This window comes from Zea mays, chromosome 1 (assembly GCF_902167145.1).
Source record: "Zea mays cultivar B73 chromosome 1, Zm-B73-REFERENCE-NAM-5.0, whole genome shotgun sequence".
Classification (NCBI taxonomy): domain Eukaryota; kingdom Viridiplantae; phylum Streptophyta; class Magnoliopsida; order Poales; family Poaceae; genus Zea; species Zea mays.
Genome location: NC_050096.1, coordinates 293128821 through 293200909, shown reverse-complemented (window position 1 = coordinate 293200909; position 72089 = coordinate 293128821). Strand labels below are relative to the sequence as shown.

Sequence of the window (72089 nt, the reverse complement as noted above, 5' to 3'; positions counted from 1 at the left end):
GCTTGGTGTACTAATCCATGCGCCTAGGGGTCCCTTTTATAGCCCCAAGGCAGCTAGGAGCCGTTGAGAGCAAACAGGGAAGGCAAATCTTGCCTTCTGTCGCGTGGCGCACCGGACAGTCCGGTGCCTGATTTCCTTCCTTAAATGGCGAAGCCGACCGTTGGCTGACTTGGAGCCGTTGGCGCACCGGACATGTCCGGTGCACACCAGACAGTCCGGTGCCCCCTTCTAGCCGTTGGCTTGGCCACGTGTCCCGCGCAGATCGCGCGACCGACCGTTGGCCCGGCCGACCGTTGGCTCACCAGACAGTCCGGTGCACACCGGACAGTCCGGTGAATTATAGCCGTACGTCGCCGGTGAATTCCTGAGAGCGGCCACTTCGCTCGAGTCAGCCTGGCACACCGGACACTGTCCGGTGCACCACCAGACAGTCCGGTGCACCACCGGACAGTCCGGTGCTCCCAGACTCAGCAGAGTTTTGGCTGCTCGAGCCAAGACATTTCCAATTGGATTTTTCCTGTTTCCAGCACTTAGACACAATACATTAGTCTCTAAAACAATGTACTAAGTCTGAGAAACATACCTTTATCCTTGATTTGTACTTTGTCCACCTTTTTACACTTAGGCCCTTGTGTTAGGCACTAAATCACCAAAATACTAAGAAATGGCCCAAGGGCACATTTCCCTTTCAATCTCCCCCTTTTTGGTGATTTATGCCAACATAACATAAAGCAAGTAGAACAAGTGCAAAATCACTTCAAATAAAAACTCAAATTGTTTTGATTCAATTTTGACATATATGGATCACTCTTTGCCACCACTTGATTTGTTTTTGCAAATCAAACTCAACTTTTATCTCTAAGTCAAACACACATGTTAAGACATAAAGAGAGGTATTCCAAAGAAGTTTGATCAAGAATTTCAAAAACTCCCCCTTTTTCCCATAATCAACATTTCTCCCACAAGAAGCCATCTTTTGACAAGAGAGACAATAAAAGAGTTTTGACAAACCACAAGCTCTATTCTACTATGTTCAAAATCTCTCAAGTGGTAGCTGATCCATTTATTGCTTTGGCCTTTATTTTCTCCCCCTTTGGCATCAAGCACCAAAACAGGATCAATCTTGGCCCGTGAACCTCATTGCCTCACCAAAATCTTCAATAAGAATACAACGCCAATAAGAGTACATGAGATGAACTTGGAATAAGTTACCCTCTCATCGGAGTGCAGTGGAAGTCTTTCATGGTCCAAGTCCACCTTTTCCCTTTCAAACCTCCTTTGAGACTAAAGCAAACTCAAGCACATGGTTAGTCTCAAATGGTCAAGTTGTAACACATCTCCCCCTAAACATGTGCATCACTTTGCAACGGACTTGTGAGGTCCAGGGAGTGTTTTTACAACTTGATCACCATAAATAAGCAACAAAATGCATAAGGAACATGATCAAAGGCATAAACACATGTATGCTATAAATCAATCCAGGTTCCGCGAATCTAAGACATTTAGCTCACTACGCAACCTGCAAAAGGTATTCTCATCTAGAGGCTTGGTAAAGATATCGGCTAGCTGGTTCTCGGTGCTAACATGAAACACTTCGATATCTCCCTTTTGCTGGTGGTCTCTCAAAAAGTGATGCCGGATGTCTATGTGCTTTGTGCAGCTGTGCTCAACAGGATTTTCCGCCATGCGGATAGCACTCTCATTATCACATAGGAGTGGGACTTTGCTCAGATTGTAGCCAAAGTCCCTGAGGGTTTGCCTCATCCAAAGTAGTTGCGCGCAACACTGTCCTGCGGCAACATACTTGGCCTCAGCGGTGGATAGGGCAACGGAAGTTTGTTTCTTAGAGTTCCATGACACCAGGGACCTTCCTAAGAATTGGCACGTCCCCGATGTGCTCTTCCTATCGACCTTACATCCAGCATAGTCGGAATCTGAATATCCAATTAAGTCAAAGGTAGACCCCTTTGGATACCAGATCCCGAAGCAAGGCGTAGCAACTAAATATCTAAGGATTCGCTTCACTGCCACTAAGTGACACTCCTTAGGATCGGATTGAAATCTAGCACACATGCATACGCTAAGCATAATATCCGGTCTACTAGCACATAAGTAAAGTAACGACCCTATCATTGACCGGTATGCCTTTTGATCAACGGACTTACCTCCTTTGTTGAGGTCGGTGTGTCCGTCGGTCCCCATCGGAGTCTTTGCGGGCTTGGCGTCCTTCATCCCAAACCGCTTCAGCAAGTCTTGCGTGTACTTCGTTTGAGAGATGAAGGTGCCGTCCTTGAGTTGCTTCACTTGGAACCCAAGGAAGTAGTTCAACTCGCCCATCATTGACATCTCGAATTTCTGCGTCATCACCCTGCTAAACTCTTCACAAGACTTTTTATTAGTAGAACCAAATATTATGTCATCGACATAAATTTGGCACACAAAAAGATCACCGTCACAAGTCTTAGTGAAAAGAGTTGGATCGGCTTTCCCAACCTTGAAAGCATTAGCAATTAGGAAATCTCTAAGGCATTCATACCATGCTCTTGGGGCTTGCTTGAGTCCATAGAGCGCCTTAGAGAGCTTACACACGTGGTCGGGGTACCGTTCATCCTCGAAGCCAGGGGGTTGCTCCACGTACACCTCCTCCTTGATTGGCCCGTTGAGGAAAGCGCTCTTCACATCCATTTGGAACAACCTGAAAGAATGGTGAGCGGCATATGCTAGCAAAATACGAATGGACTCTAGCCTAGCCACAGGAGCAAAAGTCTCCTCAAAGTCCAAACCTGCGACTTGGGCATAACCTTTTGCCACAAGTCGAGCCTTGTTCCTTGTCACCACTCCGTGCTCGTCTTGTTTGTTGCGGAACACCCACTTGGTTCCCACAACATTTTGCTTAGGACGAGGCACCAGCGTCCAAACTTCATTCCTCTTGAAGTTGTTGAGTTCCTCTTGCATGGCCAACACCCAGTCCGGATCTAGCAAGGCCTCTTCTACCCTGAAAGGCTCAATAGAAGAGACAAAGGAATAATGTTCACAAAAATTAACTAATCGAGACCGAGTAGTTACTCCCTTGCTAATATCACCCAGAATTTGGTCGACGGGATGGTCCCTTTGAATCATCGCTCGAACTTGGGTTGGAGGTGCTGGTTGCGCTTCTTCCTCCATCACATGATCATCTTGTGCTCCCCCTTGATCACACGCCTCCTGTTGATGAACCTGTTCACCGTCTTGAGTTGGGGGATGCACCATAGTTGAGGAAGAAGGTTGATCTTGCTCATCTTGTTCCTGTGGTCGCACATCACCAATCGCCATGGTTCGTATAGCAGCCGTCGGAACATCTTCTTCATCTACATCATCAAGATCAACAACTTGCTCTCTTGGAGAGCCATTAGTCTCATCAAATACAACGTCGCTAGAGACTTCAACCAAACCCGATGATTTGTTGAAGACTCTATACGCCTTTGTATTTGAGTCATAACCTAACAAAAACCCTTCTACAGCTTTGGGAGCAAACTTAGAATTTCTACCCTTCTTCACTAGAATGTAGCACTTGCTCCCAAATACACGAAAGTAAGATACATTGGGTTTGTTACCGGTTAGTAGCTCATATGAAGTCTTCTTGAGGAGGCGATGAAGGTAGACCCTGTTGATGGCATGGCAAGCCGTGTTCACGGCTTCCGACCAAAAGCACTCGGGGGTCTTGAATTCTCCTAGTATCGTCCTCGCCATATCAATGAGCGTCCTGTTCTTCCTCTCTACCACACCATTTTGTTGTGGTGTGTAGGGAGCGGAGAACTCGTGCTTGATCCCTTCCTCCTCAAGGAACTCCTCCACCTGAAGGTTCTTGAACTCGGACCCGTTGTCGCTTCTTATCTTCTTCACTTTGAGCTCAAACTCATTTTGTGCTCTCCTTAGGAAGCGCTTGAGGGTCCCTTGGGTTTCAGACTTATCCTGCAAAAAGAACACCCAAGTGAAGCAGGAAAAGTCATCAACAATAACTAGACCATACTTACTTCCTCCTATGCTTAGATAGGTGACGGGTCCGAAGAGGTCCATATGTAGCAGCTCCAAGGGTCTTGATGTGGTCATTACATTCTTGCTGTGATGTGCTCCTCCCACTTGTTTACCTGCCTGACAAGCTGCACAAGGTCTATCTTTTTTGAATTGCACATTAGTTAATCCTATCACGTGTTCTCCCTTTAGAAGCTTGTGAAGGTTCTTCATCCCCACATGTGCTAAGCGGCGATGCCACAGCCAGCCCATGCTAGTCTTAGCAATTAAGCATGCATCTAGACCAGCCTCTTCTTTTGCAAAATCAACTAAGTAAAGCTTGCCGTCTAATACACCCTTAAAAGCTAGTGAACCATCACTTCTTCTAAAGACAGACACATCTATGTTTGTGAATAAACAGTTATATCCCATATTGCATAATTGACTAACAGATAGTAAATTATATCCCAGAGACTCAACTAAAAACACATTAGAAATAGAGTGCTCATTTGAGATTGCAATTTTACCTAAACCTTTCACCTTGCCTTGGTTCCCATCACCGAATATGATTGAATCTTGGGAATCCTTATTCTTGACGTAGGAGGTGAACATCTTCTTCTCCCCCGTCATATGGTTTGTACATCCGCTGTCGATAATCCAGCTTGAGCCCCCGGATGCATAAACCTGCAAGGCAAATTTAGGCTTGGGTCTTAGGTACCCAACTCTTGTTGGGTCCTACAAGGTTAGTTACAATTTCCTTAGGAACCCAAATGCAAGTTTTATCACCCTTGCATTTTGCCCCTAATTTCCTAGCAACTATCTTCCTATCCTTTCTACAAATAGCAAAGGAAGCATTTAAAGCATGATAAATTGTAGAGGGATCATTCATAACTTTTCTAGGAACATGAACAATATTCTTCCTAGGCACATGATGAATATTTCTTCTAGGCATATCTCTACCATGCATATAGGAAGAACTGGAAGCATACATAGCATAAGAGTCATAGGCATGTGAATCAAAAGTATTACAACTCCTATGAGTTTGTCTTCTATCATTGTACATAAAAGCATGGTTCTTTTTAGTACTACTTGCCATAGGGGCCTTCCCTTTCTCCTTGGCGGAGATGGGAGCCTTATGGCTTGTTAAGTTCTTGGCTTCCCTCTTGAAGCCAAGACCATCCTTTATTGAGGGATGTCTACCAATCGTGTAGGCATCCCTAGCAAATTTTAGTTTATCAAATTCACTCTTGCTAGCCTTAAGTTGAGCACTAAGACTAGTCAATTCATCATTAAGCTTGGCAATTGTAACTAAGTGTTCATTGCAAGCATCAATGTCAAAATCTTTACATCTATTGCAAATGACAACATTTTCTGCACAAGTTGTTGATTTACTAGCTATTTTTAACTTAGCATTCAAATCATCATTTAGGCTCTTTAAGTTAGAAATAGAATCATGACATGTAGACAACTCACAAGAAAGCATTTCATTTCTCTTAATTTCTAAAGCAAGAGATTTTTTTGCTTCTACAAACTTATCATGTTCTTCATATAAGAGGTCCTCTTGCTTTTCTAGTAGCCTATTCTTATCATTTAGGGCATCAATCAATTCATTTATCTTATCTATCTTAGATCTATCTAAACCCTTGAATAAGCATGAATAGTCTATGTCATCATCATCACTAGACTCATCATCACTAGAGGAAGCATAAGTGGAGTCTCGAGTACTCACCTTCTTCTCCCTTGCCATAAGGCATGTGTGACGCTCGTTGGGAAAAAGGGATGACTTGTTGAAGGCGGTGGCGGCGAGTCCTTCATTGTCGGAGTCGGAAGAGGAGCAGTCCGAGTCCCACTCCTTGCCTAGATGCGCCTCACCCTTTGCCTTCTTATAGTTCTTCTCCTTCTCCTTCTTGTTCCCTTGATCCTGATCACTATCATTGTCGGGACAGTTAGCAATAAAATGACCAAGCTTACCACATTTGAAGCATGAGCGCTTCCCCTTTGTCTTGGTCTTGCTTGGCTGCCCCTTGCGGCCTTTTAGCGCCGTCTTGAATCTCTTGATGATGAGAGCCATCTCTTCATCATTAAGTCCGGCCGCCTCAATTTGTGCCACCTTGCTAGGTAGCATCTCCTTGCTTCTTGTTGCCTTGAGAGCAAGAGGTTGAGGCTCATTGATTGGACCGTTTAGAGCGTCATCGACGTATCTCGCCTCCTTGATCATCATCCGCCCGCTTACGAATTTTCCGAGTATCTCCTCGGGCGTCATCGTCGTGTACCTGGGATTCTCACGAATATTGTTTACGAGATGAGGATCAAGAACGGTAAAGGACCTTAGCATTAGGTGGACGACGTCGTGGTCCGTCCATCGCGTGCTTCCGTAGCTCCTTATTTTGTTGATAAGGGCCTTGAGCCGGTTGTAAGTTTGGGTTGGCTCCTCTCCCCTTATCATTGCGAATCGTCCAAGCTCGCCCTCCACCAACTCCATTTTAGTGAGCATGGTGATGTCGTTCCCCTCGTGAGAGATCTTGAGGGTGTCCCATATCTGCTTGGCATTGTCCAAGCCGCTCACCTTATTGTACTCTTCCCTGCACAAAGATGCTAATAGAACAGTAGTAGCTTGTGCATTTCTATGGATTTGTTCATTTATAAGCATTGGGCTATCCGAGCTATCAAATTTTATTCCATTCTCTACAATCTCCCATATGCTTGGATGGAGAGAGAATAAGTGACTACGCATTTTGTGACTCCAAAATCCGTAGTCCTCCCCATCGAAGTGTGGAGGTTTGCCAAGAGGAATGGAAAGCAAATGCGAATTCGAACTATGTGGAATACGAGAATAATCAAATGAAAAGTTCGAATTGACCGTCTTCCTGTAGTCGTTGTCGTCGTCCTTTTGGGAAGAAGTAGACTCATCGCTATCGTCGTAGTAGACGATCTCCTTGATGCGCCTTGTCTTCTTCTTCTTCCCATCTTTGCGCTTTTGGCCCGAGCCCGAGTCAGTAGGCTTGTCATCCTTCGGCTCGTTGACGAAGGACTCCTTCTCCTTGTCGTTGATCACGATTCCCTTTCCCTTAGGATCCATCTCTTCGGGCGATTAGTCCCTTCTTGAAGAGAACGGCTCTGATACCAATTGAGAGCACCTAGAGGGGGGGGGGGGGTGAATAGGTGATCCTGTGAAACTTGAAAACTTAAGCCACAAAAACTTGGTTAATCGTTAGCACAATAATTGCCAAGTGGCTAGAGAGGAGTCAAAACACAATAACCACAAGAAATCAATCACAGAGATGGCACGGTGGTTATCCCGTGGTTCGGCCAAGTACAAAACTTGCCTACTCCACGTTGTGGCGTCCCAACGGACGAGAGTTGCACTCAACTCCTCTCAAGTGATCCAATGATCAACTTGAATACCACGGTGTTCTTCTTTACTTTAATCTTTTCCCGTGTGCGAGGAATCTCCACAACTTGGAGTCTCTCGCCCTTACAATTGAAGTTCACAAGGAAGTACGGAGTAAGGGAGGGAAGCAACACACACAAATCCACAGCAAAATACGCACACACACGGCCAAGAATCGAGCTCAAATGACTATCTCAAAGTTCTCACTAGAACGGAGCTCGAATCACTGAGAATGACAAATGAATGCGCAAAGACTGAGTGTGGATGATCAAGAATGCTCTTAGGTTGCTTGGTGTACTCATCCATGCGCCTAGGGGTCCCTTTTATAGCCCCAAGGCAGCTAGGAGCCGTTGAGAGCAAACAGGGAAGGCAAATCTTGCCTTCTGTCGCGTGGCGCACCGGACAGTCCGGTGCACACCGGACACTGTCCGGTGCCTGATTTCCTTCCTTAAATGGCAAAGCCGACCGTTGGCTGACTTGGAGCCGCTGGCGCACCGGACATGTCCGGTGCACACCGGACAGTCCGGTGCCCCCTTCTAGCCGTTGGCTTGGCCACGTGTCCCGCGCAGATCGCGCGGCCGACCATTGGCCCGGCCGACTGTTGGCTCACCGGACAGTCCGGTGCACACCAGATAGTCCGGTGAATTATAGCCGTACGTCGCCGGTGAATTCCCGAGAGCGGCCACTTCGCTCGAGTCAGCCTGGCACACCGGACACTGTCCGATGTACCACCGGACACTGTCCGGTGCACCACCGGACAGTCCGGTGCTCCCAGACTCAGCAGAGTCTTGGCTGCTCGAGCCAAGACATTTCCAATTGGATTTTTCCTGTTTCCAGCACTTAGACACAATACATTAGTCTCTAAAACAATGTACTAAGTCAGAGAAACATACCTTTATCCTTGATTTGTACTTTGTCCACCTTTTTACACTTAGGCCCTTGTGTTAGGCACTAAATCACCAAAATACTTAGAAATGGCCCAAGGGCACATTTCCCTTTCAGTATCCCTGCCTTCGGGAGGCAGAGCTCTTGGCCCGTCGGACCACAGCGCCTTCTAGGAGATTCTTGAGCTCTCCCTGGATCCGCCGACCCTCGGTGTGGTTGATGGCTCCGGCATCGCACGGAGAAGCATCGCTGCTGCAGCCAGGTTCTGACCGACCCCACTGGATGCGGGTGGCGGCCTGACCCTGACGTCGTCAGCGACGCGGTGCTGGAGACCCTGGGGCAGGTGACGTATTTCTCCGGCCGGGGTTGCCCCGCCCATGCCTGCCCGACGTCCCGGCGGATCGGCTGAAGCGCTCCTGCTCCCTCGTCGAGCCTGGCCTGCGCCCCTCGGACTTGCTCGAGCTGTGGGTCGTGACCCCCCGCCGGAACGGGGACCACAGCTAGCTCCCGTGGGATGTCAGCGCGAGGCACCGGCCTAGGGAGATCACCGTCCTCCGGCATGCCGAGATGATTGCCTTCGAAGGGATCCCCTAGATCGACGTGGAAACATTCGCGGCTTGGGCCGCAGTCCTCGTCGTCGAGGCTGCGGCTACCGTTGGAACAATCGGAGAGGCAGTAGTCACATGCGGTCATGAAGTCCCGCATGGCACTGGGGTTGCCAAATCCAGAGAAATCCCAACAGACGTTGGGGTCGTCATCTTCCTCGGACCCAGAGGGCCCGTAGGTCGAGACGTCCGTCAACCGGTCCCAAGGCGACCGCATGTGAAACCCCAGAGGGTTTAATCTTGCCTCTACGAGAGCGCCCGCCAAAGCAAGGTCGCTAGGCGGGTTGAGGCTGAGTCCAAATGACGTAGGATGGGAATCGGTCGGTACCTTTCGGTCGACGAGCAGCGACATAGTCACGTCGGGGACTGATTGCACCGTCGTCTCAGGTATGAGGGCGACGTCCTGTAGGCTCTCCGCGAGCGCACTGGCGTCGTCCACTTGCTCGGGATTGGCGTGTCGCGGGGAGACGACGCTCGCCTTCGTCTCAAACGCGAGGTCGACGCCCGACGCGCCCCCCGTTGGGGCGCTGGGGACGTCAACTCGCTCGACAGCCGACGAGGCGCGGCCTCCCGCTTGGCCTTGGTTGCCCCGCCTCCTCCTCCGTTGGCGGGGGAGAGGACGGGGCGAGCTCGAATGTTGTTCTTCTACCACGCGGGGAAGACGTCGTCGATTCCGCCGCCGGCGGGCGGGCTGTCGGCCGCCATTGTCGTTGTCGCGCGGCGGTGGAAGGAGTATCATGTCGTAGCTGCCGTCGAAGGACATGAACTCAAGACTCCCGAAACGGAGCACCGTCCCGGGTCGGAGAGGTTGCTGGAGACTGCCCATCTGGAGCTTGACGGGAAGCTGTTCGTCAACACGCAGCAGGCCCCTACCTGGCGCGCCAACTGTCGGCGTTTCGAGACCGGGGGGTCCCTCGGGCCGACGAGTGAGTGTCGCCGCGTGCCCCAGCCCAGATGGGTCGAGCGCGTGGGCGAGCGCGAAGGGGGGAAGGAGCGAGGCGGCCGGAGACCGGCGTGAGAGAGGTGGGAATCCCGCGACCTTCGTGTTCGTCCAGCGCCCAGGTCGGGTGCGCTTGCAGTAGGGGGTTACAAGCGTCCACGCGGGAGAGGGAAGCGAGCGGCCCCAAGAGAGCGCCTGTCCCGTCCTCGTCCCCGCGCGGCCAACCTTTTCTAAGAGGGCCCTGGTCCTTCCTTTTATAGGCGTAAGGAGAGGATCCAGGTGTACAATTGGGGTGTAGCGGAGTGCTACGTGTCTAGCGGGGAAGAGCTAGCGCCCTAAGTACATGCCGATGTGGCAGCCGGAGAGATTTTGGCGCCCAGCTGGTGTGATGTCGTGGCCGTCGGAGGAGCGACGGAGCCTGGCGGAGGGACAGCTGTCGGAGCGGTTGGATCCTTGCTGACGTCCTTCTCCTTCCGTAAGAGAGCTGAGAGCCGCCGTCGTCACAGAGCATGCGGGGCGCCATCATTGCCTATCTGGCGGAGCTAGCCAGATGGGACACCGGTCTTGTTCTCTGCGGCCCTAGTCAGCTCGGGGTAGGGTGATGATGGCGCTTCCTGTTGACGTGGCTGGCCTGCGCCCTAGGTTGGGCGACGTGGAGGCTCCTCCGAAGCCGAGGTCGAGTCTGTTTTCCATGGCCGAGGCCGAGTCTGAGCCCCTGGGTCGGGCGAGGCGGAGGTCGTTCGGCAGAGGCCAGGGCGGAGTCCGAGCCCTGGGGTCGGGCGAAGCGGAGTTCGTCGTCTTCTGGGGCTGAGCCCGAGTCCGAGCCCTGGGGTCGGGCGGAGCGGAGTTCGTCGTCTTCCGGGACTTAGCCCGAGTCCGAGCCCTGGGTCGGGCGGAGTGGAGTTCGCCGTCTTCCGGGACCTAGCCCGAGTCCGAGCCCTGGGTCGGGCGGAGCGGAGTTCGCCGTCTTCCGGGACCTAGCCCGAGTCCGAGCCCTGGGTCGGGCGGAGCAGAGTTCGCCGTCTTCCGGGACCTAGCCCGAGTCCGAGCCCTGGGTCGGGCGGAACTCAGGGCTCGGGCTAAGTCCCGGAAGATGGCGAACTCCGCTCCGCCCGACCCAGGGCTCGGACTCGGGCTAAGTCCCAGAAGACGGCGAACTCCGCTCCGCCCGACCCAGGGCTCGGACTCGGGCTAAGTCCCGGAAGACGGCGAACTCCGCTCCGCTCGACCCAGGGCTCGGACTCGGGCTAAGTCCCGGAAGACGGCGAACTCCGCTCCGCCCGACCCAGGGCTCGGACTCGGGCTCAGCCCCAGAAGACGACGAACTCCGCTTCGCCCGACCCCAGGGCTCGGACTCCGCCCTGGCCTCTGCCGAACGTTCTCCGCCTCGCCCGACCCAGGGGCTCGGACTCGGCCTCGGCCATGGAAGACAGACTCGACCTCGGCTTCGGAGGAACCTCCACGTCGCCCAACCTTGGGCTCAGGCCAGCCACGTCAACAGGAAGCGCCATCATCACCCTACCCCGAGCTAACTCGGGCCGCAGAGAACAAGACCGGTGTCCCATCTGGCTAGCTCCGCCAGATAGGCAATGATGGCGCCCCACATGCTCTGTGACGACGGCGGCTCTCAGCTCTCTTACGAAAGCAGAAGGACGTCAGCAAGGACCCAACCGCTCCGACAGCTGTCCCTCCGCCAGGCTCCGTCGCTCCTCCGACGGCCACGACATCACACTAGCTGGGCGCCAAAATCTCTCCGGCTGCCACATCGGCATGTACTTAGGGCGCTAGCTCTCCCCCGCTAGACACGTAGCACTCCGCTACACCCCCATTGTACACCTGGATCCTCTCCTTACGCCTATAAAAGGAAGGACCAGGGCCCTCTTAGAAAAGGTTGGCCGCGCGGGGACGAGGACGGGACAGGCGCTCTCTTGGGGCCGCTCGCTTCCCTCTCCCGCGTGGACGCTTGTAACCCCCTACCGCAAGCGCACCCGACCTGGGCGCTGGACGAACACGAAGGCCGCGGGATTCCCACCTCTCTCACGCCGGTCTCCGGCCGCCTCGCTCCTTCCCCCCTTCGCGCTCGCCCACGCGCTCGACCCATCTGGGCTGGGGCACGCGGCGACACTCACTCGTCGGCCCGAGGGACCCCCCGGTCTCGAAACGCCGACAGAACTATAATCTCAACTAGGAGATATTCTCTCTACATAGGAGAGTGATCATTCATCAGGAATGTATTATTCAATATGATATTTATATGTTGCATATTTATAATTCAAAGATATAAGTCCTCCTAGGATCTCATGATGGATCTTCAGAATCCTATTAATTGCATATTTTAATTCATGCCATCTGCCAGATATATTACATAGCGGAACAGTGGCTATTCAACACATATGTGGGATGGGTCTCTCACAAGACCACTTGAACCATCGCATTCACCACACATTATTTCAATAGTGCCCATAAATGTCCGGACTTCAAGCTCGTGACTTTCATTTTGCGATTATTGGTTCAACCCTGATTGCATTTATCAATGACCCGATAAGAGAGCTTAAAGCACTCATGCCTAGGACTTTGTTTTGGATCCCTTTGCAATCTAGAGAGGCAAGATAGGTGTCGACACATTTGTCTCCCACATTTAATAATGATCTCCGTCATTTCCCAAAACGAAAGATTCATTGTTCCGTATTCCCAGCACAATGATATTGCGCGCATTGCTAGGAATTTCATCATCAAGATAAACCTCTTCGTGAGGCAAATCACCATCAGGGTGAATTAATCAGAGGAGAGTTATCACAGACCACGTGAATCTGCAATCAGAACATATGCTTTGACTAAGGCCAATGGACCATATCCGCAGGCGTCCCCGCAGAATAGATCAAATGCCAATAAGTCAAATGTGGATATGATATTAATCCCGGGTATATCCACATCTACATCAGGTAGAAGCATTCAAACCAATATGGTTAATCCTCAACGATTTCTGGCAAACTCCATATACACAGGAGTACACACCGAACGACAGGTTCAGTTTAGCTTATGTGCGTTTAATAGAATATTGAGGCATTACACTATATGGGCATTACTCCCCCCTAATGCCGAGATGTTCTAAAAGTATACAGATAAAATCCCCAACCACAAGCATCCAGTTGTGGCCAATGTATGCTATTGTGGTGATTTATTTGGGAAATCTTACGCACATTACAGATGGGGGTTTTATGCAGTGAGCTTTGGACTTAGATTAATGTAGTGGCATGAATACTACATATTTGTCCTTCAACATGAAGGGTTAGTCTCAACATCCAGCGAGACACGCAACAACAAGTTGCTTCATGGTTACAATTCTGCAAACTTATTGTTATTATTACCAAATGCACAGTCAATCATTAAGATTTAGACTAACATGCACAACACTTATTTTATCCATAAGGCATCTTCAGGGGCTCATGAATACCATTCGTCGTTTTGAGCCATTAGTTGACTTCAGATCAACAAGTAAAATGACCATCAGGGTCTAACGCTCACAAAGACATTCACTGGTTGTATTGTGCTTTGAGGCACATAGGAAAAATGTGTGTGCTTATATTGGTAGTAAAGTGCACGGCATCAGGCCAATGCTGCCAAGCAAAGATTTTTATATGCAGAGATGTATAGTCCAGCTCATTTTATTATTGCCCATGGTTTACCCAATTACTCATACCGTTCTGAAATTGGGTATCGATTTATGCAACATTTTTAGGTATTATAATTTTGAGAGAGAATTTATAACAATAGTTAATAAATTGTGATACTACCAGCAGGGCAAACATTTCTCCTCATATTATATACCAATGTGTTCTATATAGCATTATTTCGATCTCTTCATTGTTCAGCAAAAAGAGAAGCTTTGGAATAGAACAGACAGGGCCAAGAATTCATTTTATCTTGGAAAATCACCATATAACTAGCTTTTGATGAAGCAAATGATGATAACTGCTTGGCAAGAATGAAAATAGGACTAGTGTCCGCCAGGATCCATCTTCAACAACAGATATTACTGCTCTCATACGAAGAAATCATCAGGAGTAGAGAGGATACAACAGGTCTCTACAAGATCTTCATATTTCTATCACAAATTATTATCACTAGCAGTCTAGTGGTCAAGACATATGACTCTTCTGGCTCCGAGGACCAAGGACATGTTAATTTATAATTTAGCTTCAAGCTCTATGGTGATGTGGGATTTCGTAGTTATTTGTCTACTGTTCTCACTTCTGGTAGATCGGAGATAGATAATAGTAAGCATGCCAAAGGGTGGAATTCAGTGTAGTTCGGCTACATAAACCCTAGATATGTGTCCATTCAGGACCGACCTTTACCATTTAGCTTACAATGTATACCAAACTTGTTAAAGGGCTATCCCGAGTCAATTCAGTGACTATAAGTATTTACAATTATGAGAAATATATGCAACACAAGCATAGAGGTCCTAGATAGGACGAGTAAAGTGGTTCGGCGGGAACACACAATGTTTTTTTTGCACACCAACATAGTGAAATTTTTCTCAGAGTAACCTTTCGATGTACTCGCAACTTCGTGTTGCTAGGGTACTAGCCATTTATCTCAAAGTTCGCTTCATGTCGTTCAACGACAAAGGGAGCAACGTGTCAACATCTGGTTGAGCAATGTATAACTGAGATTTATAGCCTTAAATCATTTGGTAAGGTCTTATTGCTTACTAATAAAATCCCAATTTGTGATGTCTTCTGTGCCAAAAAGGCTTTCATGCATTATATTATATATCTTCGGGTTACTTCGGGTAAAACTTTATGCATGAGATGAGAGCAGAGATTTAACTTATCTGTGTTTCATTGTATTTCGATTTAATTTCCTAGATTTAATATAGTTGTTATGGCCACTTGGCGATATATATAAATATATGATGTCACACAACACAATCAAATAAAATATATAATCAAACAAAATTGTTTACGGAGGTTGCACATAATGTGACTTCAGGACCTTGAACAACCCACCATAATCCATGCGAGTACAAGCTCTAGCGTATCTGGCGTCAACGCGTGAGCGGCCATCAGGGCTACGACAGTATAGCAAGCCTTCGTAATAAGCGCAATAAGCACAATTATGGCTCGGTAATTGGGGTACACGATAAATCCACGCAACGTGCGCAACATAGCAATCACATGAAGCAGCCAAGTTCGAACGACACAAATATTTCGTCGTGTTGCCAGGGCGCAGTCAATATTCAACTAATGTCATAACTCAGCCGATTACCAACGCAGCCTAATCGGCGTGTCTGAGTACCCATTATACAATTTAATCGCTCGACGTGAGTCTGAAAACTCAACGTAACACAATTCAGAGCGATTTAAATATTCTCAGTATATCCTTCACATATGTTTTAATAATTTTCTGCTAATTATTTAACACATGAAATAATATTAATGCAGAAAAAATAAGACACCAGAATTAATATCTGAACATAACACATGAGGTGTAAAAAAGATATTTTCTCGTATTTAAGCATGTATTTTTCTACTAATTATTTGCGTCAAGAAATAATTTAGTATCAACAATAGTCTCAAGAAGCTAATGCGATGTGCACAGGAATTCACGGCTTAAAAATGCATAAACATCTATAACGCCAGATGTTAACGATAGATGTTAACGATGCTTCTTAGCTGCATTTTTTGTTCTAATAAATGAATGAGTGACTAAATAAATAACAGAAACATGAATGGAGCCATACACATGCACATTTTTTTATCTCAACCATGCAACTGATTGCACGTCATCGCCCTTTTCCTCCCTACCAGCCAACAGCCGCAGTAGCACGATGTGCATGCAAGTACTACCTTTCCTCTTTTTTCTCTCAAGAAAACATCAACCGCTGCACGTCCCTGGCCGCCATGCAAAGAAACGTCAACAGCCCACAATCCATGTAATCCGCCATGCAAGCCATGTCAACATCCCACACGAGCCATGCAAGCCTATTTTTCCCTTTACGTTTCTAACCGCTCAACCACTAGAACTGCCGCTATTCTACCAGCAGCCGCCGCATGGAGGATATGCGCGCTGGGGCTTGAGGGTGGCCGAGCCACCGCCGAATCTAACGGGCAGCAAGCACACGGGCTCGCAGGCGATATACGCGATGAACAGTAAATCGCAGATCCACTCAAAATTTCATACCGTGATTCCTTGTTCGACAAACGAAACGAAGCCTGTCGCGTAGGACAGTTCGGCTAGGCCGAGGGACCTGCCGGCTTGATGGAGAGTTGATGCCGATCGAATCCGCAGCAACGTCGAGGTAGAGTGTGCTGATAACGTGTTGAGAACTACGTTACCACGGATCACCAGATCCGCTCCCTTCCCTCCCGTCAGCAGTAGAGGCGCAAGATGTAGAGAACCCGTCTCCCTTCCCATAAACACGACAGAGTAAACACACGAAATACTGGATATAGGGTTGGGCCTCTGGTCTCTTTCTGTTCTCTGTATTATGAGAGGGTGTACATGTTTCTTATATAGAGATGTGAGACCCCTCAGGGGCAAAGCATGTATTTGCCCACGTAACCCTAACTAGGGTTACTTAACAGTTTTCTCCGTGGGGCTACACAGAAAGGCAGGCCGAGCAAAGCAGGCTCGGGGCCGTCCTCCGCTTCGTGGGCTTGTGGCCGTGGCCCGTGGATGCCGACTTCCATGTGGCCGTGGTCTCCGGGTGCCGGTATATGCTGCCGCGTTTGGTTGGCCTGCTGCTCTAAGCGACTACGCCCTGACTGTCCGTACGGCTTCATACTATTACCATATTATCAAGAGTTAACAATGAAATCAATATTTATAGTAACCTTACTCGACTCTAAGTTGATTAAATTAAAGTTGAAACTATTTAATGATTGGAGTGAGGAATCATTTGGATTGCTGGAAAAAGAAAGAGTTAGTCTTAACTCCACAGCAGGCTACAGAGAGGCTTGTAGAATGGACTGGGACTGGGCTCTTCATGAAACACCTGTTTTTTCTCCCTCCTGTGTTTCCAGCCTGGTACCTAGAATTTTAGTGACATAGAACTATTTGAAATCCGTCTAGTCGGTCTTATTATACTTGCTCTTAGGTGTTGCTTCTGTTTTTATGCCGTACAGTCCAGATGAAGGGGTTACCGTCGTTGCACTCGAGAGATGCATCTGGATTCGTGTACTATGGTTAGGGCGGTAAAATATGTACCCCTTGAACTTTTGAGGATAGTCGATCGAGTAATCGATAGGGCTATTCTCAATGGTGGTTTCATGGTGATTTTATACACATTTAATAGTGTGTCACATCATATTTTTGATAATATGGCATAGCTAATAAACTAATCGTTAGCTTTGAGTTAGCTAACAATTAGTTGAGGTATTAGCTAGGGCTGTATGAAACCTCTACAACTAATTTTAGCAGCTAATTATTACTTTTAGTGGATCCAAACAGGGCCTTAGAGTAGTTTTTTTTCATGTTCATAGTTTATAAGAGGTCTGAGGTACTGTCTTACTAGAAACTCTATTAAGCAAGTACACAATGGCCTTAAAGCATGCATCCACAAAGACTTAACATGTTTCTAATCATTTCTTTGAGAGTACCGTTATGTCTGGTAGCCACCCCTGTTTTGATGAGCTATGCTGGGCACTGCATGTGCACAGATGCCATAACTTTCAAGAAACTTTGCATATGGACTTGGATATTGACCACTTTATCATACTTCCCAAAGTATTTACCCCCTCCATTAGATTTCACCACCTTTACTTTTCTATCAAGTTGCCTTTCCACCTCATTCACAAACACTTCTAAGATGCTTAGTGCTTGATACTTTTCATGCAACTAGTAGAGATAACAATAATATGAGTAACCATCAATAAAAAGAATGAAATATTTTTCACCACCCTAAGAAGGAGCATCAAATAGACCGCTTATATAAGTGTGTCTCAACTATAATAGCCTAGTACTCTTTTTAGCAGGATGATTTGATATGTGTGAGGTTTGCTTGCCCTTAATGCAATACACACATACTTTTTTGTCAAAGAAATCCAACCGAGAAAGTATATATATTTCACTAGCCTCATAACCCTTTCTTTCGATGTGACACAGTCTCTTATGCCATAAGAAAGCAGATCACTCATTATGCGTACTACATTTATTTCCAACAACATGCTCAACATTAAATAGGGATTTAGAAAACCCCTTCAAGATTGAAATGATATAAACCATCAAATTAAAATAATAGAACCATACTAGTATTTGTTCTTATATAACTGAAACATACCATGACCAACCATGAACTTTAAGCTTATTACATACAACTAGCTTGTAGATATAAGATTTCTAGAACATTCAAGAACACAAAGACACGCTTTCAAGTCTACATTCAGACCGGTCTCGAGGATTATTCGATGTCTCGATCTGTTCAATTCATGCCTTCATTTTATTTCCCATGTACAAGAACTGGTTACACCCGCTTATGGGTTGGGTCAGAAGAAATCCCTATGTAATATGTGAAACATTAGTAGCACCACAAAATAACCGTAAGGTATTACCATAAACTTCAACAAAATTTGATTCTAAGCACACAAAAACATAATGATGTATATGTTTCTTTTTGAACCATTTCTTCCTGTTCAAGCAATCCTTCTTGAAATGGCCAATTTTCTTGCAAAAATGGCATCTTAATTTCTTATGAATTTGTCCCTCACTAACATAAAGTGGATTCTTCATCTTCTTTCCTTTGTTCCTTGGTTTTTATTTACTACTGTATTACCATTATCCACCATGAGATGAGTACAACTTGATCTAGATAAGATCTCTTAAGATCTCTGTCATGTTTAACCTTCTGGAACCCCCTGCTGATAGGCCTTCCTTCTGGTCGTTGCTTCTGACTCCATGGGTTTTCTACCGATCCCATGAGCCCATTCCATATGTATCTTCTTGAACTTGATCGGGATACCCAAAATATATATTATTGTCACATCATTTGCTTGATTAAAATTAATATTACATTAAATATATCACATCAAGCAAGATACACCTTTCTAACATAAAACATAAGGTTCATGGAAACAAACATTAGACATTCTTTCATATGCAATAGAATATACTTAATATTGCATATATATCCTTTCATGTCATATACAAGAAAACAGAAAATAACATAGTTATTATTGCAAATTGGTAGTGCTAAAAATTGGATCGGGTACCAAAGGTAAGCTAAAAAATTCATGGAAACTTAAAAAATCGTATTAGCACAAATTGATTTAACCAAAATAAATATGTATCATATTTGTTGCACAAATAAACCATTCATGTGTTAAACAACACAAACCCACTTTGTGTCATGTTCGCTTCTTGCATCTTCAAATGTTTTTCTCTCCCCTCTTCTTTCTTACTTTCTTGTTCTCCTATCATAAAGGAACTATTCTACTCTCATTTCTTTAGTAAAAACTATTGTCGCTCTTGTGCATGTCCTGGATGATCTAGTGCCCATATATACATAGCATATGTGCTGTTAGACTACAATCCACTTCATGGGAAATGCTGGGAACATGGTCGAACCAGACCTCGGTCATCCGTCTCCAACCTCAACAAACCTTGTCTGCGAACGCATAAAATCGTCTCAACATGAAGATTCGAATGGCGATGACTTTGTTGTGCACGAGAAGTCGCCCTAGCATGACACGAAGGGTTCGAAGATGCCATTTGGGATCTATCGGCAACGGGTCTGAATCAAAGCGGGGTTTTTTGGTCCAAGAGGTTGAAGACCTCAAGGGCTTTGCTCCCGGTGGTTACCCTGGCGAAGACCTGGGTGCTGCGAAGGAGATCGTTCCTCTACGCCAGACTAGAGGATGGACCGACAGGCGAAGACGAAGACCTCAACACGAAGGACTTCGGGACTTAGGACCAGGTAGATTAACCACGAAAAACGGAGGGTCAGTGGGTCCCAGCAAGCAACGCATGCCTACATGTCGACCTCATCTATTGCTACAGTGTTTGATGTAACTAGCTAGTTCTAGGGTGGCACTGTTCCGTAGTTACCCCGTTATATAATATATTATGAGAATGTAGTAGGTAACAAGGGTACGAATATACATTAGATCGTAGCGTCTTGTTTACCTATAAATACCCTCGTCCGGCTCTTGGACAGAACACACTTCACAAAACATTTGAGCACCCAACTTCCCATTTTGTTGAGCACAATTACCCTACCCGCACCTGAGTGTTTGGGCCCAGGTGTTAAAACCCAACGAACAACATTTAACGTCTATGTCCATCCACATGTATGATTGTTGTTACTACTGTTTTTCTTTACTCTAAATTACATGCGCTACAATTTACATAAATTGAAGAGAGACGAGAGGGTCTTTAAACTCATTATTTTTAAATTTTGTAGTCCTGGAACCATTACACAAAGACCCTTTATAATAAGAATTAATTTCTCCAACTGCATAGCCCACTTTAATTTTAGATAATGTAACATGTTATAAGCTGAGAGTCCAAATTTAGCTGATTTTATTTGTCACAGTTTTCTCTATAAACTTAGGGCTAGTTTATAAACACTATTTTACATTTTTTAAAGAATTTCTATTTTTCTATAAAAAATAAACTATTTCTTAATCTCCTAGAAAAATACGGTTCCTAGACTAACCCTCACATGATTTTCTTTTGCTAAACGGAACCTTCTTCATCGTCCTTTCTTCTACAAGAAAAACTACTGTTAGACTGGTGGCAACGCGGGCGGTAGCGCGGGCGAGAGAGAGCCGCTACCGCCCGCGCGTGGGCGAGAGGCGGGCGAGAGAGGGTCGCCGGGCGACGGCGCTCGCGCCCGCGCTGGAGCGCCCGCCCGGGCGAGAGGCGGGCGAGAGGGAGGCGAGAGCGAGGCGAGGCACTGGCGGGGCGAGAGCGACGTGGCGCGATCTGACTGGTCCACGTGTCGCGATCTGATTGGTCCACGTGTGCTAGCCGTTACAACTAGCCGTTTTTGACCGTTTGGAGTCCAAAAAATTCGAAAAAATTGCAAAAAATCACAAATTTCATCCCCAATCCCTCTATATATATCCCTACCCGGGTGGAGCTCATTCCACACACCATTTCATCTCATTTCTCTCTTCCAAACTCGCCTTTTCTACTCATCTTCACGTCATGTCTTCCTCGAGCACAAACTCAAGTGAAGGAGCTGAAGGGGTAATGTGCAATACATTGCAAGCAGCCATGGAGGAGGCTATGCTCAACCTCAATGAAGAGTCGTCGAGCCGGCCCAAGCGTTGTAATTTTATTTTAATTATTACGCAATTTGTAATTTTTAATTCAATAAAAAATATTATGTTGTGTGTTTTCTGAGCGTTGAAATAAATCCGCGTGAATTACTTAATTCTGAAATAGAAAAGCTGATGTGGCTATAGCCTGAAGCTGTAGCCTGCTGCAGCCTGTGCACTGGAGCAGCAGAGGCGAGAGTGGAGGCGAGAGCTGACGTGGCAGGGGCGAGAGGGAGGCTGTGCACTGGACTCAGCCTTAGTTATAGATGTCCAAACAGTGCGGGCCGCCCGTTTGGCCCGTGGCACGACACGAATTTAGCCCGGTCCAAACACGACCCGGCACGGTCGGTTACGGGCCCGGGCCGGCACGGCCCGTTTAGCGGGCCGAGTATGGGCAGATACGGCGGCCCGCGTGCTTTGGCCCGGCCCGGCCCGATAAATGGGTCGGCCCGACGGCGGCCCACATATTTATGTAAATACTAAATATGTAAATACATTTAATTCTCTCATAATATGTAAATACTAAATACGCGGCCAAACATATATAAAATGCATACATAAATATAAAATGGATACGTAAATATTTTGCATATTATATATGATTAATTCTGTTAAATATATGTATTTATATACCGCTTTACTGTTGGTTCGGGCGAGTGCCCGGCCCGGTCCGTTGAGGCCCACCGGGCCAACGGGCCGACCCGGCACGATTTTTCCCTGTGCGTGTCGGGTTTGGGCATGTCCCTAGGCACGTGGGCCAGCCCGACCCGGCCCGAAGCATCAACAGGCCACGCCTGGCCCGGCCCTATTCGTACCGGGCCGAAACGGGTTCGGGCCGGGTCCGTGCCGGGTGGCCCGTTTGGACATCTATAGCCTTAGTGCGCTGGATGGATAGACAAGTCCTTTCTTCTCAGCGTCATTATTTCGCTCTTGCTGTCGCAGGCACAAATACTACAATACCGGGCGGCGGCGGCGGCGTCAGCGCGTGCATCACCAGCGGTGCATCCAGGAAACTCCCACTCCCGTGCTACATATACAAGTAAGGCATACAGTGCCACGTCCCACGATAGCAGTCAGCAGAGGCAGAGCACAGCAGCTCCGTCGTGCACTACTGCACTAGGACTGGCGGGTGGGGGGTGGCCGCGCGCGGAGATGGGGAAGGCGCCGGCCGCGGTGGTGGTGGCCGTGAACGGGCAGCGTTACGAGGCCACCGGTGTGGATCCGTCGACGACGCTGCTGGAGTTCCTGCGCACCCAGACGCCCGTTAGGGGCCCCAAGCTCGGCTGCGGCGAAGGTACGAGCGGGCAAATGACGACCAGGTTGATATACATTTATGCCTTTGTTCGAGGAGTCGAGCAGAATGGAGCGGTTTTATTCTAGTTTTTTTATGTTTAGTTTCTAACAAAATAGGAGCGGAGCGGTGCCTGTAGTTTTCATATAGAAATTTACTAAAAATAGTTGAAGTGCTTCCGCTCCACCAAAATGGTCGGATACGAGCGCTCTTCTTACTCTTCTCTCCTCTACACTCATATGACTCTCCAACCAAACAAAGAACAGAGCGGCTCCGCTCTATTCTACTCTTCAACCAAACAAAAAATAGAGTGACTATGTTTTACTTGTCAAACAAAGAATAGAACGACTCCATTCTAAAAAAACTAGAACGGAACCGCTCCATTCTAATGGACTCTCCAACCAAACGCACCTTAAGTTAATGTTTGGTTTACAAAATGTAATGTAAATGACAATGGTAGTAATGATCACATTCGAGTGCTAACAATAATAAGTTTGAATAGACTGATATTCGTTTTTAGTGTGTTATCTGATTACGTTGAACTTAAAAAACATGATTTAACGTTATCTGTTATCCATCACGTTACAATTATGTGAATCAAACAACACCTAAGTATGACGCAAAGCTGCACCTTTTTCCTTGGCAGCATTAGGACTCAAGAGAGAAGGCCTCGCCATAATGCAATGACCTGGACCAAAAAAACTCGAGAGAGGGCCCACATTCAAAAGGGTTTTAGAGAAACTATTGGTAGCTATTGGAGTATTACCTATTTTTGATTTAATATTTTAAAGATATCCTATTTTTTATGTTTTGAAAATTATATTTTTTTGGACTTATTGGAGTTGTTTTAACCCTATAACTTGAGGGTGCAACATATTACCCTGATCCCTAAACACCTTCAGTAAACAAGGTTAACTTCTAGAGACAATGCCCGATCCTCGATTTCCCGCGGAGAATTCCTCTATTAGGGGAATGAGGAAGTTTCTCCTCTATGAGGATGTAAACGGAAAAATTCTTCTCCGACGAGTAAATGGAGATAGGTAAGCATTCTCTATCTCCGTTTCCCACGAGGACCCGTTAAACTTACACGTGACATGTTTTCGTGTGATACTTAATGATAAAAATAAATAATTATCTTGTAAAAGATCACTTATTGTACAAATGTGTTTATTTTGATGTGCATATAATGATTTTTTATATCTAGCAATATTTATAAATGACAATGTTTTACATTATTATTTATTAACAAAGAACATACATCTTAGTTATAATATAAGCGAGGTTGGGATCTCTGTCAGGGATTTACCTCTGTGGAAAACGGGGATGAGAAAGAAACGTCCCAGCAAACGTTTGTAAGAATCTCCTTGAGCAAATGTTTTCGTCGCGAGGACAGAGATGAAAGCTATTGTCCAACGGAGAATTTCCGGTTGCCATACTTACTAGTTCCGTCTACCGGCCATGTAGATCGGTGTAACCTAAATCATCATCAGCATGCTCCGTTTTGTCCCCTTCTTGAAGCAACCGAACAAAGGCAGGCGCTGCCTCGTTCGTTTCAATCAAGTCTCCATCGGTTTCAAGTACAGCTCCTTTGTCCAGTTTCCTTGCTCCTTCTCGTCATTTTGGCGCGCCACCATCTCACGGAAATGTCAACAACCCAACGAAAGCAGTAAACCGTACATAGGAAATGAAAGCCAGAGGAGATATTTCAATGGAAAAATGGCAAAAGTGCAACTTTTTTCCCCCCATCAAGCGTATTAGATGCCTTTTTCCCTTGCACAAAACGCTTCTCCGGTTTATTCGACAGACAAAGGACTTGTTTAGTCTGATGTGTGCAAGCCAGCCACCGCTTGGCGGCTCGCATTCATCTCATAGAGCTCATTCTGAGATGAAGTACTCCTCCCTGCTCTTCTCGATGGGCATGTAAATTAACAGGCGCATGTATATGTTGTATTGCGTATCTCATACACAAGAAGCTAATACCAAAGGTAGATTGATTAGCCTTGGAAACTCCTCTCCTTTTCTTTTCAATTGAAAGAAGCAACGATGTGCAATTTGCACGGCACAATTACGCTAACCTACTGCAAATTTTGAAATGGAAAATAACAACATCCTTTGCATTTTTATCTCAATGAAATGATAAGATAGTCCTTCTGTAGTCTTATATACGTGTTCAGCATCCATCAAGAAATAACTCCACGCCTCGTTTTTTAAGAGGCGAGCTTAACATTTATGATGCACAATAAGTATAATTACATTAAGCACGATAAACTTCCTCATAATAAAATATATTCTCTATAATAAACATACTAGAGATATAAATGTTGATAACAGATGCGCAGTTATTTTTTGAGACTGGAGGAATAACCTGTTGTGTGCTCGCAATTTCCTAATGCGGCAGGTGGCTGCGGTGCGTGCGTGGTCCTTATCTCCAAGTACAACCCGGCCACCGACGAGGCGACCGAGTTCTCAGCGAGCTCCTGCCTGACACTGCTCCGTAGCATTGACCGCTGCTCAGTGACCACGAGCGAGGGCATTGGCAACACCAAGGATGGCTACCACGCGGTGCAGCAGCGGCTCGCAGGCTTCCACGCTTCCCAGTGCGGCTTCTGCACGCCGGGCATCTGCATGTCAATCTTCTCAGCGCTGGCCAAGGCCGACAAGGTGGCCAGCCGCCCTACCCCGCCCACAGGCTTCTCCAAGCTCACCACCTCGGAGGCTGAAAAGGCCGTGTCCGGCAACCTGTGCCGGTGCACCGGATACAGGCCCATCGTCGACGCCTGCAAGAGCTTCGCGGCGGACGTGGACCTTGAGGATCTGGGTCTCAACTGCTTCTGGAGGAAGGGCGATGAACCTGCTACCGTCAGCAAACTACCTGGCTACAGTAGTGCTGCAGTCTGCACCTTCCCTGAGTTCCTCAAGTCTGAGATCAAGTCCTCTAGGGAGAATGCAGATGGTGCTGCAGTAGCAGTCTCCAGTGATGGCTGGTACCATCCTCAAAGCATTGAAGAGCTCCACAGGTTGTTTGATTCCTACTGGTTTGATGAAAGTTCTGTGAAGATTGTGGCTGCAAACACCGGGTCTGGAGTGTACAAGGATCAGGACCTCTATGACAAGTACATTGACATCAAAGGAATACCAGAGCTATCAGTCATCAACAGCAGCGTTAAGGGAATTGAGCTTGGATCGGTTGTGTCCATCTCTACAGCCATTGAGGTGTTGTCAGATGGAAATCTGATCTTCAGAAAAATTGCCGATCACCTAAGCAAAGTGGCTTCGCCATTTGTTCGGAACACAGCAACCATAGGTGGCAACATAATCATGGCGCAGAGGTTGCCATTCGAGTCAGACATAGCAACTGTGCTACTGGCTGCAGGTACAACAGTCACAATTCAGACAGCTTCCAAAAGGTTGTGCCTTACTTTGGAGGAGTTCTTGCAGCAGTCTCCATGTGATTCTAGGACCCTGCTGATGAGCATATTCATCCCAAAGTGGGATTCAGATGGCATCACCTTTGAGACATTCCGGGCAGCGCCTCGGCCATTTGGCAATGCTGCTTCATATGTCAATGCTGCTCTCTTGGCAAGGACTTCAACTGATGCAGCTTCAGGGAAGAACATCATGGAGGATATATGCTTGGTGTTCGGTGCTTATGGAGCTGACCATGCCATCAGAGCTAGCAAGGTAGAGGATTTTCTAAAGGGAAAATCACTGAGCTCTTCTGTTATACTTAAAGCAGTTCAGTTGCTTAAAGAGACGGTTTCACCACCAGAAGGCACAACACATCCTGAGTATAGGGTCAGCTTGGCTGTCAGCTTCTTGTTCACCTTCTTATCCTCCTTAACCAACAGCATGAATGAAACAGCAAAGGTTAATGTTATCAATGGATCACTTACTAATAGAACTACAAATATTAGCGGTGGGTACTCACTGAAGGAAAATCTTGAGGTTGACAGAAATTATTTACCAATACACTCAAGACAAGAAATGGTTTTCGGTGATGAATACAAGCCAGTTGGCAAGCCGATCAAGAAAGTCGGGGCAGAGCTCCAAGCTTCTGGTATTTCCCCTCCAATGTACTGCCTTGCCAAAACAATTATTTTGACAGCATCAGCTTATAACCTTTCTTCAGCATATTCTGCAAAATACTGTATAGTGATGCTACTGTTCATTTTTAGTACTTCCTCTGTTCCAAATTATAGACGTTTTAGTATTTCTAGATACGTAGTCTTTACTACGTATCTAGAAATAATAGCTTATATATATCTATGAATCTAAAACGCCTTATAATTTGGAACGGATGGAGTACAATAGTTTTGTCAGTGCTGAACCATCTGAAAATTCAAATATGCATATTTTTCCTCATATTATTGGTTACTGTATGCACTGAGCTATATTTATGTTTCTTACACAGGGGAGGCTGTGTACGTTGATGATATCCCTGTTCCCAAGGGTTGCTTGTATGGAGCATTTATCTACAGCACACGCCCTCATGCTCATGTGAAGGGCATCAACTTCAAATCATCTTTGGCTTCACAGAAGGTCATCACAGTCATTACTGCAAAGGATATTCCCAGAGGCGGACAAAATATAGGATCCAGCTTCCCGATGTTAGGAGAAGAAGTGCTTTTTGCAGATCAAGTTGTTGAATTTGCTGGTCAAAATATTGGCATCGTGGTAAGGTTGCTTAAACTGACCTTTATAAGATTAAATGAGCCAGTAATAAGTCAGTGTATACCCAGAATCTTGAAAATTCTATCAAGCTTACCACGCCATGTTGGTTTTCGATCACACAGATTTCTGAAACACAAAGGTATGCTTATATGGCTGCAAAGCAAGCTGTTGTTGAGTATAGCACAGAAAATTTGCAGCCACCAATTCTGACTATACAAGATGCCATCCAACAGAGCAGCTACTTCCAGATTCCCACATTTTTATCTCCTAAGCCAGTTGGTGATTACAACCAAGGGGTTTCTAAGGCTGATCACACTTTGTCAGCAGAGGTACATACTACATGGTGCTTCCTTTTGTTCCAAAGGCCAAAAGGGGGAGCATACTCCGAGACCTAAAAAGTGTCCAGCAAGGGCGAAACTTACACCAAGTACTTTTTGTTTCCGCAGGTAAAGCTTGAATCCCAATACTATTTTTACATGGAGACACAGGTGGCACTGGCTATTCCTGATGAAGACAACTGCATAACCATCTATTCCTCGACGCAATTTGTTGAGATCACACAAGATGTAGTTGCAAGGTGCCTTGGCATTCCGTTGCACAACGTCCGTGTGATCACAAGAAGAGTCGGCGGAGGCTTTGGTGGAAAGGCAATGAAAGCAATACACGTAAGTCATAACTAACTAGAGCTTTTCTTTGCTAAACATCGTCTATTTGTATTGCCATCCAAAGTGGATGATGTGAGATGCCAAGAATCTCCTCCTTGTCAGATTGCATGTGCATGCGCCGTTGCCGCATTCAAGCTACAGCGTCCTGTTAAGATGTACCTTGATCGCAAGACGGACATGATAATAGCGGGTGGGCGACACCCTATGAAGACAAAGTATTCTGTTGGGTTCAAATCAGATGGCAAGATCACAGCCGTGCACTTGGACCTTGGTCTCAATGCTGGAATAACACCGGATCTGAGTGCAATATTGCCAAATACTATCATTGGTAGTTTCAAAAAGTACAATTGGGGGGCTCTTGCATTTGACATCAAGCTCTGCAAGACGAATGTCTCACCAAAGTCAACAATGCGGGCTCCTGGAGAGGTGCAGGGATCATTTATTGCAGAAGCCATCGTTGAGCATGTTGCATCGGTGCTCTCAGTCGATACCAACACCATTAGGAGGAAGAACCTTCATGACTTCAAGAGTCTTGCAGCGTTCTACGGAGAGAGTGCGGGTGAAGCACCCACATACACGCTGGCCACCATGTTTGATAAGCTGGCCTTGTCTCCAGACTACCAGCACAGAGCTACAATGGTTGAGCACTTCAATAGCAGCAACAAGTGGAAGAAACGTGGCATTTCTTGTGTACCCATCACATATGAGGTGAGTCTTCGGGCTGCTCCAGGCAAGGTGTCTATCATGAATGACGGTTCAATTGCTGTTGAGATTGGAGGGGTTGAGATAGGCCAGGGCTTGTGGACGAAAGTGAAGCAGATGACAGCATTTGGGCTGGGACAACTGTGTGCTGATGGCGGGGAATGCCTCCTTGACAAGGTGCGGATTATCCAGGTCGACTCGTTGAGCATGATCCAGGGAGGGTTCACCGGTGGGAGCACCACTTCTGAAAATAGTTGCGAAGCGGTTCGGCATTCGTGCCTTCGACTTGTTGAAAGGCTCAAGCCTGTAAAGGAGAGTTTGGAGGCTAAGGGTGCCACAATGGAATGGGGTGCCTTGATTGCTCAGGTGAAAATACCCTTATGTTATGACTTTATCTGTTGTCACATATACCAGTTAACCTGATTGAAACAGATACCAAGAATCACATGCAAATCTTTTGCCTCCCTCATTTCCATCATCAATGTACTGCGATCAGTATGGGTAGCAAATAAGTGTGAGATACCCATCATTTTACTATTCCAATTGTCCGTGCCATTTGTTCGTCATTTGCAGGCAAGTATGGCGAGTGTGAACTTATCAGCGCATGCATACTGGAACCCAACTTCCAGGAGTTACTTAAACTATGGAGCTGGCATTAGTGAGGTAGCCCTGATCCAAATTGCTATAGTAACACTGTAAATGCAATTAACAAGCCAAATTGTTGGAGGCTGCAGTTTCAGTTCTTCACGAAGCTGAGACATGATTGGAAATGTCATCACAGGTGGAAGTTGATGTACTGACAGGAGCAACCACGATCCTACGGAGCGACCTCATTCATGACTGCGGGCAGAGCCTGAACCCTGCAGTAGACCTTGGCCAGGTTAGCCTCAAACAAAACTTGATGCTGTTAGACCGTTTGCCAACAGAAATATGCTGCTCTGAACACTGCTATTGATTCACTCAGGTGGAAGGCGCATTCATCCAAGGAGTGGGCTTCTTCACGAACGAGGAGTACAAAACGAACACCGACGGCATGGTCATCCATGACGGCACATGGACGTACAAGATTCCAACGGTCGACACCATCCCGAAGCAGTTCAACGTCGAGTTAATCAACAGCGCTGGCGATAGGAAGCGTGTCCTTTCATCCAAAGGTAAACCTACTCTTCAGTGGCGGACCCAGGATTTTATGGCAGCCTAGGCTGTGAGCCAGTACTGCGGTGCAGGCCTGCGGTAGCCTGGGCTTTGCATCCTTTTTTGAACTAGGGTCAAATACATGCTCCATACAGACGCGCGAGGCAGCCCAGGCCGTGGCCTGTGGTGCCTGTGTACTGCGTCCGCCTCTGCTACTCTTGGAATGTCTCATCTCCTCGGGCATCCTTGGTTCTTGCAGACTTTCCTGAACCTCCTGAGAACTTACGTACAAAAAATACTGCAACTTGAGATCACCATACCAGCATAACATGGCAACAGTGGCTGCTTGCGACCCTGACACTCCGGCTTGGATCTTTGCAGCGTCGGGCGAGCCACCGCTTCTTCTCGCGTCGTCGGTGCACTGTGCGATGAGGGAGGCCATCAGGGCCGCCAGGAAGGAGTTCTCTATCTGCACCGGGCCCGCGAACTCCGCCGTCACGTTCCAGATGGACGTGCCGGCGACGATGCCCGTCGTCAAGGAGCTCTGCGGACTCGACGTCGTCGAACGTTACCTCCAGAGCGTGTCAGCCGGCCCAACCACCCCGAGAGCCATTAGCAAATAATGGTGTGTTTAGCCTCGAGTGGCGTATGTTGTTGTGATGTATTTCTAGAAGGACACTGTAAAATAACAATGGCGAGCAGCGAGCATGGCGAATGTTTGTAGGAAATCATTTGATTTTGACTGGTTCCCGGAGAAATTTTGCAACGAACCCATCGTCGGGGCGTCCGTGCGTACCTGGATAGATGCGGATCGGCTTGAAGCCTCGAACCAGTTCGGAGCCTAGCCAGCTTCCGGTTAGGCGCCAGGCCACGCCGGCGGACAGTGGCCGCTGTGCCTCCTCGAGCGCCATTGGCTGGCTTGGTGCCGGTTGGGGAGAGCAGAGACGGCGAGCCGCGAGCCCGATCGAATTGGCGGCGGGGAAGGGAAATCAGTGAACCATCTCCGCTTGAATCGGGGGACCTATCTCGCCTGCCAGTTCGGCAAGGGCCCCGGTTACTTGGATTCGTCGCAGCCGCAACGGACGTCTTCGCCGCCGCCGCCGCCGCCGCCCGCCAGCGTCAGGTATCCGGCGGTCGGCGGTCCCTTCTTTGCTCTGGTTCCCCTATTTCTCGAAAGGGTTAATCAGATGCGTTGAGTTTTGATCTGACGGACGTTGTGCACGTGCCGATCGTGTGCCACTTACTGCTCTACGCAAGACAGTGTTAGCAATTTGCGAATTTCGGTGATTTTTTTCGTTTTCGGTCTCCTGCGATAACTGGGGTTCGGTATAAATTTTGATTCAGCATTCAATTTTTTTTATTAAAACGAATTTCGGTGTTTTTCGACCGGATTTCGATGATCTCGATCGAATTCCGGTGCTTTTAGCCGAAAATAATGTTTGGCTGTGTAAAAATATAAATTTTGAGTATCATTTCAGTGTATTTGTATATGTATGTGTCGGTGTTTCGAGACAGGGGGGTCCCTAAGCCGACGAGTGAGTGTGCTGCGTGCCCCAGCCCAGATGGGTCGAGCGCGTGGGCGAGCGCGAAGGGGGGAGAGGCGAGGTGGCCGGAGTCGAGCGTGAGAGAGGTGTAAGTCCCGCGGCCTTCGTGTTCGTCCCGCGCCCAGGTCAGGTGCGCTTGCAGTAGGGGGGTTACAAGCGTCCACGCGGGTGAGGGAAGCGAGCGGCCCCAAGAGAGCGCCTGTCCCGTCCTCGGTCCCGCGCGGCCAACCTTCTCTGAGAAGGCCCTGGTCCTTCCTTTTATAGTCGTAAGGAGAGGATCCAGGTGTACAATGGGGATGTAGCAGAGTGCTACGTGTCTAGCGGAGGGAGAGCTAGCGCCCTAGGTACATGCCAATGTGGCAGCCGGAGAGATCTGGGCACCCTGCTGGCGTGATGTCGTGGCTATCGGAGGTGCGGCGGAGCCTGATGGAGGGACAGCTGTTGGAGCGGTCGAGTCCCTGCTGACGTTGTCCTGCTTCCGTAAGAGAGCCGGGGGCCGCCGTCGTCATAGAGCTTGCGGAGCGCCATCATTGCCCCTCCGGCGGAGCTGGCCGGATGGGACGCCGGTCTTGTTCTCCGTGACCCGAGTCGATTCGGGGTAGGATGATGATGGCGCCTCCTGTTGACGTGGCGGTCTATGCCCTAGGCAGGGCGACGTGGGGGTTCCTCCGAAGCCAAGGTTGAGTTTGCCTTTTGTTGCCGTGGCCGAGCCCGAGCCAAGGGGTCGGGCGAGGCGGAAGTCGTTCGGCCGAGGCCAGGGCGGAGTCCGAGCCCTGGGGTCGGGCGAAGCGGAGTTTCGTCGTCTTCCGGGTGCTAGCCCGAGTCTGAGCCCTGGGGTCGGGCGGAGCGGAGTTCGCCGTCTTCCGGGTCTTAGCCCGAGTCCGAGCCCTAGGGTCGGGCGGAGCGGAGTTCGCCGTCTTCCGGGTCTTAGCCCGAGTCCGAGCCCTGGGGTCGGGCGGAGCGGAGTTCGCCGTCTTCCGGGTCTTAGCCCGAGTCCGAGCCCTAGGGTCGGGCGGAGCGGAGTTCGCCGTCTTCCGGGTCTTAGCCCGAGTCCGAGCCCTGGGGTCGGGCGGAGCGGAGTTCGCCGTCTTCCGGGTCTTAGCCCGAGTCCGAGCCCTGGGGTCGGGCGGAGCGGAGTTCGCCGTGGCGCCTTTGGCAAGGCCTGACTGCCTGTCAGACTCACTCTGTCGAGTGGCACTGCAGTCGGAGTGGCGCAGGCGGCGCTGTCCTTCTGTCAGACTGGCCAGTGGAGCAGTGGAGTGACGGCGGTCACTTCAGCTCTGCCGGGGGCGCGTGTCAGGATAGAGGTGTCAGGCCACCTTTGCGTTAAATCCCCCTGCAATTTGGTCAGTCGGTGCGGCGATTTAGTCAAGGTTGCTTCTGAGCGAAGCCAAGGCCTCGGGCAAGCCGGTGATGTGTCCGCCATAAAAAGGGGGCCTCGGGCGAGACGGAAGTCTCTCGAGGTCGGCTGCCTTTGGCCGAGGCTAGGCTCGGGTGAAGCGTGATCGAGTCACTCGTGTGGACTGATCCCTGACTTAATTGTACCCATCAGGCCTTTGCAGCTTTATGCTGATGGGGGTTACCAGCTGAGAATTAGGCGTCTTGAGGGTACCCCTAATTATGGTCCCCGACAGTAGCCCCCGAGCCTCGAAGGGAGTGTTAGCACTCGCTTGGAGGCTTTTGTCGCACTTTTTTGCAAGGGGACCAGCCTTTCTCGGTTGCATTTCGTTCCGGTGGGTGCGCGCGAGCGCACCCGCCGGGTGTAGCCCCCGAGGCCTCGGAGGAGTGGTTACACTCCTTCGAGGTCTTAATACTTCGCTTAACGCTTCGGCTGGTCTGGTCGTTCCCTCATGCGAACTGGCCGTAGCCCGGGTGCACGGTCGGGGCCCAAGCTCTCGGGCTGGTATGTTGACGCTGTCAACGATTTGGCCGGAGCCGGTTTTTGCGAGAGCAGCCCCCGAGCCTCTGCACAGGGCGAGAGGACGATCAGGGACAGACTCGACTTTTTACATACGCCCCTACGTCGCCTTTCCGCAAGGAGGAGGGGGGGAGTGCGCCATGTTACCCTCGATGGGCACCGAACATGGTGTCTCCGGTGAGCTGCAAGCGGGTAATCCGAGTGGACGTCCGTGCCCCGTTCGTTGGGGTCGGCTAGGGGCCCAGAGGCACGCCCAAAAGTACCTGCGGGTGATTTGCCGGACCCGGTCCCCTGGCGACGGGGTCCGAGGGCTCGATGCCTCCCTCCGATGGGATTCCGTTACAAGATCGTTCCCGCTGGTCTCGGAAATGTCCTAGGGTACCTCGGGAGCGCAGCCCGAGCCTTGGTTATGTATCGAACGTACCCCTGGTCATCCCTCGCTCGGTGCCTGAGGCGACTGTGAACCCTTCGGGGGCCAGCCTTCGAACCCCTGATCAGTAATGGGCGCGGAGCCCGAGTAGCCTGAGGCGGCCATGGAGCCCTTCGGGGGGCTGGCCTTCGAACCCCTGACCAGTAGTGGGTGTCGGGCCCACGCGATCTGAGGCGACTGTTGAACCCTTCGGAGGGCCAGCCTTCGAACCCCTGATCAGTAATGGGGGGCTCGGAGCCCGGTTCCTTCGCGGAGAAGGATCCCTTTCGGGGTATCCCCCTTTCCCGGTCCCTGTTGCAAGAGATAGAGAAAGAGGAAAACGGAAAAGGATACGAAATCGAACGACGTGGCGTACCTTTTCTGACGCGGTTATTATGGCGAAGGTGAAGCGTCGCGCGCTCCTCCTGCCAGAGGCGCCGCGTGTCCCGCCGCGGAGTTAATGCGACGGGGCGAGTGGTTGGCGAGGCGGCCGTTGCGCGCGTGCGATCTGTTCGAGGAACGGGTCACGGGTGCACCGTCTCCACGCCGTGAGAAGAGGCTCTCTTGCTGTCTCAGGATGGGACGTGAGCCTGGCTGACGACGTGACCGCTGCGCCCGCCCGCCTGCCACCGCTATTACTGCCGGCCCACTTTCGGTCGCTTTGACCGACGCGCCAGGCTGGCGCTGTTGGGTCGCCTCGAGTCGCGGCATAGGCTCCGCAACCGAAGAGGCGTGATGGTGGCACAAGTGGTGGTGCGGTTGCTTGCATGCAGCAACTGACGCATCGGTTGCTCGACGCGTGGGCCTGGGTTCCCAAGCTGGCGTGTCAGAAGTCGGAGAAGCGCGTCCATCTGGCGCGGTTGCATGCCGCCTGCATGGCTGCCCGCCCCTTCTGCCCGTTGGTCTGGGCGAAAATGGGGGGTCGCCTGTAACCGCCGGACGGTCGTGCGCACCACGCGCGGCGGTTTGGCTTCTTCTGCCCTGAGCCGGCTTGCATGACATGCGGGACCCAGCCCCCGAGTCGCAGGGGAGGGCCTTGGAGCGTGTTGGAGAAGACTCAGCCCGCGGCGTCTAGGGGCGCACGTAGGGAGAGTTGCCTTTAAAAGGAGGGAGACTCCTTTCGTAAGGCAACCATGTCTTCTTTCTCCCTTAAGCGTCGTGTCTTCCCATCTTCCAAGCCCCCGGATGGGGGGTATCCGCCGCCTTTCCGCCTCCTCGTCGGAGGAACGCAACTCCATGGGAGTTGGTACCTCTCAGCCATTGTTCGGCTTCAAGGATTTTCATCATGCTGCCCGGCTGCTTCCCTCCGCCGGCGGTCACCTGAGATGGCGACCTCCGACTTGATGGTGGGGGAAAGCGAGCCGGGCTGCGGCCTCTGCCCCTTCCTCAGCCTCAAGGATTTTCATCACCAAGGCTGGGGAGGGGAGAGTGCCGAGTTGGGGTCGGCCCCTGCGTGGGCGGTGGCCCGCTCCTTCACTCAGTGATGGGGGGAGAAGCGGGCATTGCCCGTGGCGTCCGGCAGCTGCAGCGTGCCTGGTCTTCAGTCGCGAGTGGCTTCGGGGCCACTTGCGGTGCCGGCGTCTGCCACGGCAGCTGGAAGGGGTTCTTCCGCCGGCGCGGCGGCCGGGACCGGCCACGGGCTGACCTCCAACCTCTACGGCCTTCTGCCCGTCCTTGCCTCACGAGTTTTGGCATGGGCGGGGGCCTCCTGGCAGCGGCATCCACCCTGAGGTCAGCGTTGCCGCTGTTCGGCCCCCCGGAGCAGAAGTCGTCGTCGTCGCCGCTGCTGGAGCAGGTGACGGCGCGCCGTTCGTCGGCCTTCCGTTGCTCCGCAGGCCTTCCCCCTCGGAGTGGGGTTGTTCGTACCTGCGGAGGGGGAACCGGAGTTCCGTTTGTAATGGCACTTCGAATGTCAGTGTTCTTCGTTCATTGTGGCTGTCGGGGCCTGAACGTGTATGTAATTTTGGCACGGAGCCGTGTTTTTTCCTCATTTTCGAGCATTAAGTCTCGCCTGTTGATTATCTGAACCGCTTTACCAAGCATGAGTTGCCCCATGTCAAGGTGTCGAGTGAGGTATCCGTATCCCGGAGGCGTAGGAATCCCTCGGCCCGTTCGGCCTTGTTGTTTGGGGCTCCTCTAGCTTAGTTGAAGAGACCCCTCGGCCGCCCTTCGGTGGACCGAGGCCAGGGGTAGCGATATCAGTATGAACAGAGGCGGAGTTGGCTCGAGAATGGGAAACTGTCTGGCCGGAGCCTAGCCGTGTTGTCCGTCAGCGGAGCCGACGTCGAAGTCGATCAGTCGAGGCCTCGGGTCGGGCTGGCGCCCTTGGAAGCCGGTTGACCGAGGCCCCAGGGGTAACCGGTTGAGCCGCCTGCTCGGGTCGGATTCCCGGAGGAGTCCCTGGACTGCAGCGCCGCCCGAGGCTGGGTCGGGCTTTGCTGAAGACGTCGTCGATGCCGAGGGTGCTATGGCTCCCTTCAGCGTGAAGACCCGAGCCTGCAGGATCAGATCATCTTGTAGCGTGTGCTTTCTGCGGCCGCCGAGGCCAGAAGAACACACCCTCGCTGCGCTTGCAAAGCTGCGTCTTTTTTCCTCTTGTTTCGAGCATCTGGACTCTGTCGGTAACAGGGATGTTTGTGTGAGCGAGAGCTGCTTTTCGCGGAAGGGACGAGTGAGGTATCCGTATCCCAGAGGCGTGGGAATCCCTCGGCTCGGTCGGCCTTGCGGCTTACGCGTACTTTCACCCGTCCATGAGGCCCTGTCGCCGACTTAGTCGAGAAAGCTTGAAGGACTGCTTCGGTAGGAGAGCTTCCGAGCGTGATGACTCGTTCGGTCCACGGAGTCGCTTTATCCGAGCGCAAGTTACTTATCGCAGAAGGTGATGAGTGAGGTATCCGTATCCCGGAGGCGTAGGAGTCCCTCGGCTCGGTCAGCCTTGGCTGCTTACGTGTACCTCGTCGTTTCCAGGACCCGCTTTTCCGAAGTAGTCAGGAAGCACGAAAGAAATCCTGCTAAAAAGAGATCCTTTTTCGAGGAAAAATTCGACACAGAGGGGGTCTCCCCCCTTTTAGCCCCCGAGGGAGGGTCGGGCTTTGCCGAGGCTAGGCCGACCCTTCCTTGACGACTAAACTTTGCGTAGGTGTGAGGTATATAAACAACTTGAAAACATCTTAAGGGTAGAAGCGACGTAGCTGTTTGATGTTCCAAGCGTTGCCGTAGATCTCGCCTTGATTGTTGGCTAGCTTGTATGTTCCGGGCTTCAGAACTTTGGCGATGACGAATGGCCCTTCCCAGGGGGGCGTGAGCTTGTGCCTCCCTCGGGCGTCTTGCCGCAGCCGAAGCACCAGGTCGCCCACCTGGAGTTCTCGGGACCGGACCCCTCGGGCATGGTAGCGTCGCAGGGACTGTTGGTACCGCGCCGAGTGTAGTAAGGCCCTGTCCCGAGCTTCCTCCAGCTGGTCCAGCGATTCCTCTCGGCTAGCTTGGTTGCTTTGTTCGGTGTAGGCCCTCACCCTCGGGGAGCCGTACTCCAGGTCAGTGGGCAAGATAGCTTCAGCCCCGTAGACCAGGAAAAACGGCGTGAAGCCCGTGGCACGACTCGGCGTCGTCCTTAGGCTCCAGACCACCGAGGGGAGTTCCTTCATCCATCGCTTGCCGAACTTGTTGAGGTCGTTGTAGATCCGAGGCTTGAGCCCTTGTAGAATCATGCCATTGGCACGCTCTACTTGCCCATTCGACATGGGATGAGCCACGGCGGCCCAGTCCACCTGGATATGGTGATCCTCGCAAAAATCCAAGAATTTTTTGCCGGTGAACTGGGTGCCGTTGTCGGTGATGATGGAGTTCGGGACCCCGAAGCGATGGATGATGTTGGTGAAGAATGCCACCGCCTGCTCGGACCTGATGCTGTTCAGAGGTCGGACCTCGATCCACTTGGAGAATTTGTCGATGGCGACCAGCAGGTGCGTGTAGCCCCCGGGCGCCTTCTGCAAGGGATCGACGAGGTCCAGACCCCATACAGCGAAGGGCCAGGTGATGGGTATTGTCTGCAGAGCCTGAGCGGGCAGGTGTGTCCGCTTCGCATAGAATTGGCACCCTTCGCAGGTGCGGACAATTCTAGTGGCGTCAGCCACCGCCGTTGGCCAGTAGAAGCCTTGTCGGAAAGCATTTCCGACAAGGGCTCGGGGCGCTGCGTGGTGGCCGCAAGCCCCCGAGTGTACTTCTTGCAGCAGTTCCCGACCTTCGGCGATGGAGATGCACCGCTGGAGGATGCCCGAGGGGCTGCGATGGTAGAGCTCCTCTTCGTCGCCCAGCAAGACGAATGACTTGGCGCGTCGCGCTACCCGCCGAGCCTCGACTTGGTCGAGGGGTAGCTCTCCTCGACGGAGATATTGCAGGTACGGGGCCTGCCAATCTTGATCTGGTGTGGCCCCGCTCTGCCCTTCCTCGACGTTCAGTGCCCTGCCCTCGGGGGCCGAGGGTACCTCGGGCTGGGCCGAGGGTGCCTCGGGCTGAGCCGAGGGTACCTCGGGCTGAGCCGAGGGTACCTCGGGCTCGGGCGTGTCGTCGAGCTTGACGGAGGGTTGATGCAGATCCCGGGAGAAGACGTCCGGGGGGACTGTTGTTCGCCCCGAGGCTATCTTAGCCAGCTCGTCTGCGGTTTCGTTGTAGCGTCGAGCGATGTGGTTGAGCTCGAGCCCGAAGAACTTGTCTTCCAGGCGCCGAACCTCGTCGCAGTAGGCCTCCATCTTCGGGTCGCGGCAGTGGGAGTTCTTCATGACTTGGTCGATGACGAGCTGCGAATCACCGCGAGCGTCGAGGCGTCTGACCCCTAGCTCGATGGCGATCCGCAATCCGTTGACCAGAGCTTCGTACTCGGCCACATTGTTGGACGCCGGGAAGTGGAGGCGCAGCACGTAGCGCAAGTGCTTTCCGAGGGGCGAGATGAAGAGCAGGCCCGCGCCGGCCCCCGTCTTCATCAGCGACCCGTCGAAAAACATGGTCCAGAGCTCCGGTTGGATCGGGGTCGTTGGCAGTTGGGTGTCGACCCATTCGGCCACGAAATCCGCCAACACTTGGGACTTGATGGCCTTCCGAGGGGCGAACGAGATCGTTTCGCCCATGATCTCCACCGCCCACTTCGCGATCCTGCCGGAGGCCTCTCGGCACTGGATGATCTCCCCCAGGGGGAAGGATGACACCACAGTCACCGGATGGGACTCGAAGTAGTGTCGCAGCTTCCGCCTTGTTAGGATCACAGCATACAGCAACTTTTGAACTTGTGGGTAGCGGATCTTAGTCTCGGACAGCACTTCGCTGATGAAGTAGACCGGCCTCTGAACGGGCAATGTATGCCCTTCCTCCTGCCTTTCGACCACAATCGCGGCGCTAACCACCTGAGTGGTTGCGGCGACGTAGACCAAGAGGGCTTCTCCGTCCGCCGGCGGCACCAAGACAGGCGCTTTTGTAAGGAGCGCCTTCAGGTTGCCGAGGGCTTCCTCGGCCTCAGGGGTCCAAGCGAAACATTCGGCCTTCCTTAAGAGGCGGTACAGAGGCAGACCTCTTTCGCCGAGGCGTGAGATGAAGCGGCTCAGGGCCGCGAGGCATCCCGTGACCCTCTGTACCCCTTTTAAGTCCTTGATGGGTCCCATGCTGGTGATGGCCGCAATCTTCTCCGGGTTGGCTTCGATGCCTCGCTCGGAGACAATGAACCCTAGGAGCATGCCTCGGGGGACCCCGAAGACACACTTCTCAGGATTAAGCTTGACTCCTTTCGCCTTGAGACACCGGAATGTCACTTCAAGGTCGGAGAGGAGGTCGGAAGCCTTCCGCGTCTTGACTACGATGTCATCGACGTAGGCCTCGACTGTGCGACCGATGTGTTTGCCGAACACATGGTTCATGCACCGCTGGTACGTCGCGCCCGCATTCCTCAAACCGAACGGCATGGTGACATAGCAGTACATGCCGAACGGCGTGATGAAAGAAGTCGCGAGCTGGTCGGACTCTTTCATCCGGATCTGGTGATACCCTGAGTAGGCATCGAGGAAGGACAGGGTTTCGCACCCAGCAGTGGAATCCACGATTTGGTCGATGCGAGGCAGAGGGTAGGGAACCTTCGGACATGCTTTGTTGAGACCAGTGTAGTCTACACACATCCGCCATTTCCCCCCTTTCTTCCTCACAAGCACAGGGTTGGCAAGCCATTCGGGATGGAATACCTCTTTGATGAACCCCGCTGCCATTAGCTTGTGGATCTCTTCGCCAATCACTCTGCGCTTCTCCTCGTCGAATCGGCGCAGAGGCTGCCTGACGGGTCGAGCTCCGGCCCGAATATCCAGCGAGTGCTCGGCGACCTCCCTCGGTATGCCGGGCATGTCCGAGGGACTCCACGCAAAAACGTCGGCGTTTGCGCGGAGAAAGTCGACGAGCACTGCTTCCTATTTGGGGTCGAGCCCGGAACCGATCCGGATCTGCTTGGTGGTGTCGCCACTGGGGTCGAGGGGGACGGCCTTGACCGTCTCCACTGGCTCGAAGTTGCCGACATGGCGCTTCACGTCTGGCACCTCCTTGGAGAGGTTCTCCAGGTCGGCGATGAGGGCCTCGGACTCGGCGAGGGCCTCGGCGTACTCCACGCACTCCACGTCGCATTCGAACGCGTGTTTGTACGTGGGGCCGACGGTGATGACCCCGTTGGGGCCCGGCATCTTGAGCTTCAGGTAGGTGTAGTTGGGGACGGCCATGAACTTCGCGTAGCATGGCCTCCCTAGCACGGCGTGGTAGGTTCCTCGGAACCCGACCACTTCGAACGTCAGGGTCTCCCTTCGGAAGTTGGAGGGTGTCCCGAAGCAGACTGGGAGGTCAAGTCGCCCGAGGGGCTGGACGCGCTTCCCAGGGATGATCCCGTGGAAGGGCGCAGCGCCTGCTCGGACGGAGGACGGATCGACGCGCAGGAGCTTGAGGGTCTCGGCGTAGATGATGTTGAGGCAGCTGCCCCCGTCCATCAGGACCTTGGTGAGTCTGACATCGCCGACAACGGGGTCGACGACGAGCGGGTATTTCCCGGGGCTCGGCACATGGTCGGGGTGGTCGGCCCGGTCGAAAGTGATGGGCTTGTCGGACCAGTCTAGGTAGACTGGCGCCGCCACCTTCACCGAGCAGACCTCCCGGCGCTCCTGCTTGCGGTGCCGAGCCGAGGTATTCGCCGCATGCCCTCCATAGATCATGAAGCAGTCGCGGACCTCGGGGAACTCTCCTGCTGGGCGATCTTCGTTCTTGTCGTCGTCGTGGGCCCTGCCACCCTCGGCGGGTGGCCCGGCCCTGTGGAAATGACGCCGAAGCATAACGCACTCCTCGAGGGTGTGCTTGACGGGCCCCTGATGGTAGGGGCACGGCTCCTTGAGCATCTTGTCGAAGAGGTTTGCACCTCCGGGGGGCTTCCGAGGGTTCTTATACTCGGCGGCGGCGACAAGGTCCGCGTCGGCGGCGTCGCGTTTCGATTGCGACTTCTTCTTGCCTTTCTTCTTGGCGCCGCGCGGAGCAGACGCCTCGGGAGCTTCTTCCGATGGGCGGCCCTGGGGCTGCTTGTCCTTTCGGAAGATAGCCTCGACCGCCTCCTGGCCAGAGGCGAACTTGGTGGCGATGTCCATCAGCTCGCTCGCCCTGGTGGGGGTTTTGCGACCCAGCTTGCTCACCAGGTCGCGGCAAGTGGTGCCGGCGAGGAACGCGCCGATGACATCCGAGTCGGTGATGTTGGGCAGCTCGGTGCGCTGCTTCGAGAATCGCCGGATGTAGTCCCGGAGCGACTCCCCCGGCTGTTGCCAGCAGCTTCGAAGGTCACAGGAATTCCCGGGGCGCACGTATGTGCCCTGGAAATTGCCAGCGAAGGCTTGGACCAAGCCGTCCCAGTTGGAAATCTGCCCCGGAGGCAGGTGCTCCAACCAGGCGCGAGCAGTGTCGGAGAGGAACAGGGGGAGGTTACGGATGATGAGGTTGTCGTCGTCCGTTCCACCCAGTTGGCAGGCAAGGCGGTAGTCCGCGAGCCACAGTTCCGGTCTCGTTTCCCCCGAGTACTTCGTGATAGTAGTCGGGGGTCGGAACCGGGTCGGGAATGGCGCCCGTCGGATGGCCCGACTGAAGGCCTGCGGACCGGGTGGCTCGGGCGAGGGACTCCGATCCTCCCCGCTGTCGTAGCGCCCCCCACGCCTGGGGTGGTAGCCTCGGCGCACCCTTTCGTCGAGGTGAGCCCGACAGTCGCGTCGATGGTGCTCGTTGCCGAGGTGGCTCGGGGCCGCAGGCGCGGTGTTGCGCGTGCGCCCGGTGTAGACCGAGGCTTCCCGCATGAATCGGGAAGTCGCGGCATGAGGTTCTGAGGGATATCCTTGCCTTCGGGATGCAGTGCTCTCGGCCCGCCGGGCCGCAGCGCCTTCTAGGAGATTCTTGAGTTCTCCCTGGATTCGCCGACCCTCGGTGGTTGACGGCTCCGGCATCGCGCGGATGAGCATTGCTGCGGTTGCCAGGTTCTGACCGACCCCGCTGGATGCGGGCGGCGGCCTGATCCTGACATCGTTGGCGACGCGGTGCTGGAGACCTTGGGGCAGCTGACGTATTTCTCCGGCCAGGGGTTGGCCCACCCATGCCTGTCCGACGTCCCGACGGATCGGCTCAAGCGCTCCTGTTCCCTCGTTGAGCCTGGCCTGCGCCTCGCGGACTTGCTCGAGTTGTGGGTCGTAACCCCCCGCCGGAGCGGGGACCACAGCTAGCTCCCGTGGGATGTCGGCGCGAGGCACCGGCCTAGGGAGATCACCATCCTCCGGCATGCCAAGATGGTTGCCTTCGGTGGGATCCCCTAGCTCGATGTGGAAACATTCGCGGCTTGGGCCACAGCTCTCGTCGCCAAGGCTGCGGCTTCCATCGGAACAGTCGGATAGACAGTAGTCACATGCGGTCATGAAGTCCCGCACGGCACTGGGGTTGCCAAGTCCGGAGAAATCCCAACCGATGCCGGGATCGTCATCTTCCTCGGACCCAGAGGGCCCGTAGGTCGAGACGTCCGTCAGTCGGTCCCAAGGCGACCGCATACGGAACCTCAGTGGGGTTGCACTCGCCTCAATGAGAGCGCCCGCCAAAACGAGGTCGTTTGGCGGGTTGAGGCCGAGTCGAAATGACGCAAGATGGGAGTTAGTCGTTACCTTTTGGTCGACGAGGAGCGATGTAGTCACATCGGGGACTGGTTGCGCCATCATCTCCGGTTCGAGGGCGACGTCCTGCAGGCTTTCCGCGAGCGCGCCGGCGTCGTCTTCTTGCTCGGGGTCGGCGTGGCGCGGGGGGACGGCGCTTGCCTCCGTCTTGAACGCGAGGTCGACGTCCGGCGTGCCTTCCGTCGGGGCGTCGGGGGTGTCGATTCGCTCGACGGCCGACGAAGCGCGGCCTCCCGTCCGGCCTTGACGGCCCCGCCTCCTCCTCCGTTGGCGGGGGAGGGAACGGAGCGAGCCCGAATGTTGCTCTTCCACTACGCGGGGAAGACGTCGTCGATTCCGCCGCCGGCGGGCGGGTTGTCGGCCGCCATTGTCGTAGTCGCGCGGTGGTGGAAGAAGTATCATGTCGTAGCTGCCGTCGAAGGACATGAACTCAAGAGTCCCGAAATGAAGCACCGTCCCGGGCCGGAGAGGTTGCTGGAGACTGCCCATCTGGAGCTTGACGGGGAGCTGTTCGTCAGCACGCAGCAGGCCCCTACCTGGCGCGCCAACTGTCGGCGTTTCGAGACAGGGGGGTCCCTAAGCCGACGAGTGAGTGTGCTGCGTGCCCCAGCCCAGATGGGTCGAGCGCGTGGGCGAGCGCGAAGGGGGGAGAGGCGAGGTGGCCGGAGTCGAGCGTGAGAGAGGTGTAAGTCCCGCGGCCTTCGTGTTCGTCCCGCGCCCAGGTCAGGTGCGCTTGCAGTAGGGGGGTTACAAGCGTCCACGCGGGTGAGGGAAGCGAGCGGCCCCAAGAGAGCGCCTGTCCCGTCCTCGGTCCCGCGCGATCAACCTTCTCTGAGAAGGCCATGGTCCTTCCTTTTATAGTCGTAAGGAGAGGATCCAGGTGTACAATGGGGATGTAGCAGAGTGCTACGTGTCTAGCGGAGGGAGAGCTAGCGCCCTAGGTACATGCCAATGTGGCAGCCGGAGAGATCTGGGCACCCTGCTGGCGTGATGTCGTGGCTGTCGGAGGTGCGGCGGAGCCTGATGGAGGGACAGCTGTTGGAGCGGTCGAGTCCCTGCTGACGTTGTCCTGCTTCCGTAAGAGAGCCGGGGGCCGCCGTCGTCATAGAGCTTGCGGAGCGCCATCATTGCCCCTCCGGCGGAGCTGGCCGGATGGGACGCCGGTCTTGTTCTCCGTGACCCGAGTCGATTCGGGGTAGGATGATGATGGCGCCTCCTGTTGACGTGGCGGTCTATGCCCTAGGCAGGGCGACGTGGGGGTTCCTCCGAAGCCAAGGTTGAGTTTGCCTTTTGTTGCCGTGGTCGAGCCCGAGCCAAGGGGTCGGGCGAGGCGGAAGTCGTTCGGCCGAGGCCAGGGCGGAGTCCGAGCCCTGGGGTCGGGCGAAGCGGAGTTTCGTCGTCTTCCGGGTGCTAGCCCGAGTCCGAGCCCTGGGGTCGGGCGGAGCGGAGTTCGCCGTCTTCCGGGTCTTAGCCCGAGTCCGAGCCCTGGGGTCGGGCGGAGCGGAGTTCGCCGTCTTCCGGGTCTTAGCCCGAGTCCGAGCCCTGGGGTCGGGCGAAGCGGAGTTCGCCGTCTTCCGGGTCTTAGCCCGAGTCCGAGCCCTGGGGTCGGGCGGAGCGGAGTTCGTCGTCTTCCGGGTCTTAGCCCGAGTCCGAGCCCTGGGGTCGGGCGGAGCGGAGTTCGCCGTCTTCCGGGTCTTAGCCCGAGTCCGAGCCCTGGGGTCGGGCGGAGCGGAGTTCGCCGTCTTCCGGGTCTTAGCCCGAGTCCGAGCCCTGGGGTCGGGCGGAGCGGAGTTCGCCGTGGCGCCTTTGGCAAGGCCTGACTGCCTGTCAGACTCACTCTGTCGAGTGGCACTGCAGTCGGAGTGGCGCAGGCGGCGCTGTCCTTCTGTCAGACTGGCCAGTGGAGCAGTGGAGTGACGGCGGTCACTTCGGCTCTGCCGGGGGCGCGTGTCAGGATAGAGGTGTCAGGCCACCTTTGCGTTAAATCCCCCTGCAATTTGGTCAGTCGGTGCGGCGATTTAGTCAAGGTTGCTTCTGAGCGAAGCCAAGGCCTCGGGCAAGCCGGTGATGTGTCCGCCATAAAAAGGGGGCCTCGGGCGAGACGGAAGTCTCTCGAGGTCGGCTGCCTTTGGCCGAGGCTAGGCTCGGGTGAAGCGTGATCGAGTCACTCGTGTGGGCTGATCCCTGACTTAATCGTACCCATCAGGCCTTTGCAGCTTTATGCTGATGGGGGTTACCAGCTGAGAATTAGGCGTCTTGAGGGTACCCCTAATTATGGTCCCCGACAGTATGATATTGTAAAATACAAGATACAAAGTATACATAAATGAACAAGAATTCTTCATGCACTTTTCATACAACATATATCCTTCACATAGAAGTTATATATACATAACTTCATATGAAATAAATCCAAACTCTAAACAATACGAGTCCAATTTCATATATGACATTACAATATAACTACAAAGATATAATCTTGTCGAGTGTTTAAGCTTCTATTACATGTGGATCTATATGCATTTTATGTGTAATGTGTAGACTTTTATAATAGGCCTGTATGAACTTCATATGAATTTTTGGAGTTTGGACTTCTATTTTTATACCGACCTACATGTGTGTGTAATTTATGTGATGGGCGTATGATTTTATGAAAAATGCATGGATAGTTCAAATTCAAGTGTGTGTTTATGTGAGTTTGGACATTAAATTATTTGTGAGTATATTATTAGTCATTGTGCAGTGCAATTTGAACAATTTGCAAACATATCTAATTAAAATTTTGATTTTTTAAAATCGAACGACATTTACCATCGAGAAAATAGCGAACTCCATAGAGAAAATGACGAAATCCGCCGAGAAAAACGAAATCCACTCATTTGAAAGTTGAAATCTTAAACCATTCGAAATCTAAGAAATTTGAGTGAAATTTGCTGATTTCCTGTTCTCGGGTGGTGGCGAGAAATGAGGAAAAAACGATAAGGTTAACCCTGCACAGACACAACTAAATCCTATCGCTATATGCCTATATACACGACGAAACCCATTGCTGAATTATATTCTATACACCGTACTTACATATCTACGCGCAAACATGCTATCTAATTTTAGGCCATGTTTAAAATCTCTAGAGCTAATAGTTAACTGGTAATTAGCTATAGAGATTCTAAACACTTTCAGCTAAGACTCTAACTAATTATTGACTATCTCATAGCTAAGCATTAGTTCATTAGCTAGTTCAACCTAGTTAAGAATTTATTAACGGGCTAACTATTAGCTCTAGGGTTCTAAACATGACCTTAATTTAATATACAGAGCTAAAGTAGGGAGTGTGCATTCGCTTAGTACGTGTTCTCATGTGCTAAATTGGGAGACATTTTATACTAAGAAAGAAATTGGCAGCTAAATTTGCTTTGACGGGACTTAAATGTATATGGAGGTCTGGATATACATCCACTGATCCTATCTAAGTTCATAGGATGAGTTATGCGAATTGATTCTATGTGTCACTGGTATATGTACTCTAAAAGACTGTAACTTATAACATATCTTTCGTCTCTCCTCTCTCATGGGAGAAATATAACATATAAAAATTATAAAAATATCTTATGTATAACCAAGTAATGCAAATATATCCAGCATAAAATTATATTGGCTTAATTAATCTATATCTAAATTACGATTACTAAGGCTAGTTTGGGAGCTCTATTTTCCTTAGGGATTCCTATTTTTCCATGAGAAAATAAACTAATTTTTCTTGGAAAAATAAAAATTCCTTAGGATAATGAGGTTTCCAAACTAGCCCTTAGAATAGAAAAATCTAAGGACCGAGGCCTAAGATTATTTTGATATTTGTGCTTAGCTTCTCTCATATGAAATGCGAGTGACGATATGAAAGCTTCCGCTAGAGCAATAAATACGTTAGGGTCCATTTCATTACCGAAGGTGTATAGTTCATAGGAAAATCATGTAGAGATAATCAAAGGGCATCCAAAATTATAGATGGCCAAACGGGTGGCCGGTACGACCCGAGCACGATAACAAAACGGCACGACAGGCACGAACCCGATAGACACGATTACTTAGTTGTGTGTCGTGCCACCCGATGTGCCCAGCCAAAGGCACGAGCACGACCCGATTAAAGATTATGTGGGTCGTGACGGCACGCCTGCCCCGTTTGGCACGACAAAACATAAAACACAGTCTGTGTTACACTTACACAGGCATCATGCACATTTCATAACATATAATATTTTTAGATTAGCTGGGCTGGTACAATGATTGCCTCGTTTAAAACCTATCTAGTAAAACTCACACCTCGTGGGAAACCCTAGATAGGAAAAGAGTACATCCCAATTCTACTATTTAAAATAACTTTCAATGGTTATAAGTGTTAAGTTCTACACAACTGCAGAAAGATAATCTTCCTTAGCATTATCATTCCAAATATAAGAGGTCAAAGCAATAGAAGATGCAAATTTCAACTTCTCAACAACTTTAGCATGTTGTTCTTTAAAATACCTTTTTCATATCCCTAGTTGTTGTTTGCTTAGAAATATTAGTATGCCTAGGATTATGAGCAATTTTAATAAAGTCATCAAATGCATTACAGTCACCGAAACATAGAGGAAGATCTAGTCTAGCAATGAACCTGCACAATTGGTGCCTAGCAACCTCAAGAATATACTCCCAACTAAAGACAGAGCCATCGGCGGCGTACAACAGACCCATAGGGTCTTACAGGACAGACGAGGAGAAGGCAGTGGAGGGGGGCAGACTGAGGAGGCGAGGAGAGCAGGCGGCGACGTAGATCTAGTCCACTGGCGACTGGATCTAGGGGGCAAGGAGGTGTGACTGAGGAGAGGACGAAGCGTTGAGGCGGCGACGCAGATCCAGTCCATCGGCGACTGGATCTCAAAGGCAAGGAGACGACCGAGGCGGAGCAGATCCAGTTCATCGGCGACTGGATCTCGACGTGGCGAGCGTGGCTGAGGAAGCGTGGGTGAGGAGCGGAGTGGAGGAGCCGAGGAGGCAAGGCGAGGAGACGGAGGTGTCGTGCAAGAGGTGAAGGGATGGGGACTGGGAGGGGGTGTGGACATGGCAAGGGGTTATCAAACCCTAGCGGGCCTCGCATGCCGGTCGGTTAAAGATGCCAGGCCAGACTGGTACGTTGTGCTCAGGTAACGGCCTAAGCACGTCCCATCCATACCAGGCTGGTACTGGTCCGGTTAGCTAACGGGTCGTGCTGGCCAATGACCCTATGCACGGTACCGTGCTCGGGTCGTTCGACTCGTCCCATCGGACCATCTATATCCAAAATTACACCGGCCACACAGTGCCACCAAGCACTAGATCATCACTTTGATGCATATCGGATTATTTCAGTGGATAAATTAGCCAGCAGACGGACTCGTGTGTAACCATCAAAGCAGACGAGTTAAAGCATATCCCAGCGATAATCATCGAGGAACCAGGGCATAGGCATCCAATCCTTGGAACGGCTCCCGCGCATCATCGTCCTCCTCCTCCTCCTCTTGCTGCTGCAGAGGGCCCGGCGCCGGGTGCGCGCGAGCTACCGCGGCGTGCACGGCGATCTGGGCCTGGGTCCTGGCCAGCTCGCACTGCGTCGCTCTGATCTCTCCCTGGAGGTGGCCCACGACCCCAGCGCAGCCGTACACCGGGTCCTGCACGCGCCGGCGTGCCTCCACCGCCATCGTGTCCGCCGCTCTGGCTCGTTCGTGGACAGGGAGATTCTACACGCACGTGCGACAGAAGAGAAATGGTGGTGAGGCTGTGAGCTGTGAAGTAGAGCGATTGATGATGGTACGGTGCGTAGGTCCATTTATCTACCTGGAGCATCCTTGCAATGTTGCTGGCGCCGAAGACCCTCTGCACGCAGGCGTATCTCTGGGGATCCGATGCCGGGAAGTAGGGGGCCAGGGCGCAGCCCTGGCCGCACTTCCTGCGCTGGTTCTTGCACGCGGCGCACCGCTTATTGCCTGGGCTCGGGCTGCTGCTGGCGGCGGCTTCCGTGTTTGCGCCCGTCGACATGATCTAGCGCGAGATTTTGAAGAGAGGGAGAGGAGATTTGCTCGGAGATTTCGAGGATCTTGCAGAGATATGTCGCGCTGTGAGAAATATGTGTTGTGTTTTTATGTAGGGTGAGTGTGTATATGGAAGTCTTCAACGGTTGAATTCCTTCCCCACATTGCACTCGCCACATGCATTTAGCCGTTGCACTCGCTCCATGCATTTGGCGGGGCCAAGCCAACCGCCAAACACGCCTCCTCACTCACCATTCCACAAGTTCACTCTCTCGCCGCCGCAAAGCCGGCCAGAACCAGCGCGTGCGGGCGGTGCCGCGCGGCGGGGCCCTGAGGAATGCCGCACTCCGTCTTGCAAGCTCGTCGACGCCTTCAGGCTGCATGCTGCTCCTCGTCTCCCTCTCGCTCCTCCGGTCCTCCCTCGCACACGTCCTCCACCGCCGCCCTGGGAGGTCCCACTTGGCGGCGGACGCCTCCCCGATCCCACCCGGCTGTTCCTGTCGCCATCCCCAGGGGACAACGCGAGCATCGCGGCCGACCTCAACGCCAGTGGCGAGTACAAGCCGCTGCTCTCGATCGTACCCCGGGCACGGCTCCCTCTCGCTGCTCCGGCCCGACGGATTCCCTCTCGCTCGAGGATAACGTGGACGAGGGGCGACGCGTCGTGCCATCGTACCACACGTACGTGCTTGTCCAGCGGGGCCGTCGCGGATGTGGTGTTCGTCAACCTCGGCCGTGACCGCGAGGAGAATGATCTGTTAAGTTTGTTTGTGATCCAAATTCTGAAAAAGGCAGTCAAGTTGGCGAGTGAAGCTCCGGCTCGTTTTAGGGTTTTACCTCTATAAATATTTTTAAATATCTTTGTAAGCCGCAGTAGATAATTATCTCAATTGTAAATCTTCTGCGGTATGTAACCACCTGAAAATAGTGAGAAGTTGCTGGCCGGCGCCCGTGGTTTTTTCCCCTTCGCTTTAGAGGGGTTTTCCACGTTAAATCTGTGTCTTCTCTGTGATTGATCCCCTTTGTGTCGTATTCATTTATAACAAGTGGTATCAAAGCTAGGTTGTTTGGTGATCGGTGTGCTAGGGTTTCCTGCAGGCGCACGGATGTCGACGATAATGAAATATGATCTTCCGCTGCTGGATCTCGACACGCGTTTCTCGTTGTGGCAGGTGAAGATGCAGGCGATTCTCTCGCAGTCTGATCGCGACCTAAATGATGCCCTAGATGGATTTGGCAACAAGGACGCCAGGACATGGACTGATGAGGAGAGGCGCAAGAATCGTAAGGCGCTCGCACATATTCACCTTCATCTGTCTAACAATATCCTGCAGGAGGTTCTGGCGGAGAAAACCGCCACTGCTCTCTGGTTGAAGCTGGAGTCGATCTGTATGTCAAAGGATCTGACCAGCAAGATGCATGTCAAAATGAAGTTGTTCTCCCACAAGTTGCAGGAAGGAGGCTCCGTTCTGACGCACATATCGGTGTTTAAGGAGATCATGGCCGATCTGACGTCTATGGAGGTAAAGTTTGATGATGAAGACCTAGCTCTTCTTCTCCTGTGTTCCCTCCCTACATCGTTTAGCAATTTTCGAGATACCATCCTATACAGTCGTGATACTCTAACTGTGCCTGAAGTGTATGAAGCTTTGACTGCGAAAGAAAAGATGAGACAGATGGTTAACTCGAAAGATGCTGCTGGCTCGAGTGGAGAAGCTTTGTATGTCTGTGGCCGCACTGAGCAGAAAAAGTCCAACTCAGGTGGCAAAGGAAAGGGAAAGAACCAGAGGGGTCGCTCCAAGTCAAGGGGGCCATCCGATGAATTATTTTGCAAATACTGCAAGAAGACGAACCATGTAATTGAGAACTGTTACAAACTACAGAACAAGGAGAAGAGGAACAAGGAGAAGGGTAAGACCGGTGGTACTGTCTCTGTTGCATCCGAAAATAATTCTGATAATGGTGATGTTCTTATTGCCTTTGCTGGTTGTGCTGCTGATGGTGCCCAATGGATCCTCGATTCTGCTTGCTCGTATCATGTTTGCACTAAAAAATCTCTATTCAGTACATATGAAGCTGTGCAGAACGGAGGTACTCTTCGGATGGGTGATAATTCCCCTTGCACTGTTGTTGGCATGGGCACCGTGCAGATCAAGATGTTCGATGGGATTGTACGCACATTGACTGAAGTGCGGCATGTTCCATCCATGTCCAGGAACCTCATCTCTCTGAGTACTCTGGACACAAAAGGTTACAAGTATACCGCCGGTGACGGTGTCATAAAGGTAACAAAAGGCTCTCTTGTGGTTATTAAAGGTGATTTGAAAGCTGAAAACTTATATGTGCTTCGAGGTAGTTCTGGCTCTGCTGATGCTGTTGTTGCTTCTGATTCTGAGACTACTAAAATTTGGCATATGCGCCTTGGCCATATGAGTGCACCTGGTCTGGTAGAATTGAGCAAGAGAGGCCTTCTTGATGGTTGCCATGCTGATACCCTTGATTTCTGTGAGCACTGTGTTTTCGGTAAGCATAAAAGGGTAAAGTTCAGTTCTGTTGTTCATAATACCGAAAATATTATTGATTATGTTCATGCTAATTTGTGGGGGCCGTCACGTATAACTTCTCATGGTGGTGCTCGTTACATGTTGACTATCATTGATGATAATTCACGCAGAGTTTGGCCTTATTTTCTTAAGCAAAAATCAGATGCCTTTGAGTCTTTCAAGGTTTGGAAGACTACGGTTGAGAAGCAGACTGAGAGGAAGCTGAAAGTTCTGAGAACTGACAATGGTATGGAGTTTTGTTCTGGTGATTTTAACTCTTTCTGCATGAAGGAGGGCATTGTGAGGCACCACACTATACCATATACGCCTCAACAGAACGGTGTGGCAGAGCGTATGAACAGAACAATAATCTCCAAGGCTCAGTGTATGTTGTCTAACTCAGGTTTGAGCCAAGAGTTTTGGGCTGAGGCCGCTTCCACTGCTTGTCATTTGATCAATTGTTCACCATCCACTGCTATCGATAAGAAAACTCCAATTGAGGTTTGGTCTGGTTCCCCCTATGATTATTCTCAGTTGAGAGTGTTTGGTTGTACTGCATATGCACATGTTGATAATGGTAAACTTGAGCCTAGAGCAATTAAGTGTGTTTTCTTGGGTTATGGATCTGGTGTTAAAGCATATAAATTGTGGAATCCTGATACACAGAAGGCATTTTTTAGTAGAAACGTTGTGTTCAATGAATCTGTTATGTTCCCTTCGGTTGTATCTACCAGTGCTACTAACCAGAATTCTGAGTCTATCAGTGTGCAGGTGGAGCACGGGGGGATGTTGATGATCATACTCCACCATCTGCTGAACCTGCTAAAAATTCACCTGCTGAAAATTCATCACCTGTTGTGGAGTCTCATCCCCAGTCTCTTGCTAAAGGCCGAGCTAGGAGGTCGATAGTTCGGCCCCAAAGACTGATTCAAGAGTGCAATGTTGCTTTTGCTTTGGCTGTTGCTGAAGAAGTTGATAATGTTCTGGAATCATTGAATTATTCAGAAGCTATATTGTCTACTGATAGTGAAAACTGGATGGGTGCTATTGATGAAGAAATGGAGTCTCTTGATAAGAATGGCACTTGAGAACTAGTTCGACTGCCTTCTGGCAAAAAGGCAACTAAGTGCAAATAGATTTTCAAAAGAAAAAGAAGGTATGACTCCAAAAGAGCCTCCGCGTTTTAAATCAAGGCTAGTTGCCAAAGGTTTTAGTCAGATTCCAGGAATTGATTACTCTGATGTCTATTCTCCTGTTGTCAAGCATAGTTCAATTCGTACCTTTCTTAGTCTTGTTGCTGCACATGACTATGAGCTTGAATAGTTAGATGTGAAAACTGCTTTCTTACATGGTGATTTGGAGGAGGATATTTATATGGACCACCCTGAGGGGTTCATTGTTCCTGGAAAAAAAGACTATGTGTGCAGGTTGAAGAAGTCCTTATATGGTCTGAAACAATCTCCCAGACAGTCGTATAAGAGGTTTGATTCATTTATGCTTTCTAAGGGCTTTCAAAGGTCTCAATATGATAGCTGTGTTTATCTAAAATTTGTTAATGGATCACCTACATATTTGCTGCTATATGTTGATGATATGTTGATTGTTGCCAAGAGCATGAAGGAAATCGCTGCTTTAAAGGCACAACTTAGTAGCGAATTTGATATGAAGGATTTGGGTGCTGCAAAGAAAATCCTTGGCATAGAGATAGTCAGGGATAGGAAGTCTGGACTGCTGTACTTGAGCCAGAAGAATTATATTGAGAAGGTCCTTCGTCGTTTCAACATGCAAAATACTAAACATGTGAGTACTCCGTTGGCTCCTCATTTTAAACTGTCTGCTAAACAGTGTGCTAAAACTGATGCTGAGCTTGAATATATGTCAAAAGTTCCATACTCTAGTGCCGTTGGGTCACTCATGTATGCTATGGTTTGCTCTCGTCCTGATTTGTCTCATGCTATGAGCGTTGTTGCTAGATACATGTCTAATCCTGGTAAAGAGCATTGGAAAGTTGTTCAGTGGATTTTTAGATATTTATGTGGTTCTTCTAGTGCTTGTTTATGTTTTGGTAAATCTGGAGATGGTCTGGTTGGCTATGTTGATTCAGATTATGGTGGTGATTTAGACAGGAGGAGATCTCTTTCAGGTTATGTCTTTATTGTTGGAGATTGTGTTGTGAGTTGGAAAGCTCGTTTACAGGATACTGTTGCTTTGTCTATCACAGAAGCTGAGTATATGACAATTGCAGAAGTTACTAAGGAAGCCTTATGGTTAAAAGGTATATGTTCAGAGCTATGTGGAATTAAGTCTTGCATTACCATCTATTGTGATAGTTAGAGTGCTATTCATCTCACCAAAGATCAGATGATTACTGAGAAATCCAAACATATTGATATTCGTTATCACTTCGTTCGTGATATCATTGAAAAAGGGTTGGTGAAGGTATGCAAGATCAGTACTCATAATAATCCTGCTGATATGATGACAAATCATGTTTATGTATGCTCAAACTTAGTTAGTATTATAAATTAGCCCTTAGTGGCTGTTGGCACCGGCAAGATGATGATGCATTTGTTTAAGGTGGAGTTTGCTATTATGATGCTACAAGGAATTTGTCTCAAGTTGGAGTTTGTTGAGTTTGTGATCCAAATTCTGAAGAAGGCGGCCAAGTTGGCGAGCGAAGCTTTGGCTCGTTTTAGGGTTTTACCTCTATAAATATCTTTGTAAGCCGCAGGAGATAATTATCTCAATTGTAAATCTCCTGCGATCTGTAACCACCCGAAAATAGTGAGAAGTTGCTGGCCGGCGCCCGTGGGTTTTTTACTTTTTCCCCTTCGCTTTAGAGGGGTTTTCCACGTTAAATATGTGTCTTCTCTGTGATTGATCCCCTTTGTGTCGTATTCATTTATAACACGGTCTGTTTGGTTTCGTTGAACTGTACATTTCTGAAAAAGAAATAGATTCTAGCTGCGATATGTGAAAAAGTTGTTGTGATCTTGAGAAAGCTACGGTGAGTTGATAATTATAAAAAATTAAAATTTATTTGATTGAAACAACAATTACCTTTAGATTCTATAAGAACATAAAAGTTTATAACATAGAGATGACAAGAATATGAAAAGTCTTGCGTAGGAGTTGATTCTAGATTAAACTAGGAGAATCTATAGATTTTCACAAATCTATTATTCTATTATACTCGACTAACCGTTTAGTTAAAATTCTAGATTTTTAGCGGTGAATGTACTTGAAAAAGATAAATCAAACACACTTGTACTCTAGAGGGTTAGGGTGGACGTGCACGGTCTCATCGCGGGGGCGTGGTGGTTGCGCACGCTGCGGAGAAAAGGGTCATTGTCGTGCTCATCGTGGGTAACACGTACATCAGTATCGAGAGAGGAGTCATTCTTCTCGGACGATCTACTCAACATCGGGTGGGTTGTCTGAGTTTGGGGTTCGACAATCAAGCAGACAACGATACTTATAGATGGCCAAACGGGATTCGGCCCGGCATGGCCCGTTAGACCCCGCTAACTAATCGGGTCGTGTTGAACCAGCCTATATGCTGCAACCACGACTCAGACATGGCACTCCGACTTGTTAACCATGTCGGGCAGGCCCATTAGCACATCGGGCCAATGCGAATAAATCACTAAAATATTAAAAAAAAATAGGAGTAAATGAGATTCAAACCATGGTCAGCTTGGGTGAGAAGCCTAGTTGAACTCTTCTACGCGGTGCAACTCAAGTTTATTTGTATTATACGAAGAATTGATATTTATACTAATAATTGAAAAACATATATAATTGCGTTAGGTAGGCAATGTGGGACAAATAGGTGACCCAGGAAAATGGGTCGGTACTCTCTTACTGGACCGGTACAAACCTATTTTGAATCGTGCAAAGTGAAGTCGGGGCACTATTAAATATGTCATGTCTCAAGTCGATTCGTCCAACCCATTTGACAATTTGAAGGACGTTCTCGGGGTGGATATGGATGGTGTTGGACCTGGCCCCAAGCTGGTCAACTTTATGTACCATCTGATTGGTTGCCTGCATCGTTTCATTCTGAACCACCGTATGCGTTGACTTTATCTGATATTATGTTTGGTTACCTGTGTGTGGGAGACGTGAGCTGCATGAGCGAATGCAAGATAAGTTATTTTACTTGCATCCATAGGCCCGTCTAATTCTTGTGTATCTGGCCGGCCACCTTGGTATTGTCTTGTTTCTGTATGATGGGGAGACAACAACATAACATGTATATGGATAAATTAAATAGACATCTAGATCCAAAAGCCAATGTGGATTGCTCTATTGTTGTGTAGTCATATGTAGGGTAGTAATGGATCACGATCCAAATGCTCCTTCACAAAAAGTTAGGACCCATAAATAATGTTAGTTCAAAAATAAATAGGAATAGAGCACAAACCTAATCTGATTCGATTCTTAAAGTTTTTAGTGTAAAATTTAGAGTCAATTACCACCTCTAGTCATATGGCATATTTTTGCTATATCAATTGGGAATTGGATGTAGGTAGTGAACTCACGTTAGCTTAATATGGTATTGCTTGCTTCTGTGGTCGGTATTGACCAGCTCGGTCCCAATGCGGTCAATCCACTAGCTCGACTGGTCGGCAAGCCATTCAACCAGTTAGCTAAGACTATCTTCTATGATTAACTTTATATTTCTATACTATACTTAAAGCACCAGTTTCAACGGTCGTCATGCGTCATTTTTTTACAAATAACCCATCACAGCTATTTCAAATTAATCCGCTGCACGTCGACACGGGTTAGATGCACGCGATGCACGCGGGCCACAACTATGGCACAGACACGTCATGTCGGTCTGCTAACTATGTCGGGCCAGCCCGTTAGCCCGTCGATCCATTTAATTAAATCAGAGTAAAATATTAAAAAAACGGTGCATGAGGTGGGGTTTGAACCCATGCCCTGATGGAAGAAGGGCGGGAGACACTGTGTGAAACTGTCTAACCAGTAGAACATCACACTAAGATGTTTTTAATATTAAATATAAATTGTATATATGTATATACGTTTTTTTGTAAAATAAAAAAAAATAATCGTGTCGGTCCGTGCCAGCACTACGGACCGAGGCTACAGCCCAAGCACAGCACGACGTTCTTTGCTGTTGCAAGCATTAGGTCGTTTCTAAGACCACATTGGCGTAATGGACTACATGGTGTTTGAGGTTGCTGAATTGGATGGAGCAGCAATGATTTGTCACACTAACAGCAAAATGAATGATTATTTGTTGGTTTTAAACATTAGTAATTGCTACGAAGTAGCGTAACACTAAGATGTTTTTAATATTAAATATAAATTGTATATATGTATATACGTTTTTTTGTAAAATAAAAAAAATAATCGTGTCGGTCCGTGCCAGCACTACGGACCGAGGCTACAACCCAAGCACGACACGACGTTCTTTAATGTTGCAAGCATTAGGTCGTTTCTAAGACCATATTGGTGTAATGGACTACATGGTGTTTGAGGTTGCTGAATTGGATGGAGCAGCAATGATTTGTCACACTAACAACAAAATGAAAGGTTATTTGTTGGTTTTAAACGTTAGTAATTGCTACGAAGTAGCGTAATTTATATGGAGCGCATCCAATTTTTATTGATGCCTGACTTTAGCAATCACTCCATATTTTGATCTATTTTTTTATAAGTTTGATTTCATGGAACTTATTTTATAAACTTGATCTCACAAACTTTCTCTTATTTGGTCTTTGTATGATGGAATTATGTTATTTTATAATTTCTGTTCATTCAGTCAATCGTTGTGAACTATCTTCTAATCGCTCACTTCATTAACCGTGTTGTATCAAGACATATTTGCATGGAGTAAACAATAACATCAGTTAGACAAATCAAAAAAAATATTATGCAAAGAGCGGATACAATCAATAAAAAATCTTGAATTTTTTTTATGGATAGTTTACGTAGGTATTGTTGTAAGCCGTCGCAACGCACGGGTAACCGACTAGTCTCCTTTTATATTTCACTCACGTGCCTCTCTCCCTATATCTCTATTTTGTAGAGCGGTTCATTCCAAATCAACCCTCTATACTCCACCATATTATTATAATAATAATTTCAACTAACTCAACTGCCATATTTTTTTATTTGTTTTCGTTTTCTACAGGACGCCGTCCACTGTTGCAAAATTGAGGACCCGTATATTATTTTTAATAATTATTGATAGCATAATTATTATGTCTACTAATCGTTGCACATTTTCGTAATTATTTTGTTACACTACATGTAGCGGCAAGAATTTCTAAATCATCAATAATTCTCAAAATCTTCAACTTTCTCTTCGTTGATAAGGCTCCACAAGTATTCATCAACAGAAACGAACGAAAGGTGGGCTCTTCTCGTGGACACGGAAGGATGGTCCAGCGTAGAGCCGCCACCGTCGCATGAGCGCTGCAAGTTGCTGAGCTTGATAGCCACAGCGCCACCTACGTGCCCCCACCTGAGATCCGCCGTTGGCGCCTACGTGCCGTTGGCGAGTCGGAGAGGGAGCAAGATCCGGCGCCAAGAGGGGCTTCCTGCTTCTAGACGCGCGCGCGCCAGAGAGAGAAAGTTTGGGAGCTCACGACGGCGTCCTCGCCTCAGCTGGTCTAATTGTCGTCTTCATCGACGACGAGCAGAACCGGCGGATGCTTCACCACAAACGCGCGAGTTGGGCGAAGAGGACAAGGCCAACTGTCGGCACCAGGTAGCGGCACGTTGCATCTAGTGCGAGTGAGAAGAATCCCGCGGCGTATGAGAGGAGGAAGGGGGCGCCAGTGAACGCGATAGAGGAACATTGTCGCTGCTATATCCTATACAGTGATAGGGGAGAGGATGGTTGCGGGAACATTGAGACTAACTGCAATGGTGCACTCTACACCCTCCCTCCCCTATTACTATTCATGCGCTAGGGGCAACAGTTGCCCTCTATCACCTGCAACGGCCAGCTCTACCGAGCCCCCTAACGCGCGATCCCCTTCTCTCTCTCTCTCAATCCAGGGGTTCACTGTTCATCCCCTACGACACTGTGCTGTGGGTCCACGAGTAATTGTTAGTAGATAAAAAATTGATAGTAGATATAGAAAATGATATTTTATAGTTGTAGTGGGGTATAGAGAGAGTATTTAGGGGGAACCGCTGCGGGAGATGAAAAAATAGAGGGTGAAATGTTGATGATGTGACGCAAAAAAGTGATATAGGGGGAAAACTTTGGGGGGAACCGCTGCGGATAGTCTGAACCTAGTATGAGGCCTTATTCGTTTGTGTCGGATTGCACCCGGAATCATTCTAACTAATCAAAGTTTATATAAATTAGAGAAGTAATCCGGTTAGGAATCGTTCCGACTCACCAATCCGGCACAAACGAACAAGGCCTAAATCAACTGTAAATGGGGTTGTGACAGTAAGATCCATCATGTTGTTGGAGAATATTTCCCCGTGTTCTTAAACCTGCTTGTCACAACAGACATCGAAGCGGCCAATCAATGCATGAAGTTGTGCTTAGAGATGACAATGAAGACATGATCCCCGATTCCCCGCGGAGAATTGCCCTATTAGGTCATGCTCGGTTGTATGGGAATTAGAGGAGATTAAATCCCTTTCTATTTAATTTTGATCATCAATGGATTTAATCTCCTCTAATCTCATCAATCCACTCATAACTGAACAATCGCCTAGGAGGTGTGGATGAGGGTAATTTAGTCCCCATGATGGAAACAAGGAAGATTTAGTCTCTATCCGGTTTGCTGAGACAGGGATGAAGAACCATCTCTGGTCCTTGTTTCTTGTGTACCCGTCCCCACAAACTTCTCTTGATCTAAATTAGCTCATTAACATGTTAAAACTATACTAAAAATTTAATACATAGCCTACTAGAAAATAGCAAACTCTCTAAAGTAGATGTCTCTTACAATTTTAAATATTATTTATTCAATTTATATTAATTTTATATAATCTTTAGATAAAGGTGGATTGAAGGGAATAGAGGGGATTAAATTTCTTACTAGTCAAAATTGAATAGAAAAAAATTAATCTCCGCAATCCTCTTCGATCCTATTGTAAATGAAAACAAGGTCTAACGAGGGTAAATTCTTCATGTGGAGATAAATTCCCTGATAGGGCGTTTGGATCCCTTCATTTTAAAGGAATTGGAATTCACTCAATAAAGTAACTTATTTAGTTTGGAATTTGGCATTCCACCACTTTCTAAAGTTCAGATATAAGCCTATCTCAAATTCATAGGGTAGAGGATAAGAAATGATTTTATGCATGAGTAGAATTTGTTTCTACACAGTAACTTACATGACACTTTTCGTTCCACTCCTCTATAGTAAAAATGTGGCATATAAATATCTAGGACATCTTGCTAATAATAGTATACAAATATATTTTATATAAAAACGAATTAGCTTAATTAATATATGCCTAAATTACTATTATTAGAATGGAATTCAATTCCAGTGTTCCAAACGGGGCGTAATAGAAACGGATACGGGAGAAAAAGCTTCCCCATAAACATTCGCGGGGATGGAGACGAATTTTTTTTCTAGATCCACCTGGTTTGGGATCGGTAGCAGCTTCGGTGGGAGGAGCTGTCAGCCTGCAGCAGAACCAGCCTGGCGAAGACACAACTGACCAATACGCGTGTCTAGTACTCAAAGCGTCATTTCTATATATGTTGCAACTTGTTTGAGTATAATGGGTGCGCCATGGGCCAAAATTTCCTCTTCTCGTTCCGTTCCCTGAGCTCGCTCGATCTCCTCACGTCGACGGCAATCGCCGACGGCCACGGGGCGTCACATACGTAAACGGCTCTCTACCATGCATATAAGCATATTCTTCATCACAATTCCATTTTGACATGCGTAAACGGCCCTCTACTCGCTGCTGCCCCAACGCTGCGCTGTAAAGTGTACGCCCAAAAGCATCACATTCTTCATCACACTTCCATTTCGCGCAGATACTAAATAACCATTGTTTGTTATTTGTTTGCACAAACACATCTCATGGGGTCACCAAAGAACTAAAATTCGTCGGTTTTTGCTCACTGAATTCACCTCTAAGAACACTCGCAGCCCTTTGAATCGCACGGCAGACTTTCCACACTTCATGCTGCATTGCCACCTCCTGTTCCTTGTCACTCAGATTGGCGGACCGTGAGATGGCGTCAGCGATCCCAGGGAAGAACGACAGCTTGCTTTCGTAGTCCTCCGGAGGCGAGTACAACTGGGGAAAAACAAGTTTTAGTTTAAAGGAAAATAATATACAAGTCGTCAAGTCCGCTGAAATGCGTTTCTCACCAGATGCTTAAACCATCCTCTTCCTTGGAGCCCTTCAGGTTGCAGGAAGCTTCTTTCAGCAAGTAGGAGGCGATCGTTCAACAATCGCCTTCTCATCCTGGCGTGTTCATCATATAAATCCATCTGCTGTAGTTTCTGGATTTTGAATCCGAACATACAAAGGAGCACGTCATCAGCTAGTTTCAAACACCACTTCTAAATCGAAAAAAATTATTCCATTGACCAACAGATTGTGAAAATAGACCGACCCTAAAATCCATGAAATCAGAAGCACGGCATAAATTGATACCTTCATCTCCTTCAGAACTTCCATAGCTGCACCAGAAAGATCATTGACGCACCCATTCATCAAATTTACTGCATGGCCATTGCTCGTCAGGGCAGACAATGTTTTTATATGCTCCTGTGGCATTGCAAATTTCAATCATATTAAATATATATCGTAAGATACGCCATAATAATGACTGAAAGCAAATTGGTGGTATTATGCAATGTGTGAGTTCTCGTACATAAGATTTACTCAAATGTACATCTCCATGTTACAAAAAAAAAACTGAAGTTACAGATTCAACCAATGTCACTCATGTCACACATACTAGGTGGTATTCTCCAAGCAATACACCTTTGCAATGTAGAAATCTAGTATGCATATGAAAGTCAATGTACCTGTAACTGCGAAGTGTAAGCTTGATAATCAAAAGGTAACACAGGATCATTGGCCAATCGAAGAGCTAATAGTCCCCAAATTTCTGTGACTGATGAAGCAGAAAAACTATATAAGCACTCCTAGGATTACCACAACAAATGCTATGCCAGCAATACATTATTTTGGCACACTAAAATTTCAAATATTGTTGAGTATTTAGTAGCTATCTTTACAGGCAACAGTTCATTCTTCTTGTTGACCCTTTTTGTATCAGTGCATATATTATGTTTTTACTTACTAGCCAAATGACGAAGAAAGAATGGATCGCCATGCTTTTCCATCCAATTATAAGTGTCAAGAGCAGTATGGTAACCAGGAAATTCTGCATTAGCACTGCATTGGTTAGTAATGATGACCATACACCATGTTAGAATAACTTGTATGGCACGTGATAGAACAAATTAGAGTTAAAGGAGAAATTGTAGGTGCGAACTTGAAACTGACGCGATAAAGGAAATATTAAGAAATAACTATAGGTGTACATAGCCTCAAAATTGTATGTACAGCTCAGACAAAAGACTTCAAAATGGTTGAGTTGCAATGATCCTAAATTGAAGCTCCAGCAGAATAAATATACATTAGCAACTACCTTTTGAACATGTCTGATCTCCAATATGTTATTTTTCCCTTACGGGCCGTTTGGATCCCTTCATTTTAGAGGAATTGGAATTCACTCAATAAAGTAATTTATTTAGTTTGGAATTTGACATTCCACCACTTTCCAAAGTTCAGATATATGTCTATCTCAAATTCATGGGGGTGGAGGATGAGAAATGATTTTATGCATTAGTAGAATTTGTTTCTACTCTGTAACTTACATGACACTCTTCGTCTCACTCCTCTATAGTAAAAATATAGCACATAAATATCTCCGACATCTTGCTAATAATAGTATACAAATATATTTTGTATAAAACCAAATTAGCTTAATTGATATATGCCAAAATTATTATTATTAGAATGGAATTCAATTCCAACAATCCAAACGGGGCGTTAAGGAAAGAACCTATTCTGTTTTGACATACCTTCTCCGTAGTACAAGTCTACAGATGGAATTCCAGCATGATGTAGAAATGGAGCAAAATCGGAATCAGTTCTGGCAAGCCTTTCTATCTGCAGATTTGACATTCTTTAGAAATAGGGCAAACAAATATAAGACAAGCAATGTCTTGACTTGGCCCGGGTGTTCGCATTTTCCCCTAAAAAATATTTAAGGCAAGCAGTGATCAGTGACTCAAAATCATCGAGTCCTTTTTGTGAAGAGCTCTTAGCTGTAGAAGTGTTGTGGAAAAGCTGTAAGTTACTTGGTTGAAACAACTATGAAAACTAACCCCTTTTTGGCATGGCTCCAACTATACATGTTTCTACTCCACTCTACAACTCTAGGTGGAGCAGGCTCCACGTGGAGTTGGAGCTATCTATAAGTAGGTGTTTGGCTAGCAGGGTGTATAGCTGTACATTTGGGCTGAGTCTGATGGGCTGGCCTGAAGCACGAAAAAAGCACGGCCCAAGCATGACCCGGCCCAAAATATTTTAGTGTCGACCTAGCCTGGCCCGATGCATCGGGCCGGTCTTGAGCCGAGGTCACGGCCCACAGGCGCGGGCACAACCCGTTTAAGGCAGGCATGAAATGAACCATATAGAGGCACGAAAGGGCTCATATATTTATTAAATAAAACCGCACTTCATTCCGCACTTCCATGTACTTAAAGAACGCGATGCTAAAGTTTATGCTAGTTAGATTTTCTTTTGCAGCTTTGAATTAGAGGATGTGATGTAATTTTACTTTTGTTATGAACATCAGAGTTGGTTGTACTTGTTTTCCCTTCTAACAAAAGTTTTTTAACGAGGCAGTCATTGCACATCTCTACTCTAGTAACTTAATAGAAACATTAAGTTTTCTTTTGGTCAAATTTGTTTATCTTAACTTTTATTATTTTTTTATTAAATATTGTTTTAATTTTGGGCTCTGATGTGAATTTCAGGGCAGAAATTGAATTTCGGGGTTTTATAAATTCGGGCCGCCCAAAATAAACCCGACACGTTTAAGCAATTACGTGACGGACCGTGGGCCAAGGACTAAGCCCACAGGCCAGCCCGGCACGGCCCGTAACAATTATGGGTCGTGTCGGCCCGAAATTTAAACGTGTCGGGCTTTTTCAGGCTTGAGCCGGACCGGGTCGGGCGGCCCGAATGTAGACCTATAGCAGGGTGTCCCTAACTCTAAGAAAGAGGTTTTTTGCGTCTGCTTTAAAATTCATGCCCTTCGTTCCATTTTGAGTGAAACAATTATACCTCTTTGTGTCTGCTTTAAAATTCATGTCCTTCCTTCCATTTTAAGTGAAATAGTTATATAGGTCTAATAAGTAATTTCAAGACTTCACACTAAATTAAACGCAACAAAATCCATGGATTTTGATCACGTAAAGGTAGAGCATTCCTGGATCTAGTCTGTATGCGCAACAAGACAACAGGGCTCGTACATGAGAAACAGGAAGAGGAAGGAAGGGTACATGATCTTGAGTCTTGATCTACTGATGCAGAAAGAGAGCGAGGCCCCGAGGACCTTGGCGGGCTATAGTCGCGGCTGGGAGCGAGGCGTGTGTGCCCTCGAAGACGTGGGCGCTTTGGCAGGGGCCGACGGTGGGGGAAGGGGACCGTCGACGGGCAACAACTAGGGCGGGGCGCGCACGGTAGAAGCTCTAGCGGATACCGCAACGAAGAGACACGAGTGTACGGAAGAAAGAAAGGGTTGGCAGGAAATAAAACGAATTTTTTTTTGTGTAATCGATGGTATTGGTGGGTAAAGGTAAATACAATCGAACTCCATGTCTACGTCTATCATGAAGTGGTTTGGAGTTGTAAAAGAGGTGCTCCAAACTCCAGACTCAAAATGAACTAGAGCTCTACCAACTCCATGGAGTTAGGCTGCTCCAAAGAAATGTGGAGTTGGGGTGTTGGATGGCTCTACTCAACTACAATATGGAGTTTAGAGTTGGAGCCATGCCAAACAGAGTCTTGGTCTAAACTCTAAAGCCAGTCATGAAATAAGGACAAGATTATCATAAAGCAAAAGAATAGGGTAGTCACATGCAGAAACCAAGCATGTTCTTTCTTCTTTCTTGGTGGTAGTGGGGGTGGGGGGCAAGACATAGCAAGATCAAGAGGACTGATGGGAGCATATGCCCTCCTCCAAGTGGGATTTACATGAGGCAGGCAACTCAAGTAAGAAAGTACATTCCTGCCTCTACTACCATCACAATACAAAATGTTCCTGTTCGACAAAGCAGTACAAAAAAACTCGACCTGCGGGGGGCGACAAAGCAATACAGAAACTACAATTAACAAATTATGCTCGATGTGGCTCAGCTGTGGTGTAACTGAATAACCATTTTGCAACTAGAACTACATGACAATGCTAGATAATTGTGAGAACAATCTCTACATATGCAGAACGAAATTTCAAAAAAAATTCAATTCTTACTTTGATGCCGCCACTCATTTCATTCCATGTATCATGAACCATCTTTCCCGTGACATCAGGATCCCTTACCTGGGAAACAAACAACAACAAAGACTTTTACCTGGGAAACAATAGTTTTAAATATAATCCCAGATCATGTATTCATTCTGGCAATCTGGCTTAGCCATACAGCAGACAATGGTATTAACATTATAATTGAGTACTACTATTGATCAATGCCTCAAGTTAAGTTGTTCCAGACATATGCAAAAGGTTTGATGATGATGATGATGTTAAATTTGTCCTATAATAAATAGTTTTGCTTCAACAAGACTTCAAAACTTAGCTAGTTTCTACTTGTCTAGACCAAAACCAGAAAAATACAACAGTGCAATTAAAAAATGCTTCTACCTGTCTTGTAATATCAACCAAGAGTTTGTCCAACTGGGGAGTAGAACCAGCAAAAAATCCCACACCTTGCACAGCACAATCAACATTCAAGTAAGCTACAGCTTTGGAATGCAGATCTTCAAGGTTGTCTTCAACCCATTCAGTTGATCCAATCTGGGGACGAAAAAGAGCCTTCATATTATATACAATAAAAGTAACAAGAAGTATATGTGCTGACAATTAGATAGCACATACAAAGTTGACCTGATCTAACAGCAAAAGAAAAAAGAAGGGGGCATTCCACAGTATAGGGGAACTAAATGCAGGAAAATATCCAAAAACTACCTTATTCTGATATATTGATTTGCAAGAACAATTTAACTGCAACACTGCTATTTAGCATAGCCTGTGTATTGTCATGAGTCAAAAGACAACATATCCCAAATATTAAGGTAGTTGTGTCGTTTGTGATTTAAACAATAAAATGACAAATTGTTAAAAGCATCTCTTGGTCCATTTGCAGTTATACGTCATGTTTATACAGTAGCATCTTATCATCTTTCTTCCATGTCTACTTACCATCCCAAATTCTTCACCGTCCCAACTACAAAGAATGATGGACCTCCGTGGTTTCCATCCTGATTGCAGCATTATTCCAAGACGCCGAGCAATGTCTAGAAGTGCAGCTGTCCCGCTGTTAGGATCAACTGCTCCATAGGTCCATGCATCTCTGTGGTTACCGAGTATCACATATCGGTCAGGTTCCTCTTGCCCTTTTATGATACCAAAAATGTCTCGTATCTTATAAAACTTCCTGTCCTCCTTAAACAAAGAGATAATAGCAATCATAGTGTATTCATCTATAAAGTACATGTACAAAAGTATTTACACAGAACATGCAGCAATATGGAAGTCTAAAGCACATAATCATGTACATTCCATACCACAGGTAACAATAATGGAAACTTGCATTCTAAGATACTGTTGGTATGAACAAATTATACTTCACAAAAGCAAAAACCTTATAAGATATGGATTTATGGACAGACATGCATTTAAAAGGTCACCTGGTTCAAGTACATGATGACAAGGGCATAGTACAGAATAAGCGCAACACAAATGCATAAATGTCAACAACAAAAGATTCCAGAAAACATACTGCATGCAAAACAATGGCATTTAAATGTTTGTTCATAGCTCTAGATTTGGTCAGGAAAGGGTTCCATCCTAGTAAGCGGTTGGTCCACTGCTGGTAGATATGATCCATTTAATAGCACACACTATTCCTCATCTTCTACTGGCATCATAGTCATGTAGATTGGCATGCTGGTTGAACAATTCATGCATTTTACAAACTAAACAAGAAAATTGATTCAGGTATTAGGATCTGATAACTCTGTAACCCACCCATTTCCTAGACCAAACATGGCCCACCCTCCCAAGTCCCAACATCACACACAATCTAACACGCTACTGCCATGACAACAAGCGAACACCAACATTCCTTTACGGCTTTATTGACCTTTCATTGCTGCCTCAACTGTAAATAGTTTAATTATTATGGTTTCCTAATTATACTAAGCCAGGCTCACCACTTACTACATATGGTATGCAGAACTTAGGGATATTTGGTTTGAGGAATGGGTGGTCCATCTTCTCACTCCTCACCTTTTTTTGTTTGGTTCATGGAATAGAATTGGTTGATCCATCACCACCTCATCCCCCATGAGCTAATACTAGTATAGTCATGAAGAATGAGCTGATTCCACCAAAATTCGTGAGATAAAATCATGATGCACCACCTCATCTAGGATAGGATGGTTTCTCATATCAAACACCATATTACGTTCCACACAAACAAAATTTCTTAAGGTAGATCCAGTGTCGAAGGCTCTTACATGAATGAGGTGCAAGCCTTCCCCGCAAATGCGGAGAGGCTGTTTCGAAAGCGTGACCTAATGACTCAGTGAGACAGCTCTCACCACCTCACCAGGCCTACCCTTCTTAAGCTGGAATGTCTTAAGTTGAAGAAAATCAGTTAATGAACTTCACCAATCAAATTACAAATTTCTCACCTAATTGTAGCCTATGGAAAAATTTAGATGGAATAATTTAGGTATCAGACATCCATGGATATTGTACAGATGGAAGCACACAAATATAGACTGACAATCCAGAAAGATATAACAGAGGAAGCAAGCAATACCATATTAAGCTAACGTCAACTCACTGCCTACATCCAGTTCCCAATCGAGACACCAAAAACATGCCATATGACTCCACAACAACATAGCAAATCCGCATAGTCTTTTGGATCTAGCTGTCCATTAAATTTGTCCTTATACATGTGTTGTTGTCACTCCATCATACAGAAACAAGACAGCAAGTTATACCTGATACGTGAAGTTGACCAGCGTGGGGCCAGGTCCAAGACCACCGGTATCCACCCCGAGGCCGTCCTTCCATTCCGCCGGTATGGCCGGACCGCCCAGGCTTCGAATGATCGCTGCTGCCGTCTTGGCCGACACCGGCATGGAGGGGATACTCGGAAACCGCTGCTTGACTGCCTTATCGTCGAACTTCAAACGCTCCGCACCGCTGGTGGCGGCCCACCCGGGGGTGAGCGGATCGCCGGGGCCGCCGAGAAGAACGACTCCTCTCTCGACGCCGCCGTCCGCGTTGCCCGCGATGAGCACGGCGACGGCTCCCTTGTCCGCAGCGCGCGCCACAACCCCGCCGCGGTACCCACCCCCGCGGCGCGCCACCGCGACGCGGCCGCGCACGCCCACTCCAAGCCTCTCGAGCACGACGTAGTCCTCCTCGCGGCCGAGGTTGACGAACACCGCCTCCGCGACGGCCCCGCCGGACGGCGCGTACGCGTGGTACGGAGGCACGACGCGGCGCCCCTCGTCCGCGGGCTCCTCGAGCGACAGGCGCGCGAGCAGGGACCCGTCGGGCCGGAGCAGCGCGAGGGAGGCGTGCCCAGGGTACGAGAGCAGCGGCTCGTACTCGCGCGTTAGGGTTTGGAGTCCCGCGGCGCGGAGGCGGGCGAGCACGTGCGCGGCTGCACCCGCCGACGCAGGCGTCCCCGCGAGGTGCGGCCCCGCGGTGAGCGCGCGGAGGTCAGCCGCGATGCTCGCGTTGGCCCCGGGGGACTGCGACAGGAACAGCCGGGACCGGGAGGGATCAGTGAGTCGGTCGCTGGCGGCGGCCGCCGCCACATGGGGCCTCCCGGGGCGGCGGTGGAGAACGAGCAGCGAGACGAGGAGCAGCAGCCCGAAGGCAGCTACGAGCCGGACGGAGCCGGGGGGCAGACGGGCCAGGACGGAGTGCGGCATTCCTCAGGCCCTGCGCGGCACCGGAACTGACCGCACACGCCGGTTCCGGCAGGCTTTGCGACGGCGGAGGCGAGCGAGTGACGGAGTGAGCGTGTGAAATGGGAGCTCGTGAAATGGCGAGGAGGGACAGGAGCCAGGATGCTTTCCTGGGTGCTTCGGTGTGTATCACTACCACCGTGCCGCCGTACGCAGCTTTACGCCCCGACCCCCGTTAATGGAGCTTTTCCGTTGCCACTGCACACTCCATCAGTTGAGCTGAAGCGACTGCGGTCCGGGTCAGGTACTCCGGCACGTTCATTCAGGTGTCCGCACAGTCGGCGCACACGCAGATTGGCTGGGTCCGGCCGGCATCGGCAAGAGCTCTCCTGTCTGTTATCTCGCCACAAAAATAATATGGCATACCTATAATATAAAACAGTATTTTACATGATCACATAGATTAGTCGGTTAAATAAAAAACTAACTTTAGAAAAATAGGTAAACTATGATAATTAGATAACGAATCAAACATGCTCTAAATTTTTAGTGACTTTTGCATGACCGGATTAGGCACTTGAGCTTAGGGTAGAACCAACAGGTAGCTTCGATAGGCCCCTAACTATCCTAGAATTTGGTTTAAAAACAAAACTATTTCTCATGGTTTAGACATAAGGAAACAAATCTATACAGTTTGGAACCTAAATTGATGAATTAAATGTGTTATGATCATTTTGTTATTTTCTGTTCTTGAACTGAATTGATGGAATTTATATATGTGGTACCGAATTATGGGCGATATTACATTTAAAATATTTTCTTCTTAACTACTCTAGGTTCAAATTCTAGATCTGCCACTACTTGGGCTCATAGCCTGGACCGGGCTAGCCCTATGTGCCTCGTCTCATGGCATCATTTACGCTACTTAGGTTATGTCGGGACGATAAATTCTAGTTTGGTATTGGTTTGTATTGTCATATCATTGCAACCCAAGGTTGGACTGTGCACTAATCTCTTCTCTACTACTGTAAATTACCTGTTTCCACCATTTCCCCACATTTAAATAGTAAAAAGAGCTAAAATTATGCACATATATAGATTTAAACCATGGTTGTTGGCTCCAAACATACATTCACAACCACGTAGCCAACAAAACACACATGTCTTTGGGTGTTATACTTTATACTCAAGCGTGTATAGAAACCATAACAACGTACAAATACCTAACTAGTTCCTCTAACTCATGTCTTCTCATCTAAATTCTAAACACAAATATCCAGTGAGTTTTTATGGTTCATGCAACGCGCGCACTCTAAAAAAGACGAGGGTCTATCTTGTCGGCAACCGAAATAAGTCTACGTGGTTGGTACTTGCACTCACACTTTGTTGACAACCAAAATATAACTCCAGAACAAGGGTTTGTCTTGTTTGCTACTATTTTAGTGCTGTAACATTCTAAGTCTCTGACCACAAATATCTTCATTGTGTTGGATGTGTATTCTACATTCGGTTAACATGAACCGAATTAGGCTTAACCCAACTAACTCCCTAATCCACACGCCCTTGATTTGGGGGCACCTAACCTAATGTTTGCAGCCCCCAGCTCACCTTGCACCATATAAAAGGGATTAAGGGGCCGACAATATTATCTAACACATAAGCCACACCCAAAACTTTAATCCCATAACCGAAGAGGCTCCCATTGCCTTAGCGCATGTAGTGTTGAAACCCAAATGACGACATGCAATGGAGAACCAACGAGATTCATCCCTGAGCCCTCCGTGCAGGTTGCTGGTGATGGTGGACTCACTAGCACCGATGACAACCAAGGCGTTAGGACTTCACTACAATCGCAAGGATGTGATGGCCAAAGAGGAGGAGGAAACGCGCTGCAAGACGCCACCACCATCGTTGTCGTGGCCATGAACAACAACAACAAAGGTATGTCAACCATAACATCTTAGTAGACTAGATCTACTCATCATCGAGGTTTTCTTCAAGTATGGATTGGTCTTATAGGGTCTTAGGAATGATCCTAGGCACCATAGTTTCTATCAATGGCACCGGAGCCACCTGACCTAAGTACCCTAGATCTCCTCATCCGAGAGAGTTTTGAGATCAAATAAGGGTCCTCGGGTCAAGTGATTAAAGTAAATTTCATTCATCATCGTTTAGTCACCTTAAGAAAAAGAAATCAGAGAAAAAGACAGAAGAAATAGATTTCGGGTTAGCATTTTCTAAACCAAAAATTGCTGATTCGGCCAAATCAAAGAATCTGGAAGTCTTAAGGCCATGAACTAGTGAACAACATCATAAGTTGGTGCCCCTAGGGTCAGGGTTTTCCTAACCCTAATCGCAAATTGAGTCACAGAGACTGTAAGGGCTTAGGATCAAGAGATCCATGACAAGAACCAAGAACAAGCAAGAAGAAACTGCCGAACATATTAGGGTTAGAAAACCCTAATTGTTTTCCCCCAAAAATTGTCACACACAGATTTAAGGGCAAACTCGGGTGTGTCTCATTTGTGCGCCAAAGAAGACCAACACATACAATGACTCGGTGTATAGAGATAAATGTCACAAACTTTATGACATAACGAAAAAGTGTTACAAAATAACTGATAATAAATAAATCGAACTAATATTATTTCCTTGACGTCATCAAATCGACTGGGAGACGAAACCTAGACCTCGTTGAACTCCTCGTGATAGTCTTCCTCCAGGGCCACCTGCTCTTCACCTATGGGGGGAGTTTTATTGCAAGTGTGAGCTCACAGATGTTCATCGCTCAGCAAGTGTGGGGAATAATGTGCATGAGCTCACTTACGGTGGGGGATCATGTATAGTGTAAGGCTAAGGGTCAAGGCACATCATTGCTTTTAATAAGTTGGTCAAATTTTATCAGCAATTACTAAGTATAAGTAAATACCATCCCAATAAAATAAGAGATCAAAATTAATAATAAAACCCACAATGCGATGCAAATGACAAATTAAGTTTAATTCCATAAGTTAATCATCTGAGAGTCCTGAGTCACTCTTGACCACGAGCACGACTGATATACCAGTTTTACACTCTGTAGAGGTTGCATATCTTTACCCACAAGACGTGTCCCCTTTGTCGCCTCGGGTTGATCGGACCCTCAAACACTATCAAGGTGAGTAGGCGAGGGTACACTGTGAGACCTTTACAAAGTTCCACTAGAGGAGAACTCGCTACGGTTTCCGGGTCTGAATCCCCCGTCCGAAAAGCTAAAAAGACAGTTCGACCCAAGGACCACCCTACACCTACATCCTCCACCCCGCTTGCCCCTTTTGGGAAAGGATTAATTCACTCTAGCTTTCCTAATTAGTCAGCCAAGGGCGTCCCATTCCACCCTTGTGGTAGCACGGTTATCTCAAGTTAAGCTCCATATTCCAGATAACACCATAATATTATCATGAACATTTAAATAATCCAATAAAAATAGTAAAGCATGATCTTGAACATTTGTATCTTAACACTCAAAACCACATAGAGCAATAACATATACTACCCAAAAGTTCAGTGGTAAGCAAGGTCTGAAGTAAATCAAACTAGGGTGACCTATTGCATCCCATCAATTTAACCTTACCATAGCATGGTAGTTATCAGGAACATTATTGGATAAAGAAGAGTGATCAAGGGCACAACTTGC

General features: G+C 48.7%; 1 protein-coding gene and 1 long non-coding RNA gene across 10 annotated transcripts; both read right to left on the bottom strand.

Annotated features, from left to right (window-relative positions):
• Positions 1-24462: 24462 nt before the first annotated feature.
• Positions 24463-30763, bottom strand: LOC103644152 (uncharacterized). Of its 9 annotated transcripts, none has more exons than XR_002266583.3 (4): positions 30338-30708; positions 26777-30219; positions 26298-26504; positions 24463-26205 (listed from the first exon to the last, which is right to left on the bottom strand). It is a non-coding gene; the product is annotated as an uncharacterized lncRNA (long non-coding RNA). The 9 variants fall into 9 exon arrangements; XR_002749711.2 differs by having other exon boundaries at positions 26298-26445; positions 29862-30219; XR_002749710.2 differs by lacking the exon at positions 26777-30219 and having other exon boundaries at positions 26298-26445; positions 30338-30763.
• Positions 30764-60244: 29481 nt separating this feature from the next.
• On the bottom strand, positions 60245-68437 carry VP8 (Probable glutamate carboxypeptidase VP8). The gene is given in 10 exon segments (NM_001127252.1): positions 60245-60466; positions 60541-60675; positions 60830-60943; positions 61207-61295; positions 61485-61568; positions 62272-62359; positions 64731-64799; positions 65121-65273; positions 65679-65921; positions 67493-68437. Coding segments are annotated over 10 exon segments (2142 nt in total).
• Between the last annotated feature and the right edge of the window lie 3652 nt (positions 68438-72089).